Source organism: Notolabrus celidotus, chromosome 22 (genome assembly GCF_009762535.1).
Source record: "Notolabrus celidotus isolate fNotCel1 chromosome 22, fNotCel1.pri, whole genome shotgun sequence".
NCBI classification, from domain to species: domain Eukaryota; kingdom Metazoa; phylum Chordata; class Actinopteri; order Labriformes; family Labridae; genus Notolabrus; species Notolabrus celidotus.
Window position 1 is genome coordinate 23,407,346 of NC_048293.1, and position 70,336 is coordinate 23,477,681.

At 42.7% G+C, this 70,336-nt stretch overlaps 1 protein-coding gene across 1 annotated transcript; it reads left to right on the forward strand.

Annotated features, from left to right (window-relative positions):
- Positions 1-7,273: 7,273 nt before the first annotated feature.
- gabrr2a (gamma-aminobutyric acid type A receptor subunit rho2a) lies at positions 7,274-56,522 on the forward strand. Its single transcript, XM_034674409.1, has 10 exons — positions 7,274-7,311; positions 13,213-13,418; positions 19,413-19,519; positions 43,565-43,632; positions 44,030-44,253; positions 47,337-47,419; positions 48,911-49,051; positions 51,673-51,825; positions 55,010-55,218; positions 55,786-56,522. The coding sequence occupies exons 2-10, from the start codon at positions 13,297-13,299 to the stop codon at positions 56,116-56,118; spliced, it is 1,440 nt and encodes a 479-aa protein (XP_034530300.1). The 5' UTR covers positions 7,274-7,311; positions 13,213-13,296; the 3' UTR covers positions 56,119-56,522.
- The last annotated feature ends 13,814 nt before the right edge of the window (positions 56,523-70,336 follow it).

Genomic DNA, 70,336 nt, shown 5'->3' on the forward strand with positions numbered 1-70,336 from the left:
ACGGAAGCAGCCGACTGACGTCCCAGTAACGATGGCGGCCTACGAGTGAATGTATTTTTCACATATTATCAAAATGTTTTTTTTTTATCTAAGGCATACATCCAAAAGATAACATTAATCCAACAAGGTCAACATGTCTTATTATTCACCAATCCAAACTTTTCAGTCTGCACTTTGAAATTACCGAGAAAATAACCTGCAGTTATGGAGATCAGCCTTCTGCTGCACATCCAATCAACACCGGAGGGGATATGTTAATGCCCCTCACTAACACAGCACGCATCAGATGCTTAAAAACTAAATCTTCACGATGAAAAGAAAACCAGCATTTTCTTCAAACCTTGTTATTTTAGCCGTATGATTTCCAGGAGGCAGACCTTGGCCTGCTGCAGGTGGAACAACATCGATAGAATCCATCCTTGGAAACAGAAAAACACCAATTTCTGCACTAATAACTGTACCTGGGCTGATGTATTGTTGGTATTGTGGGAAGTTCAATGCCTGCTGCCGTCGCAGTTTGGTAAATGAAACCATAATGCTAGTGCAGCAACTTCCATCTTACAGCGTACTCTCCGCCCGCTGACAGAATGTGAAAACTATAATCATTTAGTTTAGAAAAAAAAGAGGCTTTTCTCAGAGAAAACACAGGAAACCTTTCACAGAAAGCAAGGAGGAAGAGGAGGTACAGTGGGTAAGACAAAAAAGTGAATAAAGGCTCCTCACCTCGTCTTTTGGACTTAAATTAAACCTCACAGAGTAACAGGCGTCCTCTAAGCTTCCACAGCCCAAACACGGAGCAGAGGCAGAGTTGACCTCCAGCTGTGACATGTGGAGAGCTTTTAGTCATAGCTCTCTTCTTTGTGCATAAATAAAGCCACATGCCCCGGGTTTATGTTGTGCAGACTGTTTGGTGGGCTCATTTTCTGCTGCAGGGCTCCAGAACAGCAGAACCCGTCCCGACTACTGAGCAGGTTGTTGTCACTGAGAAAAGAACTCAAAACATACAAAAGCACACGTGGGATTAGTTGATCAAATCTGAGCACATGTTGCAGAATATTCAAACTCTGTGTTATCAAACAGACCGTCACCTCATGCTGGATTTACAAAGAATGGGACAATCTGAAAAAGACTCTCAACAGCTCCTCACAGGAGAGGACAACCTGCGTTTTTATAGAGCTTAAACATGAACACATCTGCACAGGTGTCCCCACGCTGGATCCAAACAGCCAGCTGAAACAGCATCCCTGCCAGCTGCAGCCCCTGCGGCATCCTCCAGACTCTGCAGTTTATCAACTTGTGATGGAAACCTGAAGAAAAGCGCCCTGGGTCCCGACTGAACCTTGATGAACTGTGACTGAACACCATCATCACAGCGAAATCACGGAGCGGACCCCTGCAGTGGAGTCTGAGAGGAAACACTCAGAGTGGGAGTCACAGTGGAAAAATATAGAAGGATGAACTGAAATCAGACCACAGCACTCTGCTACAAGATCACTCCGAGGTCAGTCAGGACCGTCAGTCGGACTGAAGTGGTGACGGCTCGTCTTCTGCTGGTTCTGAACAGTTTAGACGTCTTTGTGATGATTTACTTTCTCACATTTGCATCTTGTGCCTTCATTTCAAATTAATTCTGTACTCCGTGGACACAGAGGAACACATCAGCTTCCTCTCTCCACTGTTATAGCAGAAAGTTTTTGTTCCATCATTTCTAAAACGTTTAATTTAACACATCAGGAGAACAGCAGCTCTGGGACTGCAAAGATAAGGTTGTCTTAACTAACTCAGAAACTCCATCCAAGTGAAGTTCTGGTTGACGGCAGTCTCAGCACATGCAGGAGATAGTATGCAAACTACATTAACTTTCTTCCTCAGCTGAGCGACTTTCCACAGAAAAACTGTCCTGATATAAAACACATAGGGCCTGAACGACTAAGATCTCAAGTAACGAGCACTAAATTGCGTGTGGAAACTAAAATCTTTTTGGCATTGCTGGATAGACGATATGTCTCTACTATTTTTATTTCTGACAGTCCAAACATGTTGACACGCGCAAGGAAGATTCTCTCTCTCCATCGTCTGTCATTGCACCTATGCCTCCTTCTCGCCACAGTGACCACAGCCAAACATGCTAAATATAGACGCAAGAACACAGACCACAGCCACACCCCTAATTATGCAAAACTCATCACCTTAATATGCGTGCTGATAGAGAGATGATCATTTTTGTACCAGGCTGTAAATATGTTTATTTTTGCAGTAGAAGCAATATTAGTAACTGCAGTACACCGCCACACCAGTAGAGGGCAGTAAAAAAGAGACAAAGGCCATTCAAAAAAGATGACACCATAGCAGGAGGCAAACAGGCGGGCATCGTCATGTGCAACACCACAGTTAGCCTGTTAGCATGAAGGAGATTCCTCTTGTGCTGTTTCGGATCGTGTTTTATTGCAGATGGATTCACAGAATCCACACTTTGAAGGAGACGAGCTCTCAAGACAAAGAGGATTCAAAACGCCCAAAATGCTTAACTTAAAGCAGGAAGACAGATTTTAATGCCATGGCAGAGATCGACCGGTGTTTCAGTTTAAAGAGCGACCCTGTTAACTGGAGACTTTCAGCCGCATGCATCCCTCTCAGATTTGTCTTGCCTCTGTGTCATTTAAGACAGTCAGTGTTTAGATTTCCTGACTTCCTTGGATGCAACCAAACATTTGAAAAGTTGTTTGCAGTTTTATCAGGATGTTATTTAACTTGAGACGAAAATGAGTTTCTTTTTGGGTTCATGCTGCTTAAATAAGCCAGAGTGAAGCGTCTGTGTGTCGAATGTTGAACTGAGATTGCATGAAACAGATGACCGGTGCACAAAGAAGTGACTGCTTTACATCGCAGACCCAAACTCTGGAAGTCATTCTAGTATCTGCAGACTTAAACCATCTGTTCCCAAATGCAAACATCGCCTCTTGTCATCAGGTGATACTGGAAGAGGTCAGAGGTAAAGAACATGACATGGTGTGACATGATCTGAGTTACAATATTAACTTAATGTCTGACTCCAGCAGCGCAACATGCCTATCGACATGAAGGTCTGTTATTCTGTGACGTAGACTCATTCGTCCTCCGTCCACAGTGTGATGGACAGAGTGTGGACTCTGACTGTTGGATGCTTCGAGTCCTCATGTTGTCTTGTTTTTGTGCTGTGCTTCAGAGTCTTGGCAGTTTGGTGAAAGGAGGCACTTGGGGGCGATTTATTCTGTAGCACTCTTCACAAGATGGACTCATCACAGAATCATTGTTTTCTGGCATTTGTCAGGCGTGTATTGTATTCCCACATTCTGTACCCGGTGCTGCGACCAAGCTCCCACTTACATCCCAAAAAAAAAAAGCTCTTTGAGTCTCCGGCTCGTGCCTGACATGTGCTTTCATGCCACTGATTTATTTTGCTCTTAATGTTAAAGTGCTTAATCTGCTCCTGTTTTGTAATACTGCTCTGTGATGTAAAACACTTTGGCACATGTTGGCTTCGAGTTCTTTATTGTGCAATAACACAAAGTTGGGCGTGCTGATGTGTAAATGGACTATGAGCCGTTTGCATTCGAAGTAAAGCTGATGGTTGTGGCTTGATCACGCTTAATGTGTACGTTAAGACATTTGCTGCAGCAACAAAATCCAAGTGTTTAAAGGCCGAATGCAAGCAGCTGTTCGTGTAAGCAGCCTCTGTGCTGGTATGTTACATAACTTTAATGCAATGCCATTTGTAACACCTATTTACTGTGTGTGCGTGTGTGTGTGTGTGTGTGTAGGGTAGAGGGCACTTTATACATTCAGGTTTTTTGAACAGGACTCCAGCTGAAAATGTGAGCAACATGTGGGCGTGAACTTTACTTGAATACAGAGCTTACTTTTCAGCGGTTGAAAGGGAGCCAGGCAGGATTTTATCTTGGGTATTTATTATCTGCTGAGTTAAGGTCAGAGCTGCTTTTATAGATCTGTCCTGCCAGGATAACAAGAAGTCAAAAGTAGAAGTCGGGCTTGATTCAACGCCAACACATCTAGACGCCCACATGCTTTCATAAGGAAATGCATTAGTCTGTTTGGATGATGGTAAATATTACAGAGCACCCTCCCGAGCCAGAGACTGGTGGGATAACTGATATGGATAGGGACAAAACTTTACACCTTGTTTGTAAGTTATATTTTTTGGGGCATTTTCGCCTTTAATGCACAGAACAGTTGGAGAGAGACAGGAAATGTGGGGAGTGGAGAGTTGGGAGAGTTGCCCCAAACTTTGCACCTTGTTTTGCAAGATGCAGTGAGTGTAGTCCTTCCGGCGGCCTCCGGTGCTGATAAACGAGACCAAAGTGCAGAAAACTGCAGTTCCTCCAGCGTCCACTTGAGGCTGTCTCCAAAAACCAAGGGTTGATTTGATGAAAAGGATCGGGTTATCTCTGATAAAGCCTGGTTTATACTCCTGTGTTGACACATTAGCACGGTCTATGGCTCCTTCTGAACCAATATCTGACCGGTCCTGAGTAAAGCGTCACGTAGAGACTGAGAGGATGTAAAGTGTGACACAAACACAGCCTCAGATGAGAGACAAAGACCACTTCAGAAATTAGACATCCATGTTATGTTGTATTCTCAGCTACAGAGCTGCTTTCCATCATTAAGTGATTCATCATTTCACACACTCTAATTATGTAAATGATGATCTAATTCATGAGTGCCCCTCAAAGGGTCCATTCAGGGATGATGTGATTAGTGGCTCTTATTCAACACGCTCATTGATCACTCTGTTTATGATCAGCATGGAGGGTCATTGAGCTGCACAGACTCTGGTCAGTTTGTCACCATGGAAGCTGTCATAACCGGACGAGTGCAGGCGGCTGTGGATGGTATTGAACGCGTTTGGAAAAAAAGAAAATAAATGGGCTGGCTGTGTTCTCGGAAAGGCAATACACGCCGCTGCTGCTGCTGCTGCTGCTGCTGCTGCTGCTGCTGCTGCTGCTGCTGCTGCTGCTGCTGCTGCTAAGCTAAGAGGACGGCATTCTGCGTCCCAATCGAACTGTGATGGTGGGCTACAAGCACTCATTACCCTGTCCATCCTCTGCACTGCTGCCAAGCCTCAAATCATGTGGGGACAGAGTGTAAACACACTCACTGGTTTTTACCTCTGAATTTGTTTGTGTTACTCTCACAGCTTCCTAGATGGATCGGTCTGCAGCATCACAGCTACAACACACCTGCAGGAGATGACTCTGTGTACAGGTGTCTCAGCTCTGTTTCTCTCACTGTGACGTATCTGTTTCATGCACTTAATATCATATGATGTTCTCTATGAATGTGTTTAGATGTAAAGGGAGATGATTGACCTCATTCAGAGAAAAGAGGCAAAAAAAAAAAATGCAAAATCCTGATCTCACCTGGGGCACCAGCCTGGCTGAAATCATCCCTGCCTGTGTTAGAGACAGAGCTGTCAATCATGGCCTTAATATGGAAGAGTTTGGGCCACTGATTATTTATAGAAGTCCTTCGTTTTTACTCAGAATTCTGGCTCTAACATCAAAGACAACATTCTGGAATTCTGAAATCAAAGACAGTATTCTAGAATTCTGAGATCAAAATCAACATTCTAGAATTCTGAGATCAAAGACAGTATTCTAGAATTCTGAGATCAAAGACAGTATTCTAGAATTCTGAGATCAAAGACAACTTTCTAAAATTCTGAGATCAAAATCAACATTCTGGAATTCTGAGATCAAAAACAACATTCTAGAATTCTGAGATCAAAATCAACATTCTAAAATTCTGAGATCAAAGACAGTATTCTAGAATTCTGAGATCAAAGACAACGTTCTAGAATTGTGAGATCAAAAGCAACATTCTAGAATTCTGAGATCAAAGACAACATTCTAGAATTCTGGGATCAAAGACAACATTCTAGAATTCTGGGTTCAAAGACAACGTTCTAGAATTCTGAGATCAAAGACAACATTCTAGAATTCTGTCTTTAAGATCAAAGACAAAATTGTAGAATTCTGAGATCAAAGACAACATTCTAGAATTCTGTCTTTAAGATCAAAGACAACATTCTGGAATTCTGAGATCAAAGACAAAATTGTAGAATTCTGAGATCAAAGACAACATTCTAGAATTCTGTCTGTAAGATCTAAGACAACATTCTGGAATTCTGTCTTTAAGATCTAAGACAACATTCTGGAATTCTGTCTTTAAGATCAAAGACAAAATTGTAGAATTCTGAGATCAAAGACAACATTCTAGAATTCTGTCTTTAATCTCAGAATTTCGAGAGACAAGTCAACATTCTAAAGGAGAGTTGGATCTAAACGTGGATCTAATCCTATTTTATACCCCTCTTTTTATAGCGTCACATACCTAATTCAAAGTAAAAGAGTCAGAAACATGAACACTGTGACATGAATCAGCATGATAACAACTAACTATAATGACAGAAACCATGTTTGACAAATCGATGGAGCCTTGAGGAACACCAGAAGAGACAGAAGCGGAACCAGGATAACGTTCTGTATTATAGATATGATTTAATCATTGGAAGAACTAAAGTTTAACACAAACACAAGTTTTATCAAAACAGCAAAAAAGAAAAAGTTCCAAGAAAAGAAAAAGAAATAATATCCGGAGTGTAAAGATGTCAGTCTGTCACTGGTTACCCTGAGGGGAGCTGACACAGCTCTGTTCTGTTTCTGAAAACCTTACATGAAGTTAAAAATATTTGTGAGGAGTTATGAGAAGACAACTTTGATCGGTCTGAGACGTGCTGAAGTTTTTTATTAAAAAAGGATGACAGCCTGCTGAGCGTCAGAGATGATGGTTTACTCTGTCAGATGTATGGAGAGTATCACAGTGAGCAGTCTTCCTGTACACAGCCTTTCTTCAGCACCATAGTAACCCCTAACAAAACCTATAACAGCATGTAAGCAGAAGGCACCGTGCTCTCTACAGCTGATTTAACAAAAGGCTCCATCCCTCTTTAAAACACAAACTTTTACATAATTCATTTTGTGGCGCTGCTGGAGACGGTCCAGATCGAGTCGTGTGGAGTGAGGGGGAGCGCTGCCCGCCACTTGGCAGGGAAATCTGGGATTAGCTGAGTTTCTCTGAGGCTGCACGGTGAATGATGGCTGAGTGGGTGATGAAGAGAGTCGGATGTTGAGTCAGGGATTGGTCGGTGAGTCATCAGAGGAAAACATCTGCATCCAGCTCTGCAGGTGGAGCGTTTGCTAAGCTGCCATCTGGAAACTAAACCTGATTCATCTGAGTAATGTGAAACATGTGAGTGTTTACATGTGTGCTGTTTCATTTGAGGTTCATCTGAAGCATAAATGCAACACTCACTGTGCCTGGAAATACGAGTATTTGTCTTGTACAGAAAGACACTATAATCACAAAATATCCTCCTTCATCCGACACGAATCAATATCTGCATGTGTTTAACATTAAAGGTGACATATCATGCAAAATCGACTTTTTAATGGTTCTCTACCTGAAATATGTGTCCCTGGCATGCCTACAAACTCCCGAAAATGAAAAGAATCCATTCTGCCCCTGTTCTGATTTCTCCACCTTTCTGTATATGTGTGCTGAAACGAGCCGTTTCAGTTTTCAGTGTTTTTCATACATCACAACGACATCCGGTCTGTAACAGGAAGTCAGAGCTCGGAGCTTGTTCAGCCCATAGACTGTATAAAATACAACTCAACCCCTCCTCCGTTTTTCATTCCCTGCACAAATGTGTGCTAACAAGGAGCTTAGGAGGGAGGCATGCTAGTTGTAGGCTGTCTTAAAGGTGACATATTATGCTCTTTTTGATCAAAATAGATTTGTCTAAGAGGTCCCCAAAACATGTCACTGAAGTTTATTGCTCAAAAAAACACTTTGAATCAGATTTTGGCATGTCTGTAAACCCCTCTTTTTCAGCCCTGCTCAGAACACTCTGTTTTCTCTCTGACCACGCCCCCTCAGGAAGTGGATGTGCCCTCGGCTGTCCAGCACTTTGATCTAATGTTTACATGTTGGCTGAATATACACGGCTGCTCACAGACCCGCGTTACTTCAACCCTCTGAATCTGATCCAGAATCTGATCCTGACGGAGAGGCGCCTGCAGCAGGACCTTTCTGAAGGATTGGTCACAGATTTTGTGTTTCTTGTTGTTTTATTTGTCAGTATGTCGACGTGTGTCTTTGTACACAGCTACGAACATGTAGCTATGTGGCTATGCTAACTAGCGCTAGCACTTTTCCACGAAAAATAAAAATCATCCACTAGATCTTCAAATCTGCAGACGTGGGGAGTAAAACCGACCTTAGATCAACGTGCTGGACAGCCGAGGGCACATCCATTTCCTGAGGGGGCGTGGTCAGAGAGCTCATTCTCATTTAAAGGCACAGACACAGAAAACAGCCTGTTCTGAGCAGGGCTGAAAAAGAGGGTTTTATAGGCAGACCAAAATCTGATTTCAAAGTGTTTTTTGAGCATAAACTTTAAAGACATGTTTTGGGGACCTCTTAGACCAATATATGTTGATGAAAAAGAGCATAATATGTCACCTTTAACGCCTGTCAGTGTTGTAGTTTTTTATGAGGAGACTCTAACGGCCCACTTCCACCAGATCCGTCTCAGCTCGATCACAGCACCGGATCTGATTCTATTCTAGTCAATGTGTTAACTTCAACTGGATCCGGATCTCCAGAAACTTAGGAGGTAAGGAGGTGAATCTGGCGTCCAGCAGCTCATACGGGAGATTCAAAAGCAGGAAGTCACAGAAATGATTTCACTGTGTGAAACACTGGATCCCTCACAGTCATGATAATGTGTATAAGGTACATAATGTGTTCTCTGTGTAAACCTTACAAGTACTATGATGTCTTGTTTCATTGCTCATCCATAAAGGCTTATTTGCCTGACATTCAAATATGGAAATTTTACCTTTTATTGCATCCGATTTGTAAATGCTGCATATTAGTTTCTCCACCTCTGCAGCCTGACATCTACATTAACGAGACATTTCAGAGCTCCTTTAAAATCACAACTCAGCGTCCAAACAGCCAAACAATGATGACATTTTGAGAATGAGGAGAGGAGGAAGGGAAGAGTTTTCTGCCTCACAGAAAGGGAAGCTGGAAATATGTTTTGCTTTTGTAGTCAGATTGATGTTTTTCAGTGAATCTGTTGGAGAGGTCTGAACTTTGCAGAACTTTGAACCTTTGTTGACGTTGTCTGCGTGATCTGAACCGGAGAACGCCGAGCTGTAAAGGATAGTGCTTTGGTAGAAAGCCAAAAGCTTACCTCCCCTCCTCTTGTGCTGCATCAATGAGCTGCAGTGAGAAGTTGACCCCGTTGACTTTCTCTCAGGATGAATTTATTCTGTTGGAATCAATACAACAGTCTATGTTATAAAGCTTGAAGGCTCATTCATCACTTTACTTGACTCACCGTCCCGCTGTCCCTCACACTCACGGGCTGGGACGGTCAGTTTCAGGGTTTTTTAGCTCCAATCTGAATGTTTTTATTTCGGTAAGCCAGCGATTCTGATCCAACCTGATCTGATCCAATCTTTCATTCACTTCACGTTGATTAAATCTAACTGATGCATTCAGAATAACAGATGTAGCCTACTTTATCTGTCTGATCTCTTTTTCCTAAGCTACTTACACGTACAGGAGGTCATGGTTATAAAAGATTCAAATATAAATAAAGGTTTAAAAACTGAAATTATTGATAAGGTATGGATTAAAGTTTGGTGGGGGGACTCCTGGAAGTGGCTAAAGGAGAGATATCGACTGATTCTGTAGGATTTGTTTGGAAATAGAAACAGAAACTCAGACTGCTGCAGAGTGGAAGCTGGTCTCCTTACTGTTTTTAACATGAAGAGATGCTTTAAGAAGACGCTTTACCCCAACAACAAGGGAGTCTAATCCTAATCTGACACAGGCGAAGTCATGAAATGAACATTTATTACCTGCCAGAGATGTTGCAACCTGAGAAAGTGACAACTGGCAGGAGGACAGACAGGCTGAGCTGTTTTTGTGACAGCACAACAGATATGTAAAATAATCATTTTATCCTTTAAAGCTCGACTCCTGAGGAATCTGAGAGTTTCAAACTCAAACTGGGTGACGTTACAGCCAGGGTTTGACTTCTTATTACTGTTATTTACATTCCTTTTGTCCCAAGTGAGAATTTACCAACCTCTGTATTGCTTTGTTTGTATTTCTTGCTTTCTCACTACAACACCGGACCCTTTGGAAAACATCCAACTCCAATACGATTCAGTGGTTGCTCAGCAGAGTTAGGGACACGTCCTAAACCGACTCTGAAGCCTTGTTGAAAACAATGCATGGAGGGAAAGTCAGGCAAGAGTTAACAAAAGTGGAGAGATGCTACTGGCATAAGCGGAGCGACCGCGGGGGCAGAGGGTACGGCCACCCTAGGGCCCATGTTCAGCAGGGGCCCCCTACTGAGCTACTTTTTGATGGGACCCGAACACCCCATGTCTGTCCCTGTCCACCGTTGGTGTTGTAATTAAAAAAAAACCTAACCTTAATCAGTTAGGGTTAGGGTTAGGGTTTGGGTTAGGGTTAGGCTTAGGCTTAGGCTTAGGCTTAGGCTTAGGGTTAGGGTTATGATTGTGATTAGGGTTAGGGTTATGATTAGGGTTGTGATTAGAGTTAGGGTTATGATTGTGATTAGGGTTAGGGTTATGATTAGGGTTGTGATTAGGGTTAGGGTTGTGATTAGGGTTAGGGTTATGATTAGGGTTGTGATTAGGGTTAGGGTTAGGGTTGTGATAAGGGTTAGGGTTATGATTAGGGTTGTGATTATTGTTAGGGTTGTGATTATTGTTAGGGTTTTGATTAGGGTTGTGATTAGGGTTAGGATTAGGGTTAGGGTTGTGATTAGGGTTAGGGTTAGGGTTATGATTAGGGTTGTGATTAGGGTTAGGGTTATGATTAGGGTTGTGATTAGGGTTAGGGTTAGGGTTGTGATTAGGGTTATGGTTAGGGTTGTGATTAGGGTTAGGGTTAGGGTTAGGGTTATGATAAGTGTTGTGATTAGGGTTAGGGTTGTGATTAGGGTTAGGGTTAGGGTTCAATCAATAAGTGAGAATTTGTGTTTTTTATCAGAAGGGCCCCTTGAGGATGCTCCGCCCCCTTTGCGCTTAGAGTCTAGCTCCACCCCTGGGCCTACTGGCTAAAGATATCAGCATGTCCAATTATTACTTTAGCTCCAAATGTTAAAAAGACAAAGAATGATTGATTTTCAGAGGTGATGTCACTCAATGCTGTCTCAAGGTGTCTTCCCCTCGCCCTGTATTCTTGGTGAAAAACCACATCATGCATAATTTAGCTTTAACGTCTACCAACAGTCTGAGTGTCAGGATCCAAGAGTTGTCCAGCTGATGCGTCACATTTTATTGATCCTCCAACACGGTCTCAGCAGATGTGTGTCTAACATGAGTCTGGTCCTACTGGAGGTTTCTGCCTGTTAAAGGAAGTTTGTCCTTGCCGCTGTATCTGGCTAAATGCTGCAAAGTGCTCTGCTCATGGTGGATTAAGATGAGATCAGTCTGAGTCCTGTCTGTAAGATGGGACTGGATCTGATCCGGTCTTGATGTTGGGTCTTTGTTAATGATGTTGTCATGTTCTGGTCTGTTCTAAGTTTGTTTTTATTCTTGTTTCAGTTCAGGTTTATTTATTTCCTGAGTGTGATTTTTATGCTCTCCTACGCTCATGTCTGTGTCTTTACTGTTTCCTGTTTTATTTTGAAGTTCTTGCCTCCTGTGTGTCTGCTTTAGTTTTACTTCCTGCCCTTGATTGCACCCTCATTAGTTCCACCTGTGTCTCGTTGTCTCACCTGTGTCTGATTGCTCCTGTCAGTATTTAGTCTCTGTGTTTCCTCCCTTCTGTGTCACTTCATTGTTCAGTCTCACCCGAGTTTGTCCCAGTGCTCCCAGTGCTCCCAGTGCTCCCAGTGCTCCCAGTGCTCCCAGTGCTCCCAGTGCTCCCAGTGCTCCCAGTGCCCTTGTTTTTTCTTTGGATTTGTTTCAGTAAGTTTTGTTTCACCTCCTGCTGTCTTTTGTTAATCAAACCTTTTTTTTAGTCTGCACTTTAGATCCCCTCTTTAGATTTTGCCTAACATTTACCAAGACTTGTTACTGTTCGTAAAGAGCCTTCAGATAATATTCATTGTGTGGTGCTCAATAAATAAAGTTTGATTGATTGTGACTTCAAGATAAGCAAATAAGATGTTGGGGAAACTAAAAGTTGTTTTTTATCACAGGAGAAATAAGAAGTCCACACTGCGTAGCTGCATGCATGCAAACAGCTTCTGCAGAAATCCCTAAACAAAGGCTTAGTTTGTGTGCAAACATAATAATTACTTTTGCAGAACAAATGAAAACCTCTGAAGAAAAAGAATCAAGCAATGAATGACTGTTTTACAGAAACCAAAACAACAAGATGCATTGAGAATATGTGATTTCATTTGACAGTCCTGCAGAAATGGAACATTTAGTGATGACTTCATTGTGTTATAGATACTTATTACACATGATGTGTAGAGCTTTGTGTCAGCTATATATAGTGATGGAGATGACTCCGCCATGCATGTTGTGTAATTCGGGTTTAGTGTATCTCTGAGGGACATTTTGACATCAGCATTGTGATGCATTTAGAATCACATGAGGCTTCAGTCACAACACTGACTGTGAAATGTTGAATGAATCTGTGCTGCTCTGTCAGCGGCTGCATTGAACGGGTTGGCAGCGTTTAAACTGCAGCAGCATGTCCCTGAGCGGAGTGAAACGTGATTCCCAGTGATGAGCTTTTTATTTACAACAGGGAGGAATAATCTGCTCTGTTGTGCCACGCGCCAGGCTGCAAATAATCCCTGTGCGTGTGTGTGCATGTGTGCGCGCGCGTGTGTGCGTGTGTGTGTGTATGTGTATGTGTTTATTTCTTGTCCCTCAGAGCAAGCAGGCTACAGATGTTCTCTCTCTCTCTCTCTCTCTCTCTCTCTCTCTCTCTCTCCCCCTCTCTCTCTCTCGTGAGGATAAGTGCAGACAGAGTGTGATCGCGCGCTCACACGTTTTTCTGATGCCATGTCCGCGGACGCCTCCTCCTCCCTCCTCCTCCTCCTCTTCCTCTTCCTCCTCCTCCTCCTCTGCTGAGCAGGATGCGCTGCCGGTTGAGCGCTGCTGGAATGAACCGACTGAAGGAGGCTTTTAAGGGACTCACCTGTGGATTTACGCCTTCAGGATGCCTTATGTGACCAAACCTCTGATTTTACTCCTGTGTCTGCTCGTTACCGGGGAATGCAGGAAGCACGGACACAGGGTGAAGAGATGGACCGGGACCGTGGAGACCCAAAAGCACGGCACGTAAGTGGAGAGGACATCAGTCCAAAACAAGAAGACTTTGAAATGCGTAAAGTAGAGAAATGTGCAGATTTTTTTCATGCAATATGTATAATTAAATGTTTAATATCAGAAGATGTGTCTGCAGCTCAACATGACTCCTGAATCTGGACACTCTGTCACAGCTTCACTGTCAGATGTTGAATTTTGGAGGGAGTTGAGACCTGCTTATTGTTCAGGCTTTTTCTTCCATCAAATGATGAATAGATTTAAAATAAAGAGCAGATACCAAAAGCTGCAGAAGTTAGTGGATCACAGCTGTGAATACTCAAAGATGAATCACTGATGTTTGAAATGTATGAAAAGGATCAGGTCAGATTTAAATCTTCCTTCATGAGCTCCTTGATATATGATTTAATTCTTGACTTCACTCTGACAGGATGATAAAAAAAAAAGCAGCATTTGAAGCCTGAACTTTGTGCGCTGCATGAATGAGGTGTGGTCAGATCTCTTTGGTTTCTCAGAGAATCATCAGCTGAAAGGCAACAGGTTGAATATTTACACTTCAATTAAATCACAATCCAAAGGATGAAATAATTGATCTCAGGTGAGGGATGGAAGTCATAAAAAAAATCATATGAAAGGGTTCAAATGAGGCAATATGTTGCATGGACTGTACTCTGGTAGACATTCATCCACCCACCCACACACACAAACACACACACAGAGATACACAAACACACTCACACGTCCGTCCATCCTCTGCAGGAGGTGAAGCTGCCTGCAGGACACTGAGCTGCTCATCACAGAGTTTGGGTTTCTAGAGGACTCTGTCAAACCGTCTCCTCCAGAAAAGCACAGCAGCTCTCCAACCACACAAAGACCTCTAGTGGCAGCGTGAGGTATGAGAGGTGTGTGTGTGTGTGTCAGGAGCAGAGGAGGAGCAGTGTGAGCCTCAAAAAGGAGAAGGGCGTAGGCCTGGGTGGATGATCCACAAAGCTTTCACCTGCAGTTTCAGAGAGTGATGAATTAACGTCAGCCAAACATGAGTGTGACATGTTTCAGGCCCCTTCCCTCGCTCTTCACTCACCTCTTCTTCTTCTTCTTCTTCTTCTTCTTCTTCTTCTTCTTCTTCTTCTCCTTCTTCATGTCTTCAGAAATAAAGTTGCATTGTGAGGCAGCTGGATTAGTGACACCATGTGACATAGTTGAATGGATTAATTGTTCATTATTTTAGTTATTAATCTTCTCTTTGCTGCACGATAACTGCATTACACACATGTGCATTAATCACAGGACTTTGAAATACACGCGTTATATCCTTTTAGCTTCTAGTAGAGACAACATTACAAACGGGCTGAGAGCAGAGGAGGGAGACAGTGATGCCTGAACCTTTCATGTTGAGCTTCTCACCAAATCAGTAAGTTAGTTAGCTCACCTCCTCCGTCTAATGATGGTCTGTATTCAGCAGGACTCAAGGATTCAAGGATTTAAGGATTCAAGGTTTTTTTATCGTCATTCCAATACAAGCTGTCGCATGATATGGGACGAAATTTCGTTTCTCAGGTCCCGTATAAAGCCACAAAGAACACACAATTTAAAGGAAGACATTAGTAATAAATATAAATACAAATATAAATATTGTGCATGGACTGATTGAGTTATTTATGTGCAATTGAGTGTGCAAATGTACAATGTGCAAGTTTTGAGGTGGTCCGTTTTATTGTACTGTTCATGTCGGAGTCTGTATGGCTGGGAGCGGCCGAGACTACAGAGCACCTTTTCTTTACAGGACTCGCTGTGGTCAAGAACCTCACAATTCAACTTTGGTTCTAAGACATCCCGGCTCCTATGGTTGTTAATGTGAGGAGGATTCCTTTCTCTCTATAAACAGATATCTGCATAAAGAGCAGCTAACAGTCTGTTCTAGATCAAACATTTACACTGAGACACAAATCTTGCTTGATGCTGTGTCACTAAAGACAATCAGCATTTAGATTTCCTGACTTCCTGGAACGCAGCATCAGAAATGATGGATCCCACCAAGCGGCAACCTCCGGTATAAAAATATGAGTCCAATGCGGAAGTCCTAAAAACTGCAGTTCACCAAGTGTCCACTTGAGGCTGGCTCCAGAAGTACAGGAAACCACATACACACCAATTCAAAAAAGGGCTGATCTTTACAGCAGAAATAAACATGTTTACAGCCTGGTACAAAAGACGAGTGTAGTCTGGATAGCTCAGCTCAGATCGGGGGTGAATTTTTTTCATAACGAGGTCATTTCAAAGATATTGAGATTACCAGTCTTCCAATGAGAGGCACAGCTGACTTGATTGACAGGCGGGAACACTGTAGCTGTTAGCGAGGAGGCTCAAAGCCCGCCTCTTTACATCACAATCGTTGGACAGCAGTTATGTTGAGTTCAATATTTCCAATATGGCTGCCGCCGCTGATTGGCCTCAAAACAGCGCTTCACAAACAGACAGGTGACGTCACGGATACTACGTCCATTATTTATACAGTCTATGGTCCCACCTCTATTCAACAATCTACAGTGAAACTGAGACTCAGCACAAACAGATGATGAACAGACGCTTCTGCAGATATATCTGAAGGTTTATATCATGACTGAACAATAGCTGATGACGTCTGAGTTTGCTTCCTGTCAACCACCTTCCCAATGAGATCAAATGCTCGGCGGTCTGTGAGGAACAGGTCCTGCAGCGTATACGAGCTTTGTATACGTTACTCTACAGCTGCTTTTAGTGTTTCTGTAATCGCTGCTACTGCATTGCATTGTGGGATATATATACTGGTGTAGAATCCACTGCTTGCACATTATAAGAAGCTTTCATTGTACGCACAAATAGATTCCCTTCAAGGTGTATTTAAAATCTCACCCTCTGTTTAGAGATTAATGTTTGAGGGATTTTAGATGCAGCGATCAAAGTTAGCATGTTGTCATTTTTTTGATTATTGTCATGGAAACACACACCATAATCCTGAATGTGTGATAGATAGATAGATAGATAGATAGATAGATAGATAGATAGATAGATAGATAGATAGATAGATAGATAGATAGATAGATAGATAGATACATAGATAGATACATAGATAGATACATAGATAGATACATAGATAGATAGATCTTTATTTGTCCTTAATAAGGAGATAAAAGACTGAAAAGATGCACATCAGAAGCACACCAGCAGAGCATAAGGCAGAGATCCACACCGACTCGGCTGCAATCAGCCTCTGCTCTAAACACAGAGTTTATAGGTCTCCCTCAGAAGTCAGAGATTCAGAGTCTGGAGCACAACATGTTCTGTGTTCCAACATTTAATGGACACTGCGAGCAGAGAGGGCAAAACATTTATCTCTTCTTTTCTGCTGGCTGCAGAGAACATGCTGTGATAATTCAGAGCTGATTGAACCCAGCGTGAGGTCGAAATAGCTCCGAAACCGTCACCGTCAGAGCGGCAGCCCCACTGCTGACAGTCCCATCACAGCAGGGACAAAAAGCACAGTCTGAAGAAAAAAGCGTGTATGCAATCCTGGAGCATCTCCTGTCTCATTGTTCTCCTGAAATAGTTTCTGTAGGACGATATTAACGTTAGTGGAAAACTGCACGACGAAGTTTGTCAGCAGGACATGGTTTAGTGTCAGCTATAACTTCTTATTCTTTATCCTCGTCCCAGTGTCCAGACACCGGGTCAGAATGGATTAATTGACAGAAGAATGTCCCCCTCCACTCCAGCAGGTGGCGATATGCCCCCCTTTCAAGTTCCAATGGACCTATTGACCTGTTCCTTCAATAGACTGTATAAATAATGGACGTAGTATCCGTGACGTCACTCGTCTGTTTCTGAAGCGCTGCTTTGAGGTCAATAGTCGGCGGCAGCCATATTGTAAATATTGAACTCAACATAACTGCTGTTGAGTGATTGTGACGTAAAGAGGCGGGCTTTGAGCCTCCTCGCCAACAGCTACAGTGTTCCCGCCTGTCAATCAAGTCAGCTGTGCCTCACATTGGAAGACTTGTAATCTCAATATCTTTGAAATTGCCGAGTTAGAAAAAGTTTGCCCCCGTACAGTGTGTGCCGATCGAGAAATGAGCTATCCAGACTACACTCGTCTTTTGCACCAGGCTGTAAACATGTTTATTTCTGCTGTAAAGATCGGCTACTTTGAATCATACTTCCAGAGCCAGCCTCAAGTGGACACGTGATGAATTGCAGTTTTTAACACTTTTGCATTGGCTTCAATTCTCGCAGCTGGATGTTGCAGCTTGGTTCCTTCACATAATAATCAACAAACAAGTTAGCAAGAGGCTAACTGCTTTTGTACTCAGCTTCTCGGTCACAGCCTGGAGTGAGAACTGTGACGGTACTGTAAGACCAGTTCCCTTTCTCTTGGTGCATTGTGACCTTCATCGGTAGGACAGCTGAAGAGAGACAGGAGCTGTGGAGGGAGACGTGCAGCAAAGGGTGAAGGCTGGGGCTGTCCTCTAAACCGCCTGCTACTTACTACCAACGAATGTAGGATTTACACTGCAAAAAGTCAAAATCTTACCAAGTGAAATTGTCCCATTTTTAGTCAAAATGTCTTAACCCACTTGATTTAAGATAAATTTACTCTAAATTTACTTTAAGTAACATTTGAGCAAGATAGAGGGACTTGTTTTAAGACATCTTGTTTTAAGTTGTAATTTAGAAGAAACAAGGTTTATTTTACATTTCATTCATTTTTCAAGCTGAGATCTTATTTGTAGAAGACGGATAATCTTGATTTAAGACGAGCACTTTACTTGATTTAAGTAAATGCATTGTACTGGAGAATCTATCAGAAACAGCTCCATTGATGAAAGAAAGAAAGAAAGAAAGAAAGAAAGAAAGAAAGAAAGAAAGAAAGAAAGAAAGAAAGAAAGAAAGAAAGAAAGAAAGAGAGAAAGAGAGAAAAGGTGTTTTTAAGGGTGGGTTACAGTTTTCAGGCACTGTTTCTTCTAAATCAGATCAAAATATCCATCCTCAAACTACATGCACACAATGGAACACCTCCTTTAGAGCATAGCTGGCTTATCCTAAAGAACAACATGACTGAATATTAGTATATCCAGCTCACTATGAGAAGACATTATATCTCAAAATACTCAAATTAAACTTTGTCATCTTATTTCAAGTACAACATGGTCTTAAACCTAGAGAAGTGCCGCTACAATACAACTCAAATTAAGGTGAATATATCTCAAATGAAGAAGTTGACATGAAATGTATTAGTGCAACAACCTTTTTGTGAGTGAAAAAATACTAATTGTTATCATTCCTGTCTTATTCTGAGACACTAAGCTTTAAAATACTGGTCAAATATTGCTTAAAATAAGTTTTTCCTGCTAATTTTAAGATCACAGTTTTCTAAATATTACATCCTATTTTAAGAAATCTTACCAAGCAAATTTTCACTTGTTCAATTGGCAGATTTGTTTGCTTATTTCAAGGTAAAAGTACCTTGAAATAAGGTTTTTTTTCTTGTTTTTGGAGGGGCTTTTTTTCCAGTGTATTCCCTCGACTTGACCTTAAGAAGTCTTTGTTTTGAAAAGAGGGAGACTTCTGAGGATCGTTCTGCTCCTGGTAAAACAAGGAGACTCTGAAACAAGCCAGCAGCAGTCCAGCGCTCTGCTGGAGAAAGCTTTGTGAAATCAAGCTGACTCACAGCAGCTCACCTTGTGATCCTTGAACACATGAACTGAGCAGGTTGTTATCAGGCTCAGCTGTGAAGTTTTCAGTCGGCCGAGCTGTTGCTGCTGCATCGCTGTGTGTACGATGAGGAAGCTAGAAACGAGTGTGAGCTGACTCTGAGCTGTCCTGCAGGAGTTAAAGTAAAACTCTGTAAGAGAAAAAGAAGCATGCTCCACGTCAATGTTCAGTCTGCAGTTAGCCTTCTGAGCTGACATGATGCTCCAGTCTTTCAGCAGACTCCCCCCTGACATACATGTATGTTCATGTGATCTCTTCTAGCTCGTTGGCGAAGAAGCCTCCAGATGTGACCAAGTCTCGCAAGATGAAGACGGAGCAGCTGCTCCAAGTGGACGATCATGACTTCACCATGAGGCCGGCGTTTGGAGGTATGTGTGGAGTGCTCCCCTCTACGTTTTTATGAATGTTCTCCTGTTGCACGTTTATTTAAGATCTCAGACACAATCTTAAAGTCGGCTTCTGAAGGGGTGTGAAGAGATGAAATTTGATTTAAACTCCAGCAAAAGGAAGTTTAGATCTTGGATTTCAAGCTCTAATTTCTGAGATCCAGTCTGAGTCCGCCCCTCTTGAGATTCGTGGGTAAGAAAAACAGGATTTCTGTAATGTGAAGTGGTTATTCATGTTCAAACCTCACAGCACTCAGAGGTCTTAGCAACAGAAGATGCATTTTACATGCTGGTTAAATATCTGTCTCTGGAACAGTTTGAAGACGGGCGTCGGGCGGCGGTTCATTTTCATGCTGGCTCCAGCTGTGGCCTGAGGCGTTATGTTTTCATGTTTCTCAGTCCGTCAGCACATATGTGAGTCCATCTGTTTGACCCATTCTAGTGAACAAGACATCCCGGCATCGCCTGGAGGGAGATTTATCACATCTGTTTGTTTTTTATCATCTAAATGAAAGACTCCCTAAGTGTTCAATTAATTGTCACAGGAGTCTCACTGACGGCTCTGCAGAGACGACACAGACTGATCGGCACCTTCTGTCATCCAGTGTTAGAGACTTGTTTAATGCTTACCCATGTTTGCTGTTTATTGTGCACACTGTGATGTGATCATTCAACTCTCTTCATTTAAAATGCCTCATCATTACAAGGTGACTGATGGTCAGAGGCATGACTGTAAGGTGGAAGTGTGTCCCCTCAGAGCCAGGTCACATTTCTCAAGATAATCATCCTAATGGTTAATCAATATTACATTTGATCACTTATCTTTCACCAGACTTCTCCTTCAGTTCCTACTCTCAGTCGTGGGTCGTGTTAAAATAGAGCTTCAGAAAAAGGATCCCTCGTCCTGCAGCCGGAGATTTGCAGTCTCACTGCGGTGACGTAAGAATGCATTTCAGGAAAAGTGGGAGACTCGTGAGAGACAGATGACAGAATGTGGATGCCATCGGTGCAGCGGAGGATTATGAATTCAGACTTGTGTGTTTGTGGTTTGTATTATCGGACTGGAGGACGCAGCAGGCATGAAGTCAAATATGTTTGCTGACCCATGTTTAAGGCCTTGCCCTCGCAGTCTTGTGTTTCCTGGTGGAAGCTCGTCCATGAGAGGAAGACGAACCATGCTGCATCGTCAAATGACTCTTAATGAGAACATCATTTACACAAGAAGGATCATCATCATCATCATTTTAAATGCTCCAGTTCAACCTTCTGACCATTGTCATCTTGTTTTTTGTGACTTTAACAAGCTGCACCTGTTTGCCTTTGAGATGACTGTCACCTCACTCAGGTGTTTCAAAGGTTTTTGTTTTGGACCTATCAGGGTGAAGGTTCAGTCTTGGCCCAGGTGCACAAACTGGGACCCCTGTGTGCTGTGGTGACCCTGTGTGTGGACCCTGGGCTGTGTGTGACGGATTGTCGATCTGTGTTGGCTTCTGTCTGCAAAGAGCTTCTGTTTGTCTCTCTGTCTTCATACTCAGGGTTTAGGGTCATCTTTAAGTTAGTGATTCCTGTTTTAGGGCCTGAACTAGTTTGCACCTGGATCAAATATCGACAGCTCAGCCATCTTTGTTTTTATTAAATATCGTTGATAGATTATTTTAAATAGATTTATGCAGTTCTCAGATTTGAATAGAATCGTCTGTGGTTCATGTTTAATAGAATCCACAAGCTTTAGAAACAGGATCACTCGTCCTGCAGACTGAGACCTGAAGTCTCAGTCAGACTGAGACCTGAAGTCTCAGTCTGCAGTGATGTAAGAATGCATTTCCAGAAATTTGGGACTCCTACATCAGTCTACGCTCTCCTCTCTGGGGAGACTCACAAGAGGCGGATGAATAAAGGCAGAGGAGGATAACATATCCTGGCTTCTCACTCCTCGATTCTTCTTATAACGCGTTTAAAGAAAGGCGTCGATCATCAGGACGTAGACGGCGTATAGACGGGACAAAGAGATCCTGACATCAGTCGCTGTTTGTTTATCCCTGTTTTGACATTTTGAGCAGAACAGTCTTGTTCCTGTGAGACAGAGGAGGCCGTATATTGGACCAGAGTGTGGATACAACGATGCTGTCCTTATTCAGGGACACATAACACATCCTGTTCTTTTAAAAGCCTCTGGTTTGGCCGTTTATCTTGTTTTAGAGAAAGGAATGACTTTAGTTTAAAGAGAGGTTGGGAATGCATTGCTAACGTTCTGTCTTGCTTGATCACACCCTAAATCTTCTGTTCTTCCTGCTCTCTGTGACGCCATCATTCACTAAACGAACATCTCGCTGTGTTGAAGAAACTGGTGATTAAAATGTTTACTGAGGGAATAAATCAGCTGAGGAGGAGGTGGAGGACCAAAGAGCTCAACAGGTTTCCTTTTGCAGCCCACAGAGTCGCCCCCTGCTGGCCACTGAGAAGAATCTGCACACTGCTTCACTTTTAAAACTCTAACTCAGTAAATGCATGAGACCCTGAGTGTCGTGTTGACGCCTCCTGTCCTTGATTACTCATGTGTCGCAGATTTCTCATCACATTTGAATCCAGAGACACCTTTTGTCCTCCGCAGGCAGAGTTTGTTCCAGAGCCTGAGAGAGCTTGTCTAACGCCACAGACGGCGTTTTGCTGTCAGTCTGAGTGCTTCTCCTCGTGAACTGTAAACTGGCCTCCGTGTGGGAATTGGTTGAGTGCTTCATTAACCCTTCCTTGGCTGTGATGCTTGAACCTGTGTGAGGACAGCGGTGAAGGAAAGAGTGTTTGCAGACCTGAGAGTGTTTCTGTCTGCCCTCCTGTCTCATCATGAATCCGTCTTTGATGCCGGGATCAGTGATATGTAAAGCTCTTTGATGTTATACACATTTAGAGTATCTATCATCTCAAAGCCCGGAGCTTCTCCAGCTTCATCTATCCCGCTCCAGCCCCGGCTTCTGACTGCAATTAGAATACACTCACACACAGATATATAAAGCTTTTTTATCCCGGCTGACAATGTCACTAATCTCCAGATCTGCGTTTTATGATGAATCTCTCGGTGCGACAGATGCTCAAGTTTGCAGAAATGGTTCCCCAAGTTATAAAGCTTTTAAAAATCTCTCTGGTGTCGCTCTGCATTCTCGACATGTGTTCAAGCTGCACGTTTGAACATCGTTTCAAGGCTTGAATCTAAAGATAGAGACGTTTAATGATTGAGAAGGTTCAAAAGTAGCTCAAGGCTGAGTTTTTGTTGATAAGCTCAGAAGTGTGCGGCTCTTGTTCCTGTTTTGAGCAATCAAAGGAGCTCGTTACATCCCTCACCTCGCTTCAGAACCATATTTACACCCACACCTCTGCTCGGAAACAGGAGGAGGATCTTCCTCCTCTGAAGATGCACCGCGTTCAGAGAGAGATGAAACAGTCTCAAAGCGAGCGCGCCTCCCTGAGAGTGATGAGACTTCAGAGGAAGGCGGATCATGAAGCAGGAGGTCACAGTGGGAGGGGGACTAAAAATAGACCAGGTGCTGCCACAAAGTCTCTGCCGAGTCATCTCAGTTCAAGATACTCTTAGAGAAAGGTCTCAACCCTCAACCCGGGTCCTCAAAGGATCACACACCTTTTATTGTTCTGAATCTTCATGTCATAGTTTTCAAACAACACAGATCAAACTGCTACATGGAGGCTAACCCTGCTGTCAGGGGTCAACCCGGGTCAGACAGAGTCCTGTAAGAGGGTACGTTTAGTCTAGATTCACACTCAGGAGTTTCCTTAGTCGACTGGAGACCGTCTGTTTTAATCTCTTATACCCTGACGACAGACAAACCCTGTGATTCCTGCAGAGAGACCAGATCCAGAATCTCAAATCCTGATATCTCACAGACACAAAGCTCAGCTCTGACTCTTCATGATCCCAGATATGAGCTGCAGAGATCCTCGGTCTCTACCTGGAGGAAGGTGATCATCAGGTGCTGAACATTCACTGAGTTTATCATTAATAGCTTTGTCTCTGATGAACTCTCTGCAGCTCTTAAATCAGATCCACAGCACCCGCCTACTTTTTGGTGCTCATGCTAGCTGCGGCTGCTGCTTCGTTTTTCCTTAAAATGACAACCTTCAGCTGACTTAAGGATCAGTTGTGTTAAACTTGAAACTGAATTCTTGCAGCACGTTTTGCACGTTGAAATCAGTGAAAACATCCACACCGGTGACGCCATGTTTACTCTCTCGTCAGCTTGTTCTTTTTCTCTGTGTGGAAAGGCGGATCATATACCACCACCTACTGGGTCGGGGGTTAGTGTTAGGGTTAGGTGGTTGTTGTTATCTTTGGTTGTTAACCTCATGAGGAAGAACAGCGTGACCCCACCCAGTTGTCCACATATACGTTGGAGAGATCTGGATCAGATCTTTGAGTGAGCAGAGGTGGGGGTTCACGTGTGGCCTGTATTATTGCTCTTAATCCAGGGTAAGATAACACATTAAGCTCGTTGTTAATCCACGCTGAAGGCAAAGAGAGAGAAAGCCCATCAGCCGGATCATTCGATGTATGCGCTCTGCACAGCGGCTCATGCTATGATCTGGTAACTGTAACCCAAAGCTCTGTGTGCTTTTCAGAAAATGTGGGGGCTTAGCATCGCTGCGGATTTACCAAAGGTCGTAAAGTCGGAGGTGGGTTTGTTTCACGCAGCCTATTACTCTAATATAACCTCCACCCGGCCCTTAAAGACACACCGCCTCATTTCACAGGAAGTGGAAGGTCTGAGTTCAGAGGATCAGAAACAAACTGCTTCAATAATCGATATTAATCATTAAACTGAGACAGACAGGAGACTGTTTTCACTCCGTCCCATTTAAAGGATCTGAAACAGCAAAGATTTAGACTCCAGGTTTCAGTGTTATCATGTCGGGGAGGGCTGACAGGAGGCTGCAAACTACACAAGTGCTGGGCCATATTGAAAATTATGTTATCAAGGTAAATTTTTCATATCAGTCAAAATAATAAAATATCACAGTAAATATCAAATCATGATTTCATTTAAATGTAAAGTCAGATTTTTGGTCCTGAGTGAGAGTAGGGTTAGGGTTAGGGGGTTAGTGGGTTAGGGTTAGGGTTAGGGTTAGGGTTAGGGTTAGTGGGTTAGGGTTAGGGTTTGGGTTAGGGTTTGGGTTAGGGTTAGTGGGTTAGGGGGTTAGGGTTAGGGGGTTAGTGGGTTGGGGTTAGGGTTAGGGTTAGGGTTTGGGTTAGTGGGTTAGGGTTAGGGTTAGGGGGTTAGTGGGTTAGGGTTAGGGTTAGTGGGTTAGGGTTAGGGTTAGTGGGTTAGGGTTAGGGTTAGGGTTAGGGTTAGGAGGCTCAAACTCCGCCCCTTCACGTCACACTCTGCCTGGTTGAGTTCCGCATTTCCAATATGGCTGCCGCCGTCGATTGGCTTCAAAACAGCTCTCAGGAACAGATGGGTGACGTCACTGATACTGCCTCCATTATTTATACAGTCTATGGTGGCTCATAGCGTTTAAGGCTCATTGGCGCCCCCATTTCCAGTGGTTAGGAGGTGTAATTACAGCTTTATGTATATCGATTTGTTATCGAACATTTGTCATATTCATATTGATAAGAATGATATTGCAATAATTACTGTTGTGGAATTATCGCTGAGCACTAAACTACACTGTCACAGAAAGTCACATTATCATATGTTGAGGGATTTAAAATGAAACTTGGATGTGAGAGTGATTGTTTAACTGAACGCTTCGACCTTCTGATGTTTTTAGATTCATCGTCGACGTACTCACGAGACGTTACTCATGGTGTGAAATGTTTGAGCAGCAAAGATCTGGAAACAGGAGATTCTTGTTGTATAATATAAATATATACACTTGCTTAAGCCTTAGACTGCTCAGAGTTTAGGGAAGTGAAGCATCAGGAGATACTAAAAACTGCAGTTCAAACTTTAACCCAAAGCTGCTGCGAGCAAATGATGGAGCTGCAGCGACCGAGCAAGAGCTTGGAATAAGACAACGTTTTCTAATTCTTAATAAATAATGATTGGTAAGACTTTTCTAAGTACTCCAAGACGCTTTACATCAAGTGCAAAAAAGATAAAGGTGTGAGATACAGAAGGACAGATCAGACACGGGGAGGGAGGAGAGGTCACGTGTTGCAGGTTTTTTCTGAAGAGGTAATTTTTAAATGAGAGAGGTGAGTCAGAGCTGCGGATGTTTGGAGGGAGGGAGAGAGCAGCGATGGCAAAGGCTCTAAATTGATTGTTTAACAGCGATTACAGCCCCAAAAATCAACCTGACAGCTCACACAGGAAGTCAGACTCACATGCAGCTGCACGGCACCCTGTGCTCTGTGTCTCTGCCCGCAGCTCTGATAGAAGCACAACACAGACAGTCCCCAGCCACCAGGATTTCTGGTGTCATCTGAAGATGCACAATTTGATTGATTTATTTATTGATTGATTGATTTGTGTGTTGCATCCCCTCACAGAGCAGAGTAAAGGACAGCGCTATCACCTGAGTGCTGAGTTGACAGGATGAGATGACTCTGATGTGTTTCAGTCAGATGAGAGGAAAGTTTCAGATCTCTGTCTACAGATCGGAGCTTGATTATTAAACACTCTGTTACATCCCTGGCTGACATGTCATCACTGTGAAACAAAGAGCCAATCACAGTAAAGCATGAAGGTGAATGTCTGCGTAATTCGAATTGACAGCTGAATTAGCGCGACAGTGAAAATTCGTAATGTGCAAAATGTTCTACTAAGAAAGTTGACGCAGAGGATTGTCGAGCTCAATCACTTAACATCTGCTGGTAAAACCTGCAGAGTATTAAGCTCACTCACCTGTCTGCTGTGTGCACAGGTGCGTGTGGTTGTTCTGCAGCAGCCTGGTGGTGTCTGATGAACAGCAGCGTGTAACAGAGTTCTCATGTGTCTCCTCTAATGAGAGGCTGCAGAGATGTAAAGGTTTGTCCCTCCAGCAGGGGTTTGAGGAATACTCTGAGCCACTAATTAAGTTTTAGTGCACACTGATTTAACAACACCCCCGCTTTAACGCATTGAAGAGATTGTTTATAGATTAGTTAAAGTATACTTAACTGCCCTGAAGGGAAAGTGGCCTTGGGAATTATTGCAAAAGAAACAAACAGCTCAGAGCAACTCATATAAAAAACAAACACATCACCCGAGAGTGGCAACGATAAATTAAACTGAGTACAAGATACAAAAGCTAGAAAATAAAGAGATATCTGCATGAAGAGCAGCGAACAATCTGTTCCAGAGCAAACATTTACACTGAGACACAAATCTGCTTGATGCTGCTGTGTCATTAAGACAATCAGCGCTTAGATTTCCTGACTTCCTGGAACGCAGCATCAGAAATGATGGATACCTATGCAATTTTCTTTAACTTATACTTTATAGGGGTTTACTTTTAGTGGATTTCTGGCTGCCGATGGACTCTGTTCCAGTTAATTACATAGGGGGTTAGGGAGCACAGACACAAAATCACTCGTAAAAATGAAACACTGTGTGTTATGGCTGGCTAATGCAGCATTAGGAGTGACACATCAGATTTTCAGTTTCTCAGGGCACATTGTGAACCACTTTGCCAACTAAATTCACGTGCCTCTGACCTCTTCATGATTCAAATAGACTTGTCTTTCTCTGCTTTCGTCAGCAGAGAGGGGCAATCCACAACCAAGGCAATATACTATACCTAAGACCCTAGGATTTCGGTGATGCAGAAAAAGCAGAGGGAATAATGGAAATTACTTAAAGAATAGGATTCAACTTTAAAAGAAAAAAACAAAACAAAGAAATTCAACACTTGAAGTTTGATTTTTTGAGAGATAAATACTGATGTGTGGGCAGCAGGTGTTCTAGAACCCCGATATTAATGACAGATTTCTAGAACAGTTCTGTCTTTGATGTCAGAATTCTGAGAACAAATGGAACATTCCGTGAAGAAGGTCAGAGCTAAAAAAGAACACCAGTGTCTCTAAAAGTGTCTTTTAGGCCTGATGACACAGACAAGCTGATAGTTTTGCTTGATTGTCTGACTGCCATTAAGGACTGGATGTCTGACAACTTCCTGCAGCTAAACGCTGACAAGACAGAGGTCCTTATTGTTGGTTCCGATACTATAGCTTCCAGGGTTGCTCAGTGTATTGGTTCCCTCTCCTCTGCTGTCCAGTCTAAACTCAGAAATCTTGGAGTTATATTCGATCAGTCCATGTACTTTGATCACCACATAAAACAGTTGTCCCGGTTATGCTTCTTCCATTTACGAAACATTGCCAAACTCAGGTGTGTTGTGTCACATCCCGAACTGGAAATGATCATACACGCTTTTGTTTCATCCCGACTGGACTATTGTAACTCACTTTTCACCTGCCTCAGTAAATCGTCCCTCCATCGTCTTCAATTAGTCCAGAACGCTGCTGCAAGGCTGTTGACCAAGTCCAGCCGGACAACCCACATCACTCCGATTCTAGCTTCCCTACATTGGCTTCCAGTTAAATTTAGGATTCACTTTAAAGTCCTCGTTTTCGTGTATAGAGCTCTGCATGGTCAGGCTCCTGAATACATCGTCGACCTGCTCCACCCCTACCTTACCAGTAGGCCACTCAGGTCTTCTGACCAGGGCTTGCTGGTTGTCCCTCGAGCGCGCTTAAGAACAAAAGGTGACCGTGCTTTTGAAGTTGTGGCACCGACATTGTGGAACGCTCTTCCTGTAAATGTCCGTTCTGCTATATCTGTTGTCGCCTTTAAAAAACTTGTGAAGACACATTTATTTAAACAGGCCTTCGACTCACTGTGTTCAGACTAATGTTCTATTTATGCTATTGTCTGTTTCTTTTAATGTGTTGGATATTTTCCTGTGAAGCACTTTGTGATTTTATTCTGTGAAAGGTGCTATACTAAATAAAATTTACTTACTTACTTACTAATCCTCTTTCATAGACCTCCATTCAACAAACAAACATTGTAGACGTAGTTTTCTTCTCCTCTTGAGGACAGACCTGACAAAGCTTGACTTTTGACTTTTGGCTAATCTGCATCATGATGTTGTTATTTCAGCTGAAGTATCTGATAGTTAATAAGTAACTGACGTAAAACAAGTCAAGGAGAAACCTATGTTCTTCCAGACTTTCAAGGAAATTAGATTGAGACCCCCTTCCAATTTAGTGACATGCATGGACAAGTTTTGTAACCCTTAGGCTAGCAGAGCCCAGGAGAGTATAATAAATAACTAGAGGTTAAGATAAGTTTGGGCTTGGTAGTAGGCTATGTCATTGGTTCGCAGACCTATAAAAGGTGCTGGTCAACAGCATTCTGGGAGTCAGCAGATTTGCAGAGCTGTTCTCCCAAGCATTCCGGGTGCTTGTTCGATACTGGTATTGTTTTCTTGTAATAAACGTATTACTATACAAGCAAGCCAGTGTCACAAAGATTCCTTCTGCATCTACACATCACGGGCGGTCAAGATACGACACAGCAAACTTAAGACCTGTTAATTACAAGAACATCACAAGAACATCAGTTTCTGTTTCAGGTTCATACCACTGAAGGAAGCCAGAGGGAAGCCTCTGTGGAACTGTTTACAGTGAAGCTGAGACTCAGTAGAAACAGATGAACAGATACTTCCCAAGCGGGTTTTAATAAACTAAGAAATGATGGTACTTACTTTACACGGTTACCTCTGGAGATGCTGATTGGATGCAGCGCACAGGAAACAAAGTCTGGGTTAAAAGTTGTTCCTAGAGGCTCCTCAGGCCTCAGACTGCTGTCATTGTAATCCTGAATGGTATTTCTGATCTCTTTAATCTGCACCCTTCTCTGACTCATGCTTGTTATGAAACTTTAAAAAGTCAAACGTTAGATTGCTCCATCGCCCCCGTGTCTGTAAAGTCAATTCATTTGGTTGAACTGTTGGAGGGAGGCTGTGTGTGATAATCATCTGCAGGAATCCCAACCTGAAGAAAACTCTCTCCTGAAGAAGATAAGTGTTTTATTTTGAAGCCTCAGAGCTTCGTATCTTTTAAAGTGACTCCGTGCTGCATTCAGGGAGCCGCCTCTAATCTTTTAGTCTTGATGAAACGATAGCGGAGCATCGATGCATCACTCAGACAGCAAAACAATTTTTTATTCTGTTTAGAGGCTCTTAAAAACTCATATTACAAATGAAGGGTACGAACATCATCCCCCGCACGTCCCAAAATAACGTGGGATGATATCTGCCAGATATCAGGGCGTGGACTGCGGCTGCTGCATCGGCTGGTTTGATGTCAGAATGGAGCAGATTCAATTAGATGGTATCAGGAATGTTGCATCAAAAGAAAGCGTAGTAACTCTTTGATTTAGATCCACGGCAGCTGCTTTGTGCTACTAATTTAAATCAATGCGTTCTGTTTTTAATTCCTGCTCAAATTACTGAATGAATTTGTGGCGTGAGACGAGGATTGACTTACTACGTGACTCGATGCTATCCCTGTGTGTCGGTCACCACCTTGTTTTTGGCTTAAGCTTTCAGCAGCCCACACCGTCGGATGATGGGTCAGTAGCACCCAAATACCATCTGCTGATGTGGGCTTCATTTGAGGTGACTGTAGTTTAGCTTTAGCCTCGGGTGTAATTCAGCCGGCCTTTAGTGTTAGCTTGACGCCGCTGCATCGCCTCGGGGGGCGGCTGGCCTCCAGCGGTGATGAGCAGATTAAGCTGGCAGCGGTTCCTCCTGTTTATAGCTCAGATTAGCACAGGCATCAATCTGTTACGCCATCGGACAGCTGTTACTCTGCAAATGACACTTTGCCCAAACTGGAGAACACACACACGAACGAGGGAAGTCCAAAACTGGCTGCAAAAAGTGCATCAAGTGTCCTTTACTGGAGCAGCTTTCTGATATTCATATTTTAGTTGTTATTCAATGTGTTGTATTAAAACCTCTCAGAAACAACAAGCTCTGTGGGTCTGCTTCCTTTGTTGGGGTCAGATCACGGTCCAGAGTGAGGATACTATGAATGAGGAAACTGGGTGTAACCTGCAGACGGACGAACATAGAGACACGCTGGGGTATAAAAACCTGGATGGCTCAAAACTTCTTACGATTTAACAACAGTAAAACTGAAGCCGTGCTCTTTGGCCCTCAGGATGCCACCAAACTAATTCGCAATAACCTAGGCAATCTGTCAAACTTCATCAAACCATTGGTTATAAACCTTGGATTTATTTTTGACTCAGCCCTCAACTTTGACTCACAGGTAAAATCAGTGATAAAAAACAGTTTCTATCAGCTCCGAAACATTGCAAAGCTAAAGCCAGTTCTTTCTCGAATCGACCTTGAACTAGTCATCCATGCCTTTGTATCGTCCCGCTTTGACTATTGCAATTCCTTATACTCTGGAATCGTTCAGTCGGCTGTGTCCCACCTGCAGCTGGTCCAAAATGCTGGTACCAGAAAGAGTGATCATATCAGCACCGTCTTGGCTTCCCTCCACTGGCTTCCAATTCGCTTTAGAATTGATTTTACATCTGTAAATCTGTATCCCTCTCATATTCCAACTCATTGTAACAAAGAGGCAATTAACTATCAAAGACACTCTGACACATTGTGACAACCAACCAAATCACGGGGTTGGTTGTCACACACTATGGGGTTAGTTGTCACACTATGGGGATGGTTGTCACACACTATGGGGTTGGTTGTCACACACTATGTGGTTAGTTGTCACACACTATGGGGTTGGTTGTCACACACTATGGGGTTGGTTGTCACACACTATGGGGTTGGTTGTCACACACTATGTGGTTAGTTGTCACACACTATGGGGTTGGTTGTCACACACTATGGGGTTGGTTGTCACACACTATGGGGTTGGTTGTCACACACTATGGGGTTAGTTGTCACACACTATGGGGTTGGTTGTCACACACTATGGGGTAGGTTGTCACACACTATGGGGTTAGTTGTCACACACTATGGGGATGGTTGTCACACACTATGGGGATGGTTGTCACTATGGGGTTGGTTGTCACACACTATGAGGTTGGTTGTCACACACTATGGGGTTGGTTGTCACACACTATGGGGTTGGTTGTCACACACTATGGAGTTGGTTGTCACACACTATGGGGTTGGTTGTCACACACTATGGGGTTGGTTGTCACACACTATGGGGTTGGTTGTCACACACTATGGGGTTGGTTGTCACACACTATGGGGTTGGTTGTCACACACTATGGGGTTGGTTGTCACACACTATGGGGTTGGTTGTCACAATGGTATTTCAATGGGAAAAATCTTTTTAAAAAGGCAAGAAGGCAGAACTAAATTTGAAAGTTTAATTGCACTGACAAGTGATAGGCCTACATAACTTAATGCATTTTAACATAAACTGAGCAAGGACCATGAACAGGAAACACATCTTTAGGCCAGCCTATATAACAACATAAAGAACAAAACAAATGGGCCTAACAGTAATGACTTACTCAACTGGTTGTTACATGTGACAACCAACCCCAAAGAGAATGTGACGACCAACCCCAATTGGAATTTTTTGCTAGCATCAAGGCTAACAACCATCTAACAAGTAGTTAGCTAGCTAATAAAAATCTAAACTATATCTTTCCCCTCACACTTTGTAAGGGTAACACTTGTTTTGTTATAAACCCATCGTTTAAAAGCCTAGAAGAAAAATACTGTGGAGCTGAATATTTACAATTTGACATGAAAAACACAAAAAGTCCTCTCACCTCAAGTTCAGCTGTCTTACTCCAGAGAAGACTACGTAGGTGAGTTCTGATCCTAATTCTGGAAATGTCCATACCCCAATTTGAGAGACAGCGCAATCTGGTGGCGAGATATTACGAGTGTGCCAACCAACCCTGTTCTCCCGTACTGTAAAAACACATTATCCTGTGTTGTTTGGACCTCAGAACACATTTTTTCTGTTCTTTACTCAGACTTTATGTTAGATGTAAAATCATATCAAACATTCCTGAACGGTTGTATTGTTTAGTTTCATATCACACTGAATCGTATCGCAGTCTCTTTTAAAACATGACTTTAACCTTGAAACTAAACACGACCTTGAATAACCTTAAATAAATGTGAGGTTATTGACGCTAATGCTCTTTTTAAAAGCTTCCAGGGGAGTTCAGCACTCTTTACTTGGACGAATAAATATCATCAGATGTTTAAATGATTCCTGTGTATACATTACTGCTTGTCAGCTGTCATTGATTTGGCATTGAGGCTGTTCACAGAGAGCAGTAATCAGCCCCACACCTGCCGGGCTGATTGGATTGACTGCCTCTTGGTTAAGATATGCAAAGCAACAACAACAACACTATCTTAACATAACATCTTTGTTCGATTGAATCACAGAGTCGGAGGAAGCAGAAATCCATCAGCTGTGTTGTGTGTGTGAATAACGCTGAAACTGTGCTGCAGGCATTCGCAGAACACCATTCATAAATCTGACACTTTAATTTCCTGCTCCTCCGAAGAATCCTCTCGCCGTTGAAACACGGCCTGCCCTGAATGTTTACCGTCTCCTGGAGAAATTTAGCATTCAGGTGATAAATGAAGAAACAGTTACTCAAAGAAAATGAATCCTCCACTCTTCGTTCTTCCTGTTTCCCACCTGTTTGTTTCAGGTGTTTGTCTTCTCTCTGTAATCAGCTCTGGCAGCATTAGTCTGTATTCCAACATGTCAGCTGCATCTCTGGATCTCTGGTTTCTATTTTCTTTTTTTTCTCTGGAAAGGTTGAAAGAGATGTCTGCACTGCGATTTGGAGTTACATCATGTCTGTGGTCACACAAAAGCAACATGTATTTACACTCTGTGGCTGGATTAAGTCATTTAATCATGTGGAATTTAATATTCCATGTGTGCACACGTTAAATGGAAAACAGGAAATTGCTTTGGCAGTTGATATTCACTGCAGTCAGTGATTTAATGATGAATGAAGAACGTCTCTACGTTGAAAACTATAGTAATGGAAGCAATAAAGGAGACCTCGCCCAGCTGAATGTCATCTGCATACCTCTGCAGCCGAGACCGTGTGATTACCCAGGGCTCCATATGTTAATGTTTTCTCAGCCTGTCTCTGTTGGACTTGATGTCTCATGGACACCAGGAAGGAACGTCTTTAAATTTCACTGCAACATCCACTTGGACTAATAATGTCTTCAGTGTGGCTGTAGTTGAGCTGCTTCCTTGGTTTCAATTGGCGTTTTGTCTCGTAACTGACATCGGATTTCCATCAGATCCGTGTCCAGTCCATCTTTGATCTGGAGCAGGACCTCCGGACAGCTGGAGTCAAGGTTTTCCCGCGGTAATCACTGAATCAAGGATTCTCCTCCTCCTCTCCTCATCCATGTTGTCTTCGTGGTCCTCTGAAAACCTCTGACCTGTTGTAGCATCAAAATGTCAGGATTAAAAGTAGTTTTTCAAAAAGATAGAAAACATCTCTGAGACGGGTGAAATGCAGGTTTTTAGAAGGTCTCCTGCAGGCTGGACTGACTTTAAGTTAGGGACACCGATGTGGACTATTTCCTAATATTGAATTTAAATAAGATCTGGTCCCTCAGAGTCATAAAGTGATGACCTGCTAACATTAAAATGAGTCCAGCTCGAATGTGTCGCAGACTGTAACAGGGCTGTCTGCTCCCAGGCCGGACTTTCACAGCTCTCCTGTGCAGACTGACGTTTCATGAGGTCGGATGATTTAATAATCTGTGTTTCATTTAAATTCACTTTAGGTTTTATCACAGGGGACGCTGTTTCCTGACATGATCAGATCTGGTTTGATCCACATCCAGAGTCTGATGGATCATGAGGAACCTTGTCATTTCAGCATCTGACCATCTTTTGAATATATGTCGTATATTAACGTGTGCACTAAGCCGACAGAATGCATGCATGAAGTCTGTGAAGAGATGGGGATTTGTGCAGAATTAGAAAGTTCCTTCCTGCAGCTTTATGTTCCTGCTCTCAGTTTGCACCCTCTCTTGTTTCGTTATGCAGAATATCCACAGAGGAGGTCAGCGTGGACATGGAGTTTTTTTCAGGAGCGATGTTTGGACAGGATTAATCAGTATACCAGTGTTGTTTTATAACAGCAGCAATTCAGTTACAGCTCGTTTAAGGGGAACAGAAACATTGCAGAGCAGCTTAGAGAGCAGATTTCACTTTAATAAAAATATATTTTGCTGTCTGTAACATTTCGGGCACACAGGAGTGCAGTCAGGCAAACAAATCGGACGAGGAGTCGACAAAATAGGAGAGGTCAGAAATCAAAAGCTCCAGGAAAAGACAAAAGTAGAACTCTGCTGGTGTCTTTTACGGCTCTCCGTGTTTTTCCAAGGAGACTCGTTGGTGTTCGTTTAAAGTTCCTTAAAGTTTCAACAGAAGACGTCTGTTTGATAATCCTGCTCCAGTTTGAGCCATGAAGACGAAGCATTACGTCAGAAGAAAACAATCAAATGAAGAAAAACTCATCCTGCTTGCAGGGTTCCCACACGTCCTGGAAAAACTGGAAAACCTGGAAAACAGTTGACCAGTTTTCCAGTACTGGAAAACACCTGGAAAATGGGAGAAAAACTAAAATGTCCTGGAAAATTATTCCAACATCACTGTGTCCGATCTAACAAGGTTAAAAAAAACACATCCCCATTCAACATTTGTGGCCATTTTTGTCATTCAGTTCTATTTAGGTCAATTTATGCACTGATCCTCTGATTATTATTATTTATGTATTTCAGTAAGGCAGCTTCCAGATTCCTTTGCAGGCTTTTTTGTTTTTTTCTTAACTAATTTTATATTTTTTGAGAAAAGAGAAAGCTGAGAAGAGAGTCGCCCATCAGTGTTACTTGGTTGCACTAATAAAGTGAAGTACATCTGTGGTTGCATTACTCTATAATCAATTTGCCATCATTTTTAAGCATGTTAGAGATGATTTCATTGATAGCCATAGACTGCACGTCTTTCAATGTAGACTTCCACTGAGAGGAACATATTAGACTAAATTTAGACTGTCATACCAGCTTGATAATCACTGAAAATGTCCTTGAAATGTCCTGGAAAATGAGAGTGGGAACCCTGTGCTTGATATTTTACTTCTCACTGACAATCTTTACCAGCAGAGCTCAGGGAGACGCTTCAGGGACAGGGACGAATATCCACTCAGATGGAAACAGAAACAGATGTATGAATCATGGTGCTGTGCAGATTTAATCTCACACCATGGTCAAAAAGGTTTTATGTATTTGATTATCAATGCACAGTTCATGATCACTCCTGATGTTTTCTCTCCACGTAGAGTGACCACGCTCAGCTCAGAGCAACACTGGGGATGTTTGAGGAGCTGTGATGGCTGCAGCACTCCAGGGCAGGAACGAAATGTGGGACAGGTGAACACTTGCAAACATGTATTCCTGTCACTGACTTTGGGCTGCAGGCGTTGTATTCGCTCGCAGAGTGAGGGCTCAACACTTTTCTGCAGCAGTGATCTCAGAGGCAAACATCCAGCTCCAGATTTTAAAGTTAGAACAAGGCTACGTTAATAAAAGACAAGGAGAGGAGAGCATGGTGGAGGAAAGATGTTCCAACTTTCATTATGTATAGCTCTTACTACAGGAGTGGAGGATGCACGGTGCAGATATACAAACTTTGAACATGTTAGTATCATGAGACATTTGCATGAAGACATTTTGATGTCTGTAGGTAATGAATACAGTCTGTCCTCCTCTCTCACGCCCCTCCAGATGGAGCTTCCCTTGGCAAACAGTCACCCGTCCTACTTTGAGGAACAAACCTGGTTTTCTGTCACACATCCCCGCCCGACACCGTCTGACTGAGTCTTTGAATTCACACATGAAACTGTGCCAAGTGCTGAACTGATCGTCCCGGATAAGTACTGCTGCCTGCTGAGAAACATCCGAGCCGCCCTCTGGACTGTTCTCCTGTTATTTGATTAGAAATGATGGAGCGTGTGTCTTTTCACCACATACAAAGTCTGGTATTATAAACATACACATCTTATAAACAAGTGCTGTGACGATAAACTCCATTTGGGAGTTACATGATACAGGATAACGGATTCATGAGAACTAGACTCTCTAACACGATTTTTAAGCACGGCCCAAGGACCATTTATTTATGGCCCCAAGCTTCCATCTTAAATTGTGTTATTTAAAGCACAGATATTAATCACCTTCTGAATCATCTGTACATTTGCAGTTTCTTTGAAGTGCACAAACAAAACTAAAGTCAATCCAGAAACGTCTTAAAAAGCTTCACATGGACTACCTGTTTAAAGCCAAAGCACTGGGAATTCTGCAAGACGGCAATAAAGAAGAAACACAAGAACTCTTAAAGTTGACAGGTTTTCAAACTAATGTTTTCATCATGATGTGAAAATGTTCTTGATGAACACTTAAAGTTTAGAAGACACAAAAGAGGACACGAGACAAGATCAAAATTATGAAATTGTGCAGAAAAGGCAAAATTTGATGCATAAAAATTGTTCAGAACTCAGGAAAATAATTATTTAGTTCTTAAATTGTTGTCTGCTGGTCAGAAAAGTCTAAAAAACAACATGAAAAATTATTTTTCACCCGAAATCCAGATCGTGATCCTGCCATAGAAAAATAATGATACAATATTTTTCCCACTTTCCCCGACCTGAAAAACATTTTCCTCCAGAAGAAGATGAAGTTCACGTGGCTTGAAGAGACCTGAGGACTACCTAGTTACTGTTTTATTGAGAAAATGTTTAATATAACTGTTATCAAATTGAGATTTCATATATAACTTTTAGGATTACTCAGTCTCAGTAGGAGCCACTGGCCCTGAGGTATTCTGACAACATCAAATGTGGCCCTCTTTGAAAAAAGTTTGGACACCCCTGCTCTAATACTTCTTCAAGCTGCTGCTCCAGGTTACCATCCTGCATCCATACCCACTTTGTTGCAGCGTACACGAGTAACTTGTGTGGTAGGAGTTGTAGCTTCTGCTTGAACACCAACATTAGAGACAAGCAGCCTGCGTCACCACGAAGGCCAGCTCGAGCAGCGAGGTTTACCATGTGTGCAAAGCTCCAGCCCGGCCTTGTGTGCAGCCTCTCCTATATCATACCTGCAGTGTGGATGTAACTGTTCGGTGGGCAGTCCGAAGTACGAATGCAGAAACACCAGGGGAACCATTCTCTGTAAACAAAGATGAGTCTTCCAGCAGAAGTCACGGTGACACGTTTCGACAAACCAGTGAAACAGGAGTCTACATGTTCCACTTTCTCCCTCACAGAGGTCTCGTCTGTATCTTCGGATCGTAACCAGCTGCTCCGTGTGAATGAGTTCGTTCTGAGTGGCGGGTTCACTGTGAGAGCAGCAGAGCACTCAGAAGTGCCACACTTGATGCATTGTTGCTGTAAATGAAGAATAATCCCAAACACAGAGAGGACTTCGCAGCTCCTCATTTGAAGAGCTTTAGTGGCTCTAATCTAGCATTTAGCGTCTCTGCTAATCTCTGTGGATTACAGACTGTATGCATAAGTGATGCAAAGAGGTTCAGATCTCTGTTTGCTGTATGTGCGAGTTGATGTTTGAGAGGGTCACATGGTTATTTAAGTAGAGGTCAGAGGTCGTAGCAGACAGATATGGAACAACAGAGAGGAGGCGCCCCCTGCAGGTGGAGCTCTCAAACCTCTGAGACACAGAAACTTTTTATGCAGAAGTTTTCCTTTGAATTGATTTTTTCCATCAAAATAACCCAGAAACAGAATTTATATCTGTTTTTGGGTCACTTGTTCCACTTCCTGTGGATTTATGTGAGTGTTGTGATCCCTCAATCATACACCACTAAAGCGAGACAGCTCCTGCTGCCTGGATTTCACACAAGTCGAAATCACACCTAGAAAGTGGGACAAACGTCACCGCAAGTTTACGTGGAGCCAAATGAAATTTGTGTCACTGAAGTGGAGGCTGGTGAGCGCAAGGCAGCAGGGCTAGGACCCAAATACAGACACGGCAACAGATGAGGGGTTTACGTCGAGGTGAACACGCAGAGTCTGAGTGAAGGCAGGTACAGACTCGGAGGTGACTCAGTGATCCGAAAAGACTTCAAGCTCTAAAGGCTTTTCTCCTCTTAGAACAATGAGCTTCTTTTCCTCTTTTTCTCCTCAAAGACTCACCACTAAGAGCTAAATCATAAAGGGAGACTCTTTAATCTCTTTTCTGTATCAGACACTTAAAATAGCAGCCTGAAGAGCTGTTAGTGATCTGATAAAGAGTCTCAAGTTATTAATCAGTCATTTTCTCTGAGCTTTGTCATGAAAGTTTCCAAAGGGGAGTTTTGGATCTGCAGGGTTTGACCCCACGCTCTGTGTTTCTATAGATATGCATGTTGTAATCAGTGTTTGAATGCCGTGTCTTAATGTGTAATCATCATATATTCATCAGTCTCTTGGAGGTGGAGATGCAATATGCAGCTGACAGCTGCAGATAACGTTGGCCTCATCCACCTCCTTTGAGTTTGTGTTACATGAGGACAAATCGTACCTTATATCTGACTGAACACAGCGTAGGAGGAGGTGAGTCACAGGTACAATAATCCAGTGGGTTTTCTTGTTCTTTGGAAATGAACTTTTTGGACTCTTTAGTTTTTACAGTTTGTAGAAAAATAATCTTCAGAGACCAAATCTTGTTTTTATGAAGAAAACATCCTCAGACGTCTCTCTCTGTGTCTCCATGTTTCAGCTCAGTGTTCAACGTCTCTGCTGCATTGATAACCATCATAGCTCCGCCTCTGTCTGTGAATAACTCCGCCCACTTTAGAGACGATCCCTGTGTCTCTCCGTCTCTCATCCACCTGCTGCTGAGGTTGTGAGTGATCCGGGTGCTGTTTGAGCTGCATACTGACCCAGAGAGACCCAACATGGTCTCAGCAGATGTGTGTCTAACATGAGTCTGGTCCTGCTGGAGGTTTCTGCCTGTTAAAGGAAGTTTGTCCTCGCCGCTATAACTAGCTAAATACTGCAAGGTGCAATGCTCATGGTGGATTAAGATGAGATCAGACTGAGTCTTATCCGGTCTTGGTGTTGGGTCTCTGTTCATAATTTGACATAGTGTTCTAGACCTGCTTTGTCTGTAAAAGCATCTTAGGATAACGTTTGTTGTGATTTGGCGCTATACAAAGATTGATTGATTGATTGATTGATTGATTGATTGATTGATTGATTGATTGATTGATTGATTGATTGATTGATTGATTGATACTGACAGTAAAACTCTCTGCTCCTCTTCATCCTCCGAGTTAACCCATTGTTCAAAACGGACTTTACACCTCGTGAGAGCTAGCTGTAAGATTTAAGATTCTAAGTTTGAATTACCTCAGCAGGTGCAACCCCTGAAATGTTAGCATAACTCTGTCCTAAATCAGAAATGACACGGAAACAAAGCTACGTTTGAATTTTTGTATAGCTGGAGCACCCAGTGCAGAAATATGTAAACTGAATATTGTCTGTAAGAGTTCGATAGCTCACGTCAGGACTCTCTTCCTTCACAGGATACTTGCTCTTAAGTTACATTTAGTTTTTTTCAGCTCTACTTGTTATTTTGTATTTGATGTATCAGAAACGGCGTGTCCTGAATCATCGGCTGGACGGACTTCCAAACTTGATTCTTGTACGGATTAGCGGATGTGGGTAAAGCGGTCCGTTTGGATCAGTCTCTATTTTTACTCCTGACCCTGAGCTTCACATTATCTCTAATTGCATGTAGCACAGTTCATCCTAAAGTGACCCCTGTTTGGGCTGCTCTTAATGGATTCCAGAGCAACTCATGGTCAACCGGAGAGCGACCTTTAAAAAGATCCATACTGGTTTGATGCGTCAGACCGCCCTGCTGTAAATGGGCCGCTCGTCACTAAACTTTCTATTAACTCGGCCTCGAGTCCTGCAGGGACGGTCTTTCACACGGAGGTCTTGAGGATGAAAAAAGGCTCTCAGAAGGTGAACTGATGGTTGATTCATGGCTTCATCCTGTAGGAGCATGAAGTTTATAATCAAACCTCAGACATCGTTTTAATCTGGACCCAAAATATCCAGATGTATTCTGTCCAGGATCAGGTCATCCAGCTTACCTTTGTTCCTATTTTACCAAGAAAACTGAATCAGATCAACCTCATTCACATTCAGGTATTTATAGACGACTTAACCCAGATTACAGAAGCCCTAAATTGGACTAGATACTTTGTCCACAAGGGGGTGCCAAAACCAACACAGAGTGCTATTTTAAATGAATTGATTTCAACTGGGGGATTATTGACTGTCTACTATTACTCTCTCATTTATCTACAATTCAGTTTCTCAAATTCAAAAGATTAGAAGAATAATCCAGATTCTTTTGGATGAAAGTTATTGGTATCGAGCGGCGCTTTGAGTTGTCCTGTATTTGTTTTCCTCGCTGGTGTGAAGGTCAGGAACAAATAAAGAAAGGACTCACACACAGAGAACAAAAAACTGGAGTAGAGTCTTAATGGATAATAATATTAAAGGTGACATATCATGCAAAATTGACTTTTTAATGGTTCTTTACCTGAAATATGTGTCCCTGGCATGTCTACAAACCCCCCAAGAATGAAAAAAATCCATTCTGCCCCTGTTTTGATTTCTACACCTTTCTGTAAATGTGTGTGAAACGAGCCGTTTCAGACTTCCGTGTTTTTGTTACGTAACAACAATATCCGGTCTGTCACGGAGTCAGAGCTCGGAGCTTGTTCAGCCCATAGACTGTATAAAATAATACTGAATCCCTCCCCCGTTTTTCATTACCTGCACAAATATGTGCCAACAAGGAGCTCAGGAGGGAGGCATGCTAGTTGTAGGCTTTCTTAATAAACGCAAAGGTCGGTTTTACTCCCCACGTCTGCAGATTTGAAGATATAGTGGATGATTTTTATTTGTCATGGATAAGTGCTAGCGCTAATTAGCATAGCCACATAGCTATATGTTCATAGCTGTAGCTGTAGCTGTAGCTGTGTACCAAGACACACGTCGACATACTGACAAATAAAACAACAAGAAACACTAAATCTGTGACCAATCCTTCATAAAAGGTCCCGCTGCCTTTCTGGCAGAGGTCGGGTTTACTCCCCACGTCTGCAGATTTGAAGATCTAGTGGATGATTTATCATGGATAAGTGCTAGCGCTAGTTAGCATAGCCACATAGCTACATGCTCGTAGCTGTGTACCAAGACACACGTCTACATACTGATAAATAAAACAACAAGAAACACTAAATCTATGACCAATCCTTCAGAAAGGTCCTGCTACAGGCGCCTCTCCGTCAGGATCAGATTCAGAGGGTTGAAGTAACGCGATCTCTGAGCAGCCGTGTATATTCAGCCAACATGTAAACATTAGATCAACGTGCTGGAGAGCCGAGGCACATCCACTTCCGGAGGGGGCGTGGTCAGAGGGAAAACAGAGTGTTCTGATGAGGAATGAAGAAAGGACTTTTCAGGCATGCCAAAATCTGATTTCAAAGTGTTTTTTTGAGCATAAACTTTAAATACATGTTTTTGGGACCTCTTACACCAATATATATTGATGAAAAAAGCATGATATGTCCCCTTTAATAATAACTTTATTTATTTAGCACCTTTAAAAACAAATGTTTACAAAGTGCTTTAACAAACAAAGCATGGTTCAAATAGCAGAGTAAACAATTTGACAGACAGGGAGGAGAAAATTTTAACAATGCAAAACAAAATGCAGCGCAGGAGGTTAAAGGGAATACATGTCAATGGAGTGGTGGGACAATAGACCAGTAAATTATTGTTGAGAGGTTTTTCAGGGTAAATAGATAAAAATAAATAAAAATGGAGAAGCAAATAAAAGGATGAATGAGAGGACGACATCACATTGGGAAAATTAGAAAAGGTGTAAAGGATGAATTAGGAACATTAGAATAATAAAAGAAAAATAATAAATTTAAACATCAAATAATCAAATAAAATTTAAGACAATGAATTAGTTGGATAAAAACTAAAATTAATAATAAAATAGAAGTAAAAGCGGTTAGAAAGATAAAGTCACATAAAAGCAAGTCTGTAAAAATGGGTTTTAAAGCTGCTGTGAGGAACTTTTGTTTTGTATCGATTCTGGCGCCCCCCTTGTGGACAAAGTGATACCTCTTATCTCTTGTCCTATACATGCAAAGGGGTGTTTTCAACAAAAGCCTTATCTTGTTGTGTTCAACAGTCAACTTTATCAGGCAATGTGATTATTTTCCATGAAAACAGTCAAATAAAGGCTGTTTCTGAAGCAAGATGTCCATCATCTGGTCTGACACCTACCCCCCCCCCTACCCCCCCCCCCCCCCCCCCCCCCCCCCCCCCCCCCCCAGGGCGGTTTCAGGCATTAAAAATTACAACAGAGAAGGTGTCAGTGTTGCTGCTGATGGTCTTGTTTGCTATTGAAGGTAATAAAGAGACATCAGTATAATTTTCAGTCTGTTTCTCAGCAATTTCAAAACTCCTCACAGGGCCTTTAAGAAGAGATTTAAAAGATGCGTGCCTTATCTCCTCAGGGAGGTCGTTCCAAAGTTGAAGAGCTCTGACGGAGAAAGCACGATCCCCTTTGGATTTGAGCCTCGACTTTGGAACGACCATAAATGCCCCACCTGAGGATCTAAGGCCGCGAGATGGCCCATCATTTATTAGCATTTCTGCAATGTATCCCGGGGTGAGACCCATACGGGCTTTTAAAAGTTGTCAGTAAAATCTTAAAATCTAAAACACAGAGGAAGCCAGTGGAGAGAAGCAAGGACAGGAGTGATGTGATGTCGTCTGTTAAAACCAGTTAGAAGCCGAGCTGCTGCGTTCTGGACCAGTTGGAGGATAAAGTGGCTGAAGGAGACGTTTCAGTCCAGCCGAGAGTTCTCATGTACATCACGTGAGTGTAGCGTGTCGCCTTAGTTCATGATGTACTTTGTTTGTTTGTCAGGTCCTGCGATCCCTGTTGGAGTGGATGTTCAGGTGGAGAGCTTGGACAGTATCTCTGAGGTCGACATGGTGAGTGAACCTGTTCTTATCTACAGCTGCTCAAGTAATTAAAGATCATGCATATCAAAGACTAATGTCTGCATAAGGAAAACATGGAAAGTGAGGAAGTGAAAGAGGAAGGGAACAGGTGAATTAACTAACAATCTGTTCTAGATCAAACATTTACACTGAGACACAAATCTGCTTGATGCTGTGTCACTAAAGACAATCAACGTTTAGATTTCCTGACTTCCTTGAATGCATCAGATATGGTGGATCCCACCATCAGAGTGGGCAGCAAGTGTTCTAGGAAACCACAGACTGCTTCAAACATGGTGGTAGTGTCAGTGACGTCACGCGCCTCCTCCTCAGCTGGTTTGTTACCTCGTTAGAGTTTAGGTCTCACTCTCTCTGTGGTCTCCTCCAGGACTTCACCATGACCCTGTACCTGCGGCACTACTGGAAGGACGAGCGCCTGTCGTTCACCAGCAGCACCAATAAGAGCATGACGTTTGACGGACGCCTGGTGAAGAAGATCTGGGTCCCCGATGTTTTCTTCGTCCACTCCAAGAGGTCTTTCATCCACGACACCACGACTGACAACATCATGCTGCGAGTGTTCCCTGATGGACACGTCCTGTACAGCCTGAGGTTTGTCACATAATCCCTGATGTTTGATTTTAAAGTGCTTTACAGACAGACCAGGTCTGATACCTGAGGTTTGATCAGCGTTAGTCAGGAAGATGTTTGGATGTTATTTTAAGTTGATTTTCCTTCTGACTCACACAGTTGGCAATGAGCTGAAACGAGCTGCTTGACCTTTATGTGATTGCTCTCGTGTGTCGCTGTACAAGTTTAGAGCTTTGGAGGTTTGCTCAACAATAACACTCTAAATCAAAAAATCACTCAGCACTTGACATTTCTGGTCGTTGAAAAGGATTAATTTGAAAAATTGTGATGATACAAAACAAACCTCACTTGGGACTAAAGGTTGTGTCTTCAGGTGCAGGGACTTTGTAGCTGCAGAGAGGTGATTATATAGATGATCAGAGCGCAGAGCAACAAGCTGGCACCTTGATACGAGAGTTTCAGCTCAGGATCACTGAGGAGCAGTTTGTTGAATTCAGGGAAGCAGGCGTCATTGTGAATCTCAGATTGATCAGAAGAGACTCCATGTTGGTTTTTATCACATCATAAAGATGTAATTATAAAGGTTTGTTGGACTGTAGAGTGTATTTTATTCTGCTGTTTGAGTGATACCTCTTTAATAGTATGTTTTAAGTCCTCGGATGTCTGAACTCTGTGCAGATGATATTCATTATTGCAGTATTCTCTGCATATTTGTCTCTTTATCATAATGTCAGTAAACAGGGTTTAAGTGAGGGTGGCTGTGTCACAGTCTGGGGTTTGAAAGCTCTGATATTTCATATTAATATTTTAGTTTAAAGTGATTTGTGTTTGAATGAACTGCCTCGCAGCAAACCTGAAGCTAAAAATACTCCAGCATAGAAAAGAGCCGCTCACAGAGTGGATGAAGAGGGATTAATGCAGTTTATTTTTGCCTTCTGGCTCCCTGCTTCTTAATCCAGCCCTGATTTCAAACATCTTACAGTCTGTTTGTGGATATTTAGTCGACTGTTCTGAATGTGAACCTTTAAAGAAAAGTTGTATGCAGCAAATAAAGCCTGCTGCCCGTTTCTCGGCCCTGCAGACTTACATTACACCAGTTAGCATTTACTCTGAACTCTTACTGGGGAACTTTACCTGCTCAGAAATACTTTAACTACTCTTTGCTGCTGCGCTGTGCAGCGGCGAGGAACAGAGGAGTCTTCTGCAGCGTTTGAAGTCCTGTTTGTAGCTCAGCGTGACGCAGAAACTCAAACAGACGTATTTTTAGATTGTGTTTGCATTTCATGTGTCATATTTCAGCGTGACAGCTCACTTTAATGAGGATCTCTGCACAACACAACCTGTAGACTCGCCTGGATCAGGAGTATTAGTTCAGACATGAAATTATGTTTTAACAGAATTAGCTTCAGTTTGCACGTTTCCAACATAAACAACAAGCATGAGCTACTAAACGAGACATTTACTCTGAAAGGAAAGATTTTATTAAAGGTTTGAGGAGTAAGTTTGAAGAAAACTGACTATCTGCGTGCTCCTGAGCTCAATGCTGCAGTCGGGTCAGCGGATCCTGAGTCGAGTCAAGACTCGAGTCATTCTGAGTCGAGTGTAGAAAACACATGTGGATCCCGTCGGCACGCCTGAGATTTAAATCATCAATGAAGTCACCACGCTGTGTGCTGTGTGCTCATCGATTCAGCTGCAGTGAGAACACAGCAGGTGTTTAATGAACTCAGAAACACTTGCAGCCCTTCTGCTGTTAATCAGAATATACCTCACCAACACGCAGGACCCGGGAGTCATCACCAGTCTGAGTACCTTTAGCACCTCGCTGCCTTTTCTGTGTGCCTCCTCGCCTGATCTTAAAGTTTGACCCCGTCTTCTCCTCGTCACGCTGCTCCGCTCTTCTCTGCTTCTGGATCTGAAGCTGAACAATAATTCAGCAGACTGACCCTTTAAAGCGTCGCTGTGAATGTGCAGGATGATACGAGTGGACTGGAGGATTGTGCTTCATGTTGATGTAAATTCTGCCACACGTGATGAACTTGAATAAAGATCATAGACTGTGCGTCTAATCTTAAGAAATAAAAGTGATGACTTTCAGTGACAGGCTGAGTTATTATTTGAGGGGCTCAGTGTTAGCTTGGTCACTACCTGCAGCAGGTGTGCTTCATGAACCAGCTCTCCTCACCTCCATGCATCTGTCTCATCTTCATTGATTTGATTTTTACCCCCGGTGTGCTTTAGTGACAAAGACACAACCGGGGGACGTCTGTTGATTATTTGATGTTGTTGCCGCTCTCACCATGAAAAGCTCTACGTCTGGAGCATGATTTATTCCAGTTTGGTGAAACATCAGACACATTCAGTAAGTTTGGATCAACTCCTTGTCGAAAGATGCAGATGCATTTCAGAGTGCCGTGAACTGACTGTCTGTCCAGTGCCTCTGTCGCTGTGAGGTGCATCCAGGGACCGTCGTAAATGTGCAATACAGTCCTTTCATGGCATTTTTCTGTGAATCTAGAGAATCAAGATACATCCACAGTGGTCACATCAAGAATGTTTTCTTTTGACATTTTAGCAGGGACAGGCTGAATTATTTAACTTGAAATGTTTTGAGTTTGCGCCGACGAAAACTAGACTAAGACTATAAAGGGCTGAAAAGACTAAAATGTGACTAAAACTGACAGGCATTTTTAGTCTAAAGACTAAGACTAAATCTAAAATAGCCGCCAAAATTAACACTGTGTGGAGCCAGAGTTTGAGCCTCCTAGCCAACAGCTGCAGTGTTCCCGCAGGCAGCTGCGCCTCTCATTGGAAGACTAGTAATCTCAATATCTTCTAAATTGCTGCGTTAGAAAAAAATTCACCCCCCGTACAGTGTGACCCGATTGAGAAATGAGATATCCAGACTACACTCTGTAAACATGTTTATTTCTGCTGTAAAGATCGTCTTTTTCCCATTCATGTGTTTGTGACTTCCGGTACTTCCAGAGCCAGCCTCAAGCGGATCCTCGATGAACTGTAGCTTTTAACTGTGTGTCTTGTTCACTGTGTGTGTTTTTTTGTGTCTGTGTGTTGTTTGTGTTGTTGTTTGTGTTGTTGTGCAGAGTGACGGTGACAGCCGCCTGTAACATGGACTTCAGCCGCTTCCCGCTGGACTCTCAGACGTGTTCGCTGGAGCTGGAGAGCTGTGAGTTCATCTTTTATGCTTCGTTTCTTAAAAAGATGTGTGAAATAATCTGCGCTCACACGGATCAGAGAAACCGCTGTGAGATTAATTAAACACTTCAATAATTTACAGAAACAGGAGTCGGCTTTAGTATTCACTTATGATTAAGTTATGATGTCGGCTGTTCATTTATTCTGTCCTCTAAAAATGAAGAGACATATTTTAGTCTCAAACAGCCTCATGTTTAAAGTGTGGGTGTGTGAGGTCCCGTCAGCTGGGTCTGAAGAACCAGAACAGAAGCTGGACTACCAACCTCTGCAGGGGGGGTCCTCTCTACCACCTCATTCAGATCACTGTGAGAAACTCAGACCAAACACTTGGGCGTGACACGTGTTCCTCCGCCTGCAGCGCTCTGATCAGCTGTTCACATCTGCAGGTTTAAAACACACAAAAATACAACCAAACTAAAGACTGAGACACAAGAAGACACCTTTATGAGCCGAGACTGGACTAACAGAAGGAGAGCAAGGGAAACTTCTTCATTAACTGGAGAGCAGAAGAGATCCTGAGTTACCTGGTGGAGCAGGTGTATAAACTGTGAGCCCATGAACCCAGAGACCTCCTGCTGTCAGGACTGGGACTTGGTAACAACAGGACTTCAGGACCTTTCTGAACCAGAGGAAACCAGCGTCTGCAGAGGTTCATAGTCCAGCTTCTGTTGTCTTTCTTCAGCTGGTTTCTCATTAAGGGGGCCGAGCAGACCGGGACCCTCTACACTTACTCTTCACCTCATACAATCACACTTTAAAGAGTGATAGAACAAACTATTCCTTTACCTTTTCAGAAATGTGGTTCCCTGGGAAAATATCCTCAGAGGGGTGAAAGGGCGGGTCAGGTACCTGGAAAGATCCCGAGGACTAGAGAGACACCGCGTTCTGTATTTAAACTTCTTTGTTTCAGAGACATCAAAGATTTATCCAGGAAACAGCGGCACACACCAGAGGCCACATCACACAGCTTCCACACACATTTAAGATTAAACGCACTCTCTCTGATGTTTTAACTCGACTCTGAACTAAGCGCAGCTTCACAAACAGCCACGGCTCTCTGGGAAGACATTTGGGTATCTGAGGGTGCTGTCAGGCAAAAGACTAAAGAGCAGGAAGATAAAAAGCTGTGTACAAAGACGCTTCCCACTCTGAAGGTAAAGACGGGGGGATTCTGATTGTTATGATTATTTAATGAGCAGAGAGGAAGAGGAGGGCTGGAGGAAGAGTTTGTCAGATTGTTAATCAGTGTTCATTTCATCCTTTGAAGCAGCACCGATATTAATGAAAGTGAGTTTCCTCCATGTCTCACCTTTTTACTGAATCATTCAGATTCTGTGATGTCCACAAACTCATTTTAACATAGGGCTCTATGGGGACCAACTCACTGCAGGAGACACACTCTAGTGGACACTGGAGGAACTGCAGGTTGATCTGGTTTGACTCTGATGTCTCTGATTCTCAGACGCCTACACTGATGAAGACCTGATGCTGTACTGGAAGAGCGGAGACGAGTCCCTCAGCACCGACGATCGCATCTCTCTGTCTCAGTTTCTCATCCAGAAGTTCCACACGACCTCTCGCTTGGCATTCTACAGCAGCACAGGTACACACACACACACACACACACACACACACACACACACACACACACTCACACTCACACACACTCCCGCACACAGGCAACAAAAGGCATTTATGGTTTAAATAATTAAAAGATGATGCTTGTTCGACATCGTTCCTCTGAAGAACAGGATGAATATTTGATTCATAACATCAGATCTGCTGTTAGTTCTGCTTCAGGGTACAGGCCCAGAGTCACTGAACGGAAAGAGAGTTTAACCGTCAGAGCAGAGGTCGTACTTCTGGCTCCGCCTCCCAGAGGGAGACAGTTCTGCCAGCTCTGAATGAAGACATGAAAACAAGCCTTCCCTCTGACGATGGGATAAAAGCTACAGAAACATGCAGGGGCTGGTCTAGAAAAATATTTATGGGGTGGCAAGAGGGGGGCAGTACATTTTTTAATGATTTTTTAATGGTGGCAACATGGCAGACGTCTATGTGCTGAATTAATTAAAAAACGTATACTTTGGTCAAAGCTTGATATTTTTTTGACAATGATTGTTCTGTTTTCTGGATGTCTTTTTGAGTTGATTTGTCCACATATAAAATGAGGGTGTATTCCTGCTTTGATAAGGGGGCGCCCTAACCCTAAACCTAATCATAACCCTAACCCTAACCCCAACCCTAACCCTAACCCTAACCCCAACCCCAACCCCAACCCTAACCCTAACCCTAATCATAACCCTAACCCTAATCATAACCCTAACCCTAATCATAACCCTAACCCTAACCCTAATCATAAACCTAACCTTAATCATAACCCTAACCCTAATCATTACCCTAACCCTAACCTTAATCATGACCCTAACCCTAATCATAACCCTAACCCTAATCATAACCCTAACCCTAATCATAACCCTAACCCTAATCATAACCCTAACCCTAATCATGACCCTAACCCTAATCATAACCCTAACCCTAATCATGACCCAAACCCTAATCATAACCCTAACCCTAATCATAACCCTAACCCTAACCCTAATCATAACCCTAACCCTAACCATAACCCTAACCCTAATCATAACCCTAACCCTAATCATAACCCTAACCCTAACCATAACCCTAACCCTAATCATAACCCTAACCCTAATCATAACCCTAACCCTAATCATAACCCTAACCCTAATCATGACCCTAACCCTAACCATAACCCTAACCCTAATCATAACCCTAACCCTAATCATGACCCTAACCCTAATCATAACCCTAACCCTAATCATGACCCTAACCCTAATCATAACCCTAACCCTAATCATAACCCTAACCCTAACCCTAATCATAACCCTAACCCTAATCATAACCCTAACCCTAATCATAACCCTAACCCTAATCATAACCCTAACCCTAATCATGACCCTAACCCTAATCATAACCCTAACCCTAATCATAACCCTAACCCTAACCCTAATCATAACCCTAACCCTAATCATAACCCTAACCCTAATCATAACCCTAACCCTTACCCTAATCATAACCCTAACCCTAACCCTAATCATAACCCTAACCCTAACCCTAATCACAACCCTAACCCTAATCATAACCCTAACCCTAATCATAACCCTAACCCTAATCATAACCCTAACCCTAATCATAACCCTAACCCTAATCATAACCCTAACCCTAACCATGACCCTAACCCTAATCATAACCCTAACCCTAATCATAACCCTAACCCTAATCATGACCCTAACCCTAATCATAACCCTAACCCTAATCATGACCCTAACCCTAATCATAACCCTAACCCTAATCATAACCCTAACCCTAACCCTAATCATAACCCTAACCCTAACCATCACCCTAACCCTAATCATAACCCTAACCCTAATCATAACCCTAACCCTAATCATGACCCTAACCCTAACCCTAATCATAACCCTAACCCTAATCATAACCCTAACCCTAATCATAATCATAACCCTAACCCTAATCATAACCCTGGTTTTGTTTGCTTGGGTTTGCTTCTGGTTCTGTTTGCTTGAGTTTGGAACGTGTTCTGTTTGCTTGAGTTGGTTCCAGTTCAGTTTGCTTGAGTTTGGTTCTGGTTCTGTTCTGTGGATACATTTGTAGTTTTTTGCTAATTTGTACAATAAAAACGTTTGATTAAAATACTAAACAAAAGTAAGAATGGTTTTGTAACAGAATAAATGCACAAAATTGGGCAATTATAAGGCTTCTCATAAAAACACTGTATGTAAAAGGGGTTTCAACACAAACCATTAGTTTTTGCAAAGTTAAGGTAAAATATACGGCTACAAAAGATCCTACATTAAGAGCCGTTTGGGTGTCGAAAGAGCCGGCTCTCTGAAAAGAGCCAAACTTCCCATCACTAATTCACTGCAGTCGGTAATTCACATAAGTGTCCGATGAGGCAACTTTTCTTTGAATTAAATCCTTCCAACTGGGGTGGCAACAAGGGTGGCAAGGCTGTGTTTGCCAGACTCAAACTTTCAGGTGTCAAAGGTCAGAGATCACAGATTCATTGAAGCATCTTCTCACCTTCATGCGTCTCGTTCATTTCATTGTTGAAAATCCTCACGTATTACGTGTTCCTCCATCGCTCCCTCCCTCTGATCAGATCTCTCTCTCTCTGTGTGTCTGCAGGCTGGTACAATCGTCTCTACATCAACTTCACGTTGCGGCGCCACATCTTCTTCTTCCTGCTGCAGACGTATTTCCCCGCCACCCTCATGGTGATGCTTTCCTGGGTGTCGTTCTGGATCGACCGGCGGGCGGTGCCGGCCAGAGTCTCCCTGGGTAAAAAAAAAAAATCTGGTCCATCGTGCTTTGAAGGGATTGTGTGAGCCTGAGGAGAATCTGGGAGTGTGTGAAATGATGAAAGCTGGCAGTGACACAGCTCCTCCACCAGGGAACACACACACACACACACACACACACACACACACACACACACAAACGCTTTTCTTTGAGTTATTTTCTGTATCCAGGCGGTTTCTGTACTTGTCAGACAGACGCCTGTTTCTTCACAGTGATCCTTTCAGGGCTCGTCGTAATGCTCTCATTAGATCCAGCTCCTCTGATGAGATGTTCTCAAACTCACTCTGACAGTTTTCACATCTAAACAGTGTTTTGTTTTTCTCTTCCTCTTTGTGCATTTTATTTTCTATGCAGGTAAATAATGCCACAAAAGCTTGATTCATTATAGTCAGATAGCTCAGAGGAACACTCCTCAATTTCTTCAAGGTTGAAGAAATACCTCAGAACAAACACGCTGCTCTTTGTGAAGCTTTGTTTATATTTACTCATTAAGAGTCTTTAGTCTTTGCTGTAACATCTTGAAACAAGATGTTTTATGTGAGCTTGTCAGGTGGACGTGGCTTATGTTAAATGTAATGAGGTATTTTGTCTGGTTAAGTTGAACAGTAGTTTTTTTATACAGAGAGGAACAGATGACAGATTAACATGACGGACAGCTGAGAGCGCCAAAAGAGAAAAAATACCTCCAAGAAACGGTAAAATAAGAATGTGTGAAATCATAAGTCTGAGACGGAAAGCTTAACATCAAAAGTATGCATATCTCTGCAGGATTAGAGTTCCAGATTCAGTGTCACGTGTTCCTGATTCATTTGAGAGGAACATCCCATGTTCTCAGACGCTCTGTCACTCACTGCTGTTCAAACAAGATGGACATATGAATAAGGAGGAATGGCCATTGAGCTCCTCCTTTAATGACTTCTCCATTTAAACACCTTTAAATATAACACACTGTACCTTTAAATATTACACACTGTACCTTTAAATACTACACACTGTACCTTTAAATACTACACACTGTACCTTTAAATACTACACACTGCACCTTTAAATATTACACACTGTACCTTTAAATATTACACACTGTACCTTTAAATATTACACACTGTACCTTTAAAATACTACACACTGCACCTTTAAAATACTACATACTGTACCTTTAAAATACTACACACTGTACCTTTAAATATTACACACTGGACCTTTAAAATACTACACACTGTACCTTTAAATACTACACACTGTACCTTTAAATACTACACACTGTACATTTAATCACTACACACTATACCTTTAAATACTACACACTGTACCTTTAAATACTACACACTGTACCTTTAAATACCACACACTGTACCTTTAAATACTACACACTATACATTTAATCACTACACACTTTACCTTTAAATACTACACACTCAACCTTTAAATACTACACACTTTGCCTTTAAATACTACACACTGTACCTTTAAATACTACACACTGTACCTTTAAATACTACACACTACACACTGTACATTTAATCACTACACACTATACCTTTAAATATTACACACTGCACCTTTAAATATTACACACTGCACCTTTAAAATACTACACACTGTACCTTTAAATACTACACACTATACCTTTAAATACTACACACTGTACATTTAATCACTACACACTATACCTTTAAATACTACACTGTACCTTTAAATACTACACACTGTACCTTTAAATACTACACACTACACACTGCACATTTAAATTCTACACACTGTAGCTTTAAATATTTCACACTTTACCTTTAAATACTACACACTGCACCTTTAAATATTACCTTTAAATACTACACACTACACCTTTAAATACTACACATTACATACTGTACCTTTGAAAACTACACACTACACACTTTACCTTTAAATACTACACACTACACACTTTACCTTTAAATACTATACACTACACACTGTACCTTTAAAAACTACACACTGTACCTTTAAATACTACACACTGCACATCTTAAAGGTATTATCTCATCCTTCCTCCTCTTCCTCCAGACTCTCTGAATGTGTTGATGTTGTGTTTGCTTCAGGGGTAAAGTAACATCATCCTACACACACAGATGAAGTGTTTTGGCTCGTGGCTTTTAATTTGTCGGTTGTTTTCAGAGGTAATTTCTCCTCGTGTCACAGCAGTCCCTTAAATCATCCTGACATGGATGACAGTGTTTTAGGCAACAGAGAATAAACAGAATGATAAATATAAACACTTGTTCCTCTTGATCATCTGCTCTGTAGCATGTTATGACCTTAAATCCTCCCCCTCTACTCTGATGATCCGGTCTACACAGCGCTGCAGGGGCTAAAGGGGTCCAGACTCTCGTTCTGTTGTTAGGACCAGGACTCAAACCGTACTCACCTGTATCACAGACCTGAGCTCATTTGAACCGATCCAGACAGCTATAGAGTGAGCAGTTTAGTTCAGGGGTTCCCAAACTTTTCAGCCTCTGACCCCTAAAATATAGGTGCCAAAGACTCTCGACCCCCACTGTCCCTCAAAGTGATTTAAAGTGGCTTCATTTAGCTGGTCTGCAGAAAATGACCCTGCCCGTATGAGCATGTCTCTGTGTTTCCTGTGCTGTTATGAATTAACCTGCTGCTACTGATGCTTTTGATAATTAACTGTTCACTAACCCTAAACTGAGGAGTCATCTGGCAAAATGAAAGGCAGAAAACTCATTACATTTTCTATTTTCAAGGTTTTATTTCAAGATTAGCTGCTATTTTTGTCCATATTTTTTTACTATAATGGGTAAAATGTTCTATTTTTAGATAACTTTAAAAAAAAAAAAAACATTCTTCTCATGACCCCCCACTTGTGTCTTGCGTCCCACACTTTGGGAACCCCTGGTCTAGTCCTCTGTCTTTAACACCTGAAAATCATGGAATGCATTCTGCAGTGTGCGAGCTGCTCAGGTTCTTTATTACAGGTCTGCTGGACCACGTTGCGTCACGTTGTATGAGTGGACATGTTATTGCGTCCACCTTCTATCCTCTCTTTGTTCAGAAGTAGGTCAGTTTTCCTGCCCTGAGCCGCCCGTGATGCTGACTGACTCTGAAAATAAACTCCAGCAGGTTTTCAAACGGTAAAAGTAAACATTGTGTATTCTGTGTGCAGGCATCACCACCGTGCTGACCATGTCCACCATCATCACCGGAGTGAACGCGTCCATGCCTCGGGTGTCCTACATCAAAGCTGTGGACATCTACCTATGGGTCAGCTTCGTCTTTGTCTTCTTGTCTGTGTTGGAGTACGCCGCCGTCAACTACCTGTCCACTGTGCAGGACCGGCGGGAGCGCAAGAGGAGAGAGCGGGCCCGGTCTCAGGTTGGTGTTATTATTTTTACCTGGCATGCAGTATTTATTCACAGAGTAGGAAAACCACTGCTGCGCTCGTGAGCCTGCAGACGTCTCCCTGCATCTGTTCAGAAAATCAAGACTCTGAAAGTTCAAACCATCTTTGAGCAATTTCCTCTTTTTTTACAAGAGCATCTCTCAGGCTACAAACACAGAACGAGCAGCTGTGGAAATAAAAACACCGAGAGCACGAAGGAAAGTGTGAATCAAACATTAAAGTACAGCTTTGAGAAAATTGGTCGAATACAAGATTTAATTCCTCGAGGGTTTTCACTTTGAAACAGAGGTTTGAAAAATAAGATTTGGCTCTAGCTTGGGATAAGAAAGGAATTCAGTACATGATTAAAAATACATGCATGCTTATACTGACCCGATATGCGGCTCATGATAATGATCCTTCACAATACACTCTCTGATACACAAGACGATGATAGCATGATGCGGCATGGTGAGTCTCATCAGGTCTGTAGGGCCTGATCACAGCTTTACGAGGACTAAAGGATTATATATAAAATACTCTTCCTTCTCTCTTCACAGTCCCTGCCCTGCACCTGCGGGATCTCCCAAACCAGGACCATGACCATGTTGGACGGTTCGTACAGCGAGGCCGACACCAACAGCCTGGCCGGCTACACCGAGGAGCCGATGCACGAGGAGGAGCAGGAGGAGCTGCACGAGGTTCCTGAGAAACCTGAACACATGGTGGTCCACCTCTCGGTGAGCAGCGAGTCCACCAACACCAAGAAGAAGAAGAGCCTGCGAGGGCTCAACATCATCCAGAACACTCACGCTATTGACAAATACTCCCGGATGATTTTCCCCGGGTCATACATCTTTTTCAACCTGATCTACTGGTCTGTGTACTGCTGAGAGACCGCCTGAGTCAGCACTGTGGACACAGACATTTCTACTCTGACTGTTTTTATGCTGCATCAACGTGGGACTTCTGAAGACTGCTGTTTGTCTGGGGACGAGATATCATGGGGGTGAAGGCCGTGGATGGCAGCAGAGACTAAAAGTTCAGCTTTGGGCCAACAGAAATTCAAAGAAGAGCTCTTTTTTTGTTTGTTTCTTTGTCCTCATGCAGCAATTTGAATGTTCCTTAGCATACTGAGCTAAAACAAAACAGATCATTTGAATGAGGTTTCTGATCTACTGATGCTCGTCATCTCGGTCGCTCTCAGCTTCAGAAACTGCAGGAGGGAAGATCTGTTTCTGGAGAGTTTGGAGGGAAAGGATCTTTGTTTCATGGGAATAAAACTACCATCGGATGAGGTGTTAGTTCAGCCGCCTCTGAGTTCATCAAGCTTAGCATCAGTGATAGGCCGATTCAAATCAGGACTTAAAATCAGTGATGATCAGATAATCTGTTCGAAAGCAAAGCCCTCTTCCCTTTGTGGCAGTAACATCCGTTTGATAACGGGACCAGTTTTGACTCTTCAGTCGGTTAACCCTTACAACAACACGCAAATTGTCCCCGTCACGATGCGCCAATGCACTCGTGTCTTGGTTCATAACAAACCTCTCATAGCCAAATCTTCTAGAGCGCCCCCTGGTGACTGACCGGCTGCAGTACAGGTCACCACTCCTTCATCATGTCAGGGTCTGTGTCCACTAACTGCTTTAGTTCAGAGCGCTTCTCACCGGCATTACTGTCTCTAGATTACAAACATAGTCCCACAGCACGTCCACTTCCCTCAGCAGTGACCATGAGATCTGTTTAACCCGCTCCAAATGTGGAGTCTCATCTGAGAGGCTGACATGGAAGCCTGGTTTATACTTCTGCATCTGAGTAGCTCTTTTTTGACGCAGACGCCGGTCGTGCACCTCCTCCTAAATATAACTGCAGGTCGAAACAACGTGGACTGAAAGCCCTGGGATTGGTCCGCTCGACGGCATTGCATTTCCAGCATTTACATCACTTAGTATACAGGTAGTATATAGAGCTGACGTCTGTGTCTGCCACTGCTGCACGGAAGTATAGACAAGGCTTGAGGGCGCTGTGGACCAAAGTCTTTGAGTGGTAAAATCTGGAGTTAATGGACACAGGCCCTCAGCCGTGTCCACTGTCTTAGACTGATGGGAATGTCACTCATTTATTGGTGTTTAGACATCAAACTTTGACCCGATGAAGGCTCCAGGTGAGAACTCTGTATCACCAAGGTCATATAAGGTCACATTTAATCCTCTGCTGCGGTTCAATCTAACCAACAGCTGTGGAGAAATCTCTCTCATAGTACCGACTTGCCGCCGCCGCTAGAAGAAGAGTTAAGGCCGATTTATACTTCTGCGTCGAATCGACGGCGTAGCCTACACTGGAGGTCCGTGTAGCTCCTGAACCTACGCAGAGGCCTACACATGTACCTGACGTGCACCTCCTCCAAAATGTAACCACGTGTAGAATCAACGCGGAGGGCAAGCCCTGTGATTGGTCCGCTCGGCGGCATTGTATTTCCTGCATTTACAGCACTTCAGGGATTCCTGCTCATCGGCCGTGTATTTCATCTCCTCCTCTCTGTTCTTCATGTAATCATGTCTGTATGATAAACAGCAACATGTGTCAGCTGTAGATTGACATCACACGCTCTGAATCGCTGTGGAAAAGTAAACAGAGATTGTAGCGGCGACCGGCTATCAGAGAGACCGCACTGCCCTTAAGCGTTTCAGAGGAGAATTGCTGCGCGACACAGACACATCGACACACAAGTGTGTGGTGCTCATTTCCACGTCAGCCCCTGCTGCGTAGGGGAGACGCAGAAGTATAAATCAGCCTTCAGGGTATCAAAATGTCACGATGGCTCATCTTTTGGAGACCTTGAATGTCTGAACCATTACGGTAAAAAGTCCCCAGGTAGTGAAGATATCTCAACCCAAAGTGTCGGCATCACGATGGAGCTAAAGTCAGGCAGATGAATCCTTTGAGCCAAATAAACGTCTGTTGAACATTTTATGACAATCCATCAAGACTGAGCCAAAGTACCATCCCGATTGTCCCTGGAGCCCCGCTGTGAGCGTGAAATTACATCTCTGTACTTATTATGACTTTAATGTATCACTGAGTGTAACAGGCGTCTTTACTTCAGGCTCTGTCAGAGTAGATTTCATCGCTAAGTGCCCTGATGTTCTGTCAGGTTTCCACTGAGAGAAGCACAAACTTTAGAGGAAATCCCTACAACTAAATCTGAATGAGTGCACAAGAGGGGGGCTGCATCAAGACCAGCATGGAGAGGTGAGAGGTCTGCATCCAGGTTTCAGATTACAGCTCAATCAGATGAATGAAAGTCATTCTGGTGAAACTGCACATAAAGAATGATTCAAGGACGGATTCTGCTGCTATTCTTTATCCCTCTCTGTGTCCATCACGCTTCATCCAATCTTCTTTTATCCTCCCCGGCTAAAGGAGCTTTATTTTCAGTATTTTTCACATATCCAGCTTTTCTGCTAAATATTGAAAATGTATCCCAGAAGAGGCCACAGCTTCAGAGCATAGAGGATATAACCTTTACATCTGGAGGTAGAGATCCTCAGGTACCAGCCGTTACTGCCATGTGGGCCGTTTTACCCTTTCTGTTCCCAATTTGAGATCATGATTCATTAATCTGAAGTTCAGGATTTAAATATCTGAGTGCAAGCGTACAGTTTGAGAACTTCGAGCTTCAACTTCTTGAACACAAGCAGAGCAACTCAAAGTGCAAGCAGGGACCACATGATGGACATGGTTAAATCTGAATGTGAGGTAATGAGCGGTGCTTTAAGATTTATAATGAGGAAGATCACAACACTTAAAGGTGACATATCATGCAAAATCAACTTTTTAATGGTTCTCTACCTGAAATATGTTTCCCTGGCATGTCTACAAACGCGGAAGTCAGAGCTCGGAGCTTGTTCAGCCCATAGACTGTATAAAATACAACTCAACCCCTCCTTCGTTTTTCATTACCTGCACACATGTGTGCTAACAAGGAGCTTAGGAGGGAGGCATGCTAGTTGTAGGCTGTCTTAATAAACACAAAGGTCGGTTTTACTCCCCACGTCTGCAGATTTGAAGATCTAGTGGAGGATTTTTATTTTTCATGGAAAAGTGCTAGCGCTAGTTAGCATAGCCACATAGCTACATGTTCGTAGCTGTGTACCAAGACACATGTCGACATACTGACAAATAAAACAACAAGAAACACTAAATCTGTGACCAATGGTTCAGAAAGGTCCTGCTGCAGGCGCCTCTCCATCAGGATCAGATTCTGGATCAGATTCAGAGGATTGAAGTAGTCTGTGAGCAGCTGTGTATATTCAGCCAACATGTAAACATTAGATCAACGTGCTGGACAGCCGAGGACACATCCACTTCCTGAGGGGGCGTGGTCAGAGAGCTCATTCTCATTTAAAGGCACAGACACAGAAAACAGCCTGTTCTGAGCAGGGCTGAAAAAGAGGGGTTAACAGGCAGACCAAAATCTGATTTCAAAGTGTTTTTTTGAGCAATACATTTTAAAGACATGTTTTGGGGGACCTCTTAGACCAATATTTTTTGATGAAAAAGAGCATAATATGTCACCTTTAAAGCTAAAAGCAAAAAAATACAACCACATGTTCCAAAGGAGTTTGAACGCTACGTAAAATGTTATAAAAACAGAATCTGATGACGTTTCTAAATCACTTAAAGTTTATATTTAACTGAAACAGAGCAAACACAACATATCAAATATTGAGACTTAAAAATGTTATCACTTATGATAAATATCTGTTCATTTTAAATTTGATGTCAGCAGCTCTGCATACAGTCTCTAAAGTTTAACTCTTTGTTTTCTGGCTCGATGATGAAAGACGGACCAGTTGTGATTGTTCTGTAACCACTTGGGCGCTCACACGTCTTTCAGTGTGATTCTCCTGATGGAGTTTTACAGTAAATCTCAAGGTTTCAGTTAATTTAATGTTCAAGTCTCTTTCTTTTGAAACACAACTGAACACAATGGTGATGACGCCTTTGGTCCTCTGATGAAAGCCTGCAACATTTCAGTTTTCTTTTGGGGATGTGAAGCGGATGAGTCCTCAAGAGAGAGCAGTTTCTGTTCAAAGCGCAGCCAGGGTGTTGTATTTATTTGAAGTTTTATTCACTGCCGTACTGTTTATTCATGTATTCCCTTTTGCAAAGCACTGCCATTGATCTTTAGAGCACAAAAAATGTAGAAACAACTTAAATCAGCTTTAAGGATGAAAAGGAAAACCAGCCGACGTCATCCTCTGGGATCTTAGGAGTCATGTTTTATGAACTTTGTTGTGGTCTGATGTGGCGTCAGGAGGTCATTTGTCTGTGAGCGTGGGGCCATCGTCCTGCTGACATTGTATTTTTTGCTCCTCAGGGCCACTGCACTTAAGTGAAATGTAAAATAAAAAAAACTCCACATACACATCTTGATATTTTCATGAGGAAGGACCAACTTTAACATACTGCTGTAAATTGTAAAGTACCATCTGTAATCTGGGATCAAACATGAAGGAAGCTTAAAGTATCAAAGCCAAATCATGTTCACAATTCTTTCAAGACCCTGAAATATAAACACACACACACACACACACACACACACACACACACACACACACACACACACACACACACACACACACACACACACACTCCATCTGCAGCATTCATTATGGTTGTGCTTAAGAATGTATTGTAACAATGTAAAGTATTTATAAGCTTTTTCAAATTCTATTTATTTTGTATGTGTGTCTGTTGCCATTTCTAAAATCAACCAAACAAAGATTTATATAAAACAGGTTCTGTGATTCGACGGAGAGCCTCCGATGATTCGTTGATCTGAAGGTGTGATCATTTTTCATGATGTGATGAGTAGTATTCGATGTCCACGGTGAAGATTAAACCCAGACTTTTTCAAAGTATGCAAATTTATAACACTTGTACTTTTTGGAAGCTGTTCTGTTAAACGTGAAGCCTGTTGTTGAGATGTTCTGCTGGCCTGTTTCTCTGTAAACACTCGTGAGCTGCGGCGAGGAAAGAAAAAAACAGACCGCTGGATGAGTCCGTGGTTACATGTACCTACGTTAAAAAAGGTCAGACTGAAGCTATAATAAAACTGAATTCTCCTTTAAAGACCTGCTTTGAATTATTATGAACATCACCTTGAAAATGTTCTCCAGCAGTGTTGTAGCTGAGTCACCGAACCTTGAGTCTTCAGTCCCCAGAGTCCACGTCACAGGGACCAGATCTGAGTTGAGTACTCGTCACTCGAGTCTTACCTGAGGATGAATGAGGGCTGTTGTTTGACTGAAACACTGACTGTGTGGGATCTTTTGGATGTGTTGTCATTCCTGCTCATCGTACCTAAAGTCTCTAAAAGTAGTATGGGAGGTAGAACCTTCAGTTATCAGGCCCCTCTCCTTTGGAATCATCTACCAGTCAGGGTCCGGGAGGCAGACACCCTCTCTACTTTTAGGAGTAGGCTTCAAACTTTCCTTTTTGATAAAGCTTATAGTTAGAGCTGGATCAGGCTTGGACCAGCTCTTAGTTATGTTGCTATAGGCTTAGACTGACACTGGGATCCTGTCTTTCCCTCTCTCTTTCCTCTCTCTGCTTATTACTCACTTTAACTCTTCCTGTCCCATTAAAGTTACTAACCATAGACCTTTCTGGAGTCCCTGAGCTCCCTACATCCCTTGTCTCGTAGGTTCTTCTGGATCTCTGCCGTAGATTCCTTTTTTGGGTCTGTCATTCATTCTTTACATTCCTCTTCCTTTCATTCTTTTGTTTTTCTTTCTTACTTATTTTTCTCCTTTATTTCATTTCTTCTTTATTTTTTCTGTCTTTCTTTCCTTCCTTTTTTCTTTCCTTCCTTCTTCCTTCCTTCCTTCCTTCTTTCCTTCTTTCTTTCTTTCTTTCTTTCTTTCTTTCTTTCTTTCTTTCTTTCTTTCTTTCTTTCTTTCTTTCTTTCTTTCTTTCTTTCTTTCATTCTTTCATTCATTCCCTCTTCCTTTCCTTCTTTCTTTCTCTCTATCATTCCTTCTTCCTGCTGCCCCCCTTTCTTTCTTTCTTTCTTTCTTTCTTTCTTTTATTCATTTTTTCTTTCATTCCTTTCTACAATTCTACAATTTCATTTAGCCGACGCTTTTGTCCAAAGCGACGTACAACACAAGCAAGAATTTAGTCTGGAGGGACTTTCTTTCTGTATTTCTTTCTTTCTTTCTTCATCCTTTTATGTCTCCTTTTCTTGTCCCTTCCTTTCCTTCTGTTCTTCTTTTTCTTTCTTCTCCTCTCCCTCACTTTTCTCTTTTCTTAGACTTTTCTGGAGTCCCTGAGCTCCCTTGTCTCGTAGGTTCCTCTGGATCTCTGCTGCTGTGGACGTGCCAGACTCCAGCTGCTACAACTACTACTATCCGTCTCACCACTATCATCTCTCTCTCTCTCTTCATCTCCCTCTATCCCTCTCTCCAACACGGCATTAGGAATTTTATTGCACAATTTTACTTTCCTCAAATTGAAGACGCTTAAGGGAAGGACTGATTGATTGCCATGTGATCCAGGCTCTTAACGTCTGTGAGACATCCCTCAGTGGGACAGCCCTAAGCCCTCGCGGACTGAGCGGGAACGCACCTCAAAGCCAGTGAGTGTGAGAATGTGGACATTGAGACCAGACACTGCTAACAAGCACAGGGACTTCATCCCTCCTGCGACTGGACTTAGTTTTTTGGACCGCATCTCTACAACTGAGAGAGCCGGAGATGAAACACTGGAGGAGTAAATATCCAGAGGCAGACACACAAAGACAGAATCAGGGAGGTTCATTACCGAGCAGCAGAGAGGCTGAGGGCCGGCCGGCTGGTTGTGGCAGGGCGGTGAGGACAGAAGACTTGGAAGTGTTTGTGACGAGGACAGCCGTCAGTATGCAGATTGAGAATCCTTGTAGGTGAGAAGATTCTCTATCACACGGAGCTGAGTTTGGTGATGAGAGGATAGAACAATGTGGTGAAGAGAGGAGATGAGGCCAGGGTTCTGAAGATGAGACGCAGGCGTGGATCAGCCAGGTCCATTAGGTCACACACAAGGACTCACAGGGGCGAGGAGTCAAAAGGGAACAGGATCACAGTCAGAGCCGGGACACGTAAACGAAGGTTTGCAGAGTGATGTGAGAGGAGGAGCGAGCTGAGTGCAGGAACAAACCCCGCAGTGGTTCACCAGCAGAGGACTAATCAGAGTTTAAACTTTCAGGATCAATGAGTGAATACATCTCCACTCTGAACCCGTCTGCAGCAGTGAACCGCAGGGTGCAAACCTCCACTGTCAGGTGTTATTATGTAATTGGTCTCTGTTGCTCATGTCAACAGCTGAGTAGAATAAAAACTGAGGAGGGAGAACAGAAAGAACTCTAATGAGAGCTGAGTTCAGTCTGGGGCCGGTCTCCGAGAGGATCAGCGATCGTCTGACGTGATTCAGCCTTCGGTGGGACTCCCGATATTCCGGGGCTTCAGGTGTAGCCGGCAGATTATCTGAACAAATAAAACTCTGGGCTCGTCTTTGTTTACGACATCTTCACATACAGAAGCAGAGTTTGAGCTGTCGATGGATAATCCTCTTAAAAGGATCACAGTTCTCAGATTATTTATTATTTTAAAACCAAAGTCTGCTCAATCCTGAGCGGCCGGCATTACCCCGACAACAAGAGGAAGACAGAACGCTTTGATGCTGACTGATTTTGTCTGCAGAGATTAGTCCAAGGCTGAACTGAATACACACACACACACACACACACACACACACACACACACACACACACACACACACACACATACACACACACATACCCAGGATAACAGATGAGAGCTGTGTGTCTCTACAGGTGAAAATCTACAGGCGATATCTCTTCTTCTCATTCTCTGCCTCTCTTTCTTCCCCTCCCTCTGCGACACATGCAGCTGAACATAATTAGAATATCATAAAAAAGGCCGCTATCAAAGCAACCTGAGCTGTCAGCCCTGATCATCTAAAACTAAAGCTAAAAGACTGAGTGGAAATGTAAGAATCATTGTGTTAGAGGGGGTCTTTTTGTATCGATACAGCAGCACAGAGCGGACACACCAGTAACACACGTGTTTTTGTGTATAGTGAGTGGATGTCTGAAATGCACCAGTTGGAAGAAGAAGAAGAAGAGAAGGAGGAAGGGCGTGGTTGTCTGATAGACGTTTCTGATGGTAGAAACTTGACAAATGGAGGATCAAACTTATCATGCAGCGCCAGAGCCTCTTGTCCTCAAGGGCCACCGTCCCTTCACAGACAAGGAGGGGTGAGCAAGGGAGCGTTTTAATCTAGAGTCTAATTTCACACACTGTACCTTTAACTACCGTGTGCCAAAAGGGACATAAAAAAGCACACGATTAAAAAAAGACAACATGCTAATTTTGCACTTTGCATTGTGATACATGTGGTAACACTGCAGCCCTGATATTTGTGATGTGTAGCAATGATAATTCACTTCCCTATCTGTACTTGATCTGCACTGCATTTCTATCACAGATAGTTTATGGTCCTGTTTAGCGTGCAGACAGCAGCAGCTCACACAGCAAACGAGCAGTGATGGCAGAACTGTCACACTGCAGCCTGTAGGCAGCTGCCTCTTTAACCTGTGTTTGTGGGGTCAGAAGAACCTAGATGGAAAGATTGGTGTTTGCAATGCGTCTGCACTTTGCAGAGTAATTCAGATCCCATATTAATGATGCAAATTCTGCAAGAAATATAAGAAAACATGGAGGTCAAAGTCGTTCTAATATACAGATTGCACTTGTGTTGTTTCACGTCACCTCTGTACGAGAGTTCAGAGTTCACAGAGCTCCATGAAATCTTTCAAGCACAATCCGAAGCATCAGACTGATGTGAGTTTTAGATCACGTCAGTTTAAAGCGTCCTCAGTGAGAGCAGACAGTCCACAGAGATATGAGCGGCCCCCCTCATTGTGTGAAAGTAAAGCATCGTGTTTTTTATCTGCAGGATTAAAAGAGCTGCGTAAACGTCCTGCGTGTGCTGAAGTCAACACTTTCAGAGTCACTGAGGCAGAGCCTTCGTGCTCCGAGATAAGAGCTGACAAAATGTGATGCTGCTTTAAATTATGACAAAAAAAATCTGACTGAGTCTGTGTGCTTCAACGTGGAACCGCAGAAAACGCTCATGAATATGTAAAACCTGAAAACAGCAGCCATGGAAAGAGGACTGCTCGTATGTGAGCTGAATGCAGAAAGGAGAAGATGCTCAGATTCTGAATCTTTGGGAATCTGTTCAAACACCTCATGCTAAGATTTATTCAAACATTTAATGACAAGACGTTCTAGCAGACGGGTTATCAAGGAGGCTCTCAGGGAAACGTCCACGGCTTGATTGGGAGTTTGTCACTGATTTAAGTAAAGAGAGGTGAGGTGTTTCATTATTTAAGTTACCAAATGAATAGAATAGAATAGAATGCCTTTATTGATATTGCAACAAGTACAACAAAATTGAAAGGTGCAGTCCTCATTAGGTGCCAAAAACAATGCACCTAACGACGGAGCAACCAGCCGCAGCCGTCTTGGATCAAGAATTTCAACAAGAATATAAATAGAAAAGAAGTGTTCATCAAAGACGACAGAATGACTATAATTCTCCTGTCAGCCACCACCTCCACAGGGTCCAGGACTGAGCTGAGCTGACATTCTTCACCTCTCTGGGATGATATTTCTGATCGCATGGCCAGAGAAGAGCAGCACAACTTCTGAAGTAAATATAATCACATCATCTGCAGCATTAAAGGTGACATATCATGCAAAATCGACTTTTTAATGGTTCTCTACCTGAAATATGTGTCCCTGGTATGTCTACAAACCCCCCGAGAATGAAAAAAATCCATTCTGCCCCTGTTTTGATTTCTCCACCTTTCTGTATATGTGTGTGAAGCGAGCCGTTTCAGTTTTCAGTGTTTTTGTTACGTCACAACAATATCCAGGCTGTCACGGAGGTCAGAGCTCGGAGCTTGTTCAGCCCATAGACTGTATAAAATACAACTCAACCCCTCGTCCGTTTTTCATTCCCTGCACAAATGTGTTCTAACAAGGAGCTTAGGAGGGAGGCATGCTAGTTGTAGGCTGTCTTAATAAACACAAAGGTCGGTTTTACTCCCCATGTCTGCAGATTTGAAGATCTAGTGGATGATTTCATGGAAAAGTGCTAGTGCTAGTTAGCATAGCCACATAGCTACATGTTAGTTGCTGTGTACCAAGACACACGTGGACATACTGACAAATAAAACAACAAGAAACACTAAATCTGTGACTAATGGTTCAGAAAGTTCCTGCTACAGGCGCCTCTCCGTCAGGATCAGATTCTGGATCAAATTCAGAGGGTTGAAGTAACGCGGGTCTGTGAGCAGCCGTGTATATTCAGCCAACATGTAAACATTAGGTCAACGTGCTGGAGAGCCGAGAGCACATCCACTTCCTGAGGGGGCGTGGTCAGAGGGAAAACAGACCGTTCTGAACAGGGCTGAAGAAGAGGGTTTTTCAGGCATGCCAAAATCTGATTTCAAAGTGTTTTTTTGAGCATAAACTTTAAAGACATGTTTTGGGACCTCTTAGACCAATATATATTGATGAAAAAAGCGTGATATGTCACCTTTAAGAATCATTTTTCAGTCAGGCTGCCATTAAGATATTTCTTTCTTTTCTTTTCTTTTGGAACAAAAATGCAAAAATAAGTTTTGTCCCCTCATGACTATCACCTTGTTTTGGAGTCTTCAGCTCCACGTCCCCAGACTGAAAACTTTATAATTGTAATCATAAAATCTTCTTAAAAGGAACATTATCTATGATTATCAAGCCTTCATCAACACGATTAGAGTGATTTTAAGTAGGCTCTGTGCATAATTATGTCTAATTCTGATAATTAACTTCCCATTTCAGATCTTTTGTCTGATTCTTCTGGGACAAGAGACCACTCCTTACTTAGGCACAGAGGAGGGAAGATTACTGTTTGTCATGTTAATTCAGAGACAAGAAAAGTGAACTCATAATTACTTTTTGTGATTAATTTCCTTCAGTCTGTTTTCTTTTGTCTTATCTCTCTCTCTCTTTGTCTTTGTGTTGCTGCACCGACAGACTCCCTCTGATGGAAAACTGAGACGAAAGCATCGCCGTAACCTTAAAGAGCAGACGAGACTCTGCTTAAAGAAAACAACAGCAACAAACACTGTTCACAAACTATTCATCAAACTGCATTTTCACTGCGCTGAATAAAGAATTACAGCAAACATAGCTTCAAAGGGCTCCACCAACAAAGGCTCTTTATTGATCCCATTGCTGTAAATTTAAATACCTGCTCAGACCCTGTAAACACCACGAGTATTAAAAACAATTATAATCAAAGTGTATTTGAAGGTCTCATGTAATGAATGCACACTTTCCTTCCCTGCACTTATAAACTATATATATATATTTTTTATAATTTTGATTTTTCAAAAGGCAGGCATAAATCACAGTGTTGTTTCGTACAATAGTTTTTGTATTTTTTAACATACATGAACAAGAACATCCCTCCGTCCCCCCCTCCCTCTCCCTCCTGCAAACATGTTGCACAGTGAGACAGACAAGTAGTACCTATAACTTAGGTATAAATACAATGTTACAATGTTACAATGTCATTTAGCAGACGCTTTTATCCAAAGCGATGTACATACGAGAACAAGAACAACACAAGCAAAGATCTAGACAAGAGGAAACAAGATCAGTAAGAGTAACAAAGTGCTTCAAGTCAATTTGGGTGCAGGTACTGCCAAGCAGTGGAAAGGCAATGCACAAAAGTAAAAAAAGCAAAATAAGGAACATCTACAATGAAGCAACCAACCAATTTAAGACCTTCCATTATCATCATCAACAATTAACATCACCACAATAATGACCAAAGTACCAAGTGCTGGGTCACTCAAGAGCTGAACACAGATTCCCAGAGTAGAGCAGGACAGTGTGAGTCAACTGTAGCTGGAAGACATGATCTGCCACTGGGGACAACAGTGGAGAACAGTCTAGCTAAGTGCATAGTGCTTCCTGAAGAGCTGGGTCTTTAGCTGTCTTTTGAAAGTAGAGAGGGACTCTGCAGATCGAATGGAGTTGGCCAATTCATTCCACCATTTAGGGGCAACAGAAGAGAAGAGTGGAGCTAGTGATTTTGAGGCCTTGTGTGCTGGAAGCACTAGGCGCTTTTCAGAGGCTGAGCGTAGCGGGCGAGAAGGGCAGTAGACCTGGATGAGGGGTTCCAGGTAAATAAAAGAAAGAAAACAAAAAAAGTGCAAATAGAAATGTTTTGTGCAGAATAGTTGTGCAAATATCCAAAGTTGCTATGTATGGCTCAAACTACCACTGAGAGCGGTGGGAGTTGACTGCTCACGCTCTGGTTGACAGCATGCTTGGACTAGGTTCGTGTTGGGCCAATTGGTTTGTGGACGGGCCGAAGCGAGTTCAATTTAAGGACACTTCTTGGGCAGGAAGATTGCACATATAAACTATAGTCTTCCTCAAGCCCAGTGACCCTGAGAATGTGAAATCAAAATTCCTCTGCACTGTCCTGCAGCCCGCCTGCAGGGAAACAGAGCCTAGACAGGGCAGTGTGAATTTGCTTCTGTGGTGATGCAACCACATGAGTTGTTTTGCATAAGCATGCATGCAAAACTACTCCCACTCCTGGAGTGATTTGGTCTCTTCCTACGCGGTTTTGGTTTGCTTTGGTGTTGCAGCATCAAGATGTCAAAGGTTAGAACCAGACCTACCAACTGCTCTGTTGTTGGTTACAGAAACCAAAACAAATGTCTGTTTTCTATCCCTGCACCGAACGACCAAAGAAAACAGAGACTGATTTGTAATCTTAAAAACGACATCCGGCTACAGTCGGTGCAGATTTGTTTGTGCCAACTGCTTCACTTCAGACTGCTTCAACAACGAAGGCCGACCACATGAAGTTACAAACGAGAGGCGAGAAAGTAGGAATATCAACCAAACTTTAACACCCCACTCAGAGACATGCTGCTGTAACCATGGCTGCATGACTGAGGCATATAAACAACATGTGACCAAATGCAAACATGAACACGTCTTCAAATATTACAAACTCATAGTAAACTATGATATTAGAAAATATGAAGTTAAACACATAATCCACATAAGCTGTGTTTGCAAAATGAAAGAAGAATAGGGAGAGGAAAAAACTTGGTTTAAATTAAGACATCACTTTTATGAGTGCAGGATGGATCTGACTCAAACAGCTCCTCTTTATGATAGTGTATGATAGTTTTTGACATCATATTTCAGCTTCAGTGTTTAAGACTACTCTTAAAAGTAGAAAGAGCGTCTACTCAGGCAGACTCACATAAATGTAGTTTAATCTGTGTCCATTTAAGACCAAGTTACTCCAGATTACAGCCACTAACACAACTCTAACACAAAGAAGTAATCCCAGAGAGCTGTTGACAGTGTGTCCCAAAGTCATAGACCTGTTCCGGGTCTGTGGTTTTGGCATGAGTTCTAATAGACTGAATGGAAACTCTTTTGGGACTGTTGACGTTTTTTCCTCCAATAGGAACAAACTTCAGGACGCGCCCTCCACAGTTTGAATCAGAGCGCCTGCAGCTCTGGTCCAGCAGCTGCTCTAGGCCTGTTTCTCAGGCTGGTATGCTGATGAGTTCAAGTGCCTCTGGAACTCTGCAATGCTCTGTGAGTGGAGCTTTGTATGAGCACAGAGAACTGCACAGTCACATACTGTAACTCAGAATGGGTTAAGGAAGTGAAACAGCCGTTATGCATGCTTTTGATTAACTCACTGAAGGCCTTTGTGGTCTCAGAACCAGAGTCAGGGTGCTGTTTGAGGTGGTTGTGTTCCTTGTGTTTATTTTGGGAGCTGTTTTCTAACATGTGAGTACCAAATTATGTTGGTTTAAGTCAGTTTTTCATCTACATCCTTAATTTTAAACCTTTTCTTTTAAGATAACTACAACACTCAGTCATCCAGAGTTAATTTACAGATTTAAACATAAATCCCTTTTGAAGACTTGCTTTTTGAAATAAG

Excerpts from the sequence above, each read along its gene's own strand:
- gabrr2a (XM_034674409.1), top strand. The coding sequence starts at position 13,297 with ATGCCTTATGTGACCAAACCTCTGATTTTACTCCTGTGTCTGCTCGTT. Across the intron at positions 19,520-43,564 it reads CATGAGGCCGGCGTTTGGAG|GTCCTGCGATCCCTGTTGGA; the intron begins GTATGTGTGGAG and ends TTTGTTTGTCAG. Across the intron at positions 55,219-55,785 it reads GAGAGCGGGCCCGGTCTCAG|TCCCTGCCCTGCACCTGCGG; the intron begins GTTGGTGTTATT and ends CTCTCTTCACAG.